Source organism: Phacochoerus africanus, chromosome 2 (assembly GCF_016906955.1).
Source record: "Phacochoerus africanus isolate WHEZ1 chromosome 2, ROS_Pafr_v1, whole genome shotgun sequence".
Lineage (NCBI taxonomy): Eukaryota > Metazoa > Chordata > Mammalia > Artiodactyla > Suidae > Phacochoerus > Phacochoerus africanus.
In genome coordinates this window covers 180,953,613-181,025,701 of record NC_062545.1, presented here as the reverse complement: position 1 = coordinate 181,025,701, position 72,089 = coordinate 180,953,613, and positions in this window count along the sequence as shown.

Here is a 72,089-nt window from a genome sequence, read left to right as displayed (position 1 = left end):
AAGGGTCAGAAATAGACCCATTCTCTTTTTTGTGTGTGTGTGTGGGGGGGCCTAGTCAATATTTGCATTTATTTGTTTCAATTACTTGAATTTTATTACGTTTATAGTTGTACAGCGATGATCACAACCCAATTTTATAACATTTTCATCCCAAACCCCCAGTTTATCCCTTATCCCCCAGCCTGTCTCATCTGGAAACCATAAGTCTTTCACTGTGAGTCAGTATCTGCTCTACAAAAAAGTTCATTGTGTCCTTTCTTTAGATTCCACATGTAAGTGATAGCATTTGATGTTGGTGTCTTACTGTCTGACTGACTTCACTTAGCATGATAATTTCTAGGTCTATCCATGTTGCTGCAAGTGCTGTTATTTCTTTCCTTTTAGTGGCTGAGTAATATTCTATTGTGTATATGTACCACTTCCTCTTTATCCACTCCTCTGTTGATGGACATTTAGATTGTTTCCATATCTTGGCTATTGTGTATAGTATGGCAATGAACATTAGAGTACATGTATCTTTTCAAGTCATGGTTTTCTCTGGACAAATTTGGTTTAAATTTAATTATAAATGAGGCTTCATGGAAGTTAAATTTCCTAGGACTATAGTAAATATAGGCTGGAAAAGGAAACTTTGGAACTCAATTGATATGGAGGATAAGGCTGTGTATAACAGACAGATAAATCTCAGAGTGGAATAAACTTTCTAACAATATTAATAGATAACATTAGGGTGTGCCAGGCAGTGCTCTAAGTGCTTGATATATTTTAACTCATTTGATCTTTCACAGCCCTGTGAATTAGGCACGTTATTTCCACTTTTTAGATGAAGAAACCAAGTCCTAGAGAAGTTCTAGAACTTGTTTAAGGTTATATAAATGGTGGAGTTGGGATTTGAACCCACTTATGCAATCTGGCTCCAAAACTTGGTCTCTTGTCACTTAGTTCTTTTGCCTTCACAAGAGTGTAGGAGTAATGGTCTGGAAGAGACAGTGGGAGACTCTGCCATCAGCTTTCCCTGATATGTCTAAAGCTTTCCCTGGAGAGTTAAGCACAGCAGTGGAGACTCATCCTTGTAAAGGCTGAATTCATAAAGGGGACTTATTTATAAAAGAAAAGGGATTCTGGAAAGACAAGGGAAAAGGCATAGACTTTCAACAGTGTTATGATCTAAATGTCTTCCAGCAAGGTGTTGGTTATATGAACCATAGTAACATTGCATGATAGAAAATGATGCAGTCATGAAAATATAGGAATACTTAATGACACGGAAATGCTGAGGATGTATTCAGTGGAAAATGTGGTCAAAACAAAATAATATGGCACCATTTTATAAAAGGAAATGTATGTATTGGGAGTTCCCATTGTGGCCCAGCAGAAAAATACCTGACTAGTATCTGTGAGAACGGGGGTTTGATCTCTGGCGTTGTTCAATGGATCAGGGATTAAGTGTTGCCGCGAGCTGACATGTAGATCACAGACAGAGCTTGGATTCCAAGTTTCTGTGGCTGTGGTGTAGGCTGGCAGCTGTAGCTCTGATTAGCCTGGGAACTTTCATATGCTAAGAGTGCAGCAAAAAAAAATATGTATTGTGCATATATATATATATATATATATATAAAACTCTACATATAACAGATATAACAGTAACAAGGACAGAGAATAGTGGCGACTGGCAATTATTGTAAAGATATAACCACGTTCTACAAATGCAAGACTGAATTATGTCATACTTTCTGGGATCCAGCACAAAGGAGCCACTAGACCTTGATGTACCAATGTTTCTGCCTCTCAAGGACTGTCTGATCTCTTTTATTTCAGGTTTGTTTCTTTCCTTTTTTTCCCTTCCTTTCTATCTTTATTTCTTTTCTTTTTCTTTTTAGGGCCACACCTGAGACATACGGAGGTTCCCGGGGTCAAAGCAGAGCTGCAGCTGATGGCCTACGCTACAGCCCAAACAACCTACAAGCTCTGACCTACACCACAGCTTGCAGCAATGCCATATTATTAACCTACCAAGTGAGGCCAGGGATCGAACCACATTCTCATGGACACTATTTCAGGTTCTTAACCCGTTGAGTGATAAAGGGACCTCCTTATTTCTGGTTTCTGGCTTCTGTGCTTTTTTTTATGTCTCCTCCACTCCTTTAAATCTGCTTATACAATGCATAAATATCAGTGGTAACTACCATTATCATTATCAGTCTCTCTGCATCTTAACTCATATTATTATTTTCTTTTTTTAGGGCCGCAGCTGTGGCATATGCAGCTTCCCAGGCTGGGGTTGAATCAGAGCTACAGCTGCCACAGCAACTTGGGATCCAAGCCAAGACTGCAACCTATACCATACCTCATGGCAACACCAGACCCTTAACCTACTGAGCGAGGCCAGGCACCAAACCCACATCCTCATGGACACTAGTCAGATTTGTTTCCACTCTGCCACAATGGGAACTCCTTAACTCAAATTTGTGAGACAAAGTGTGAAGAGAATGAAATTGACTTTTGGGTAGTCAGAAATTGGATTTCTAGTCTAATCTGCTGTGAGTAAGGGCATGGGGCCATGGGGTAAAGCAAAGCTTCTGATTCTTCCCCATTACCTGGGGTTGTGGGCAGGGGAAGTCTCTAGAGGATGTGATTCCAAATGAAGCAGCGAATGAATATCCCATATACTCAGTCTATGGATAGTGGTATTGGGAATGAAAAATATTGCCTGCCTAATCAGTAAACAAAGGATGATGTAGCCCTCCTTATGGTACAGCCTGAGAAAACTCAGGATGAAAAAACACAGTATACTGGTCCCAGATGGTGATATGCATATCAAAGAAATGATTTCAGTTAACCCCCACTCTCACATCTTCTCATACATAGAAAGGCACTAAATTCCTTACGATATCTGTTTTTCTTTCACTAAAAGTAATGTTTTATTGTTGCAAAAACTCCTGTATAACCTGGCATCCCCCTCCCCTGACTCTTTGGAGCATTTTCTCAGAATTATCTGAGATGCCATGTCTTGGGCTTAAGTCCTCAGCTTTGCCCACCAATTAAAACCTAACTCTCAACTTTTAGGTTGTTCTTTTTTAAATTTTTTTATTTTCAGTTGACAGTTTTCTCATGAATGACTTTTACTCTTTTTGCTTTTATTTTTTTGGTGTGTGTGTCTCTTATTACTCAATGAATTTATTACATTTATAGTTGTACAATGATCATCACAATCCAATTTTATAGGATTTCCATCCCCCACCCCTAGCGCATCCCCAACCCCCAAAACTGTCTCATTTGGAGATCATAAGTTTTTCAAAGTCTGTGAGTCAGTATCTGTTCTACAAAGAAGTTCACTGTGTCTTTTCTTCAGACTCCAGATGTCAGTGATAGCATTTGATGTTGGTGTCTCATTGTATGGCTGACTTCACTTAGCATGATAATTTCTAGGTCCATCCATGTTGCTAAAAATGCTGGTATTTCATTCCTTTTAATGGCTAAGTAATATTCTATTGTGTATATGTACCACATCTTCTTGATCCACTCCTCTGTCAATGGACATTTAGGTTGTTTCCATGTCTTGGCTATTGAAATATTGCTGCAATGAGCATCAGAGTACATGTGTCTTTGCGAGTCATGGTTTTCTCTGGATAGATGCCCAGGAGTGGGATTGCTAGATCAAATGGTAGTTCTATTTGTAGTTTTCTGAGGAATCCACAGTGGTTTTCTGAGTTTTCCACAGTGGTTGCACCAAATTACATTTCCACCAACAGTGTAATAAGTTTCCTTTTTCTCCACACACTCTCCAGTACTTATTGTTTGTAGACTTTTTGATGATGGCCATTTTGGCTGGTGTAAGGTGGTACCTCATAGTGATTTTGATTTGCATTTCTCTAATAATGAGTGATGTTGAACATCTTTTCATGTGTTTTTTATCCACCTGTATGTCTTCATTGGAGAATTGTCTGTTTAGATCATCTTCCCATTTTTTGATGGTTTTTTTTTGTTTTTTGTTTTTTGGTTTTTTTTTAGTATTGAGCAGTAGGAGGTGCTTATAAAATTTGGAGATTAATCCCTTGTCATTCAATTCATTTGTAAAGATTTTATCCCATTTTGTAGGTTGTATTTTTGTTTTGTTCAGGGTTTTCTTTGCTGTGCAGAAACTTTTAATTGAGTCCCATTTGTTTATTTTTGTTTTTACTGTTACTCTAGGAGGTGGATCTGAGAAGATGTTGCTGTCGTTTATGTTGGAGAGTGTTTGACCTATGTTTTCCTCTAAGAGTTTTATAGTGTCTGGTCTTATATCTAGGTGTTTAACACCTATCCTTATGAAACTATTCCAAAAAATACGAGGAAGGGACACTCCCAAACTAATTCTATGAGGCCACAATCATCCAGATACCAAAACCAGACAAAGATACCACAAAAAAAAGAAAACTACAGGCCAATTTCACTGATGAACATAGATGCAAAAATCCTCAACAAAATACTAGCTAACTGCATCCAATAATACATTAAAAGGATTGTACATCATGATCAAGTGGGATTTATCCCCGGGATGCAAGTGTCCTTCAATATCTGCAAATCAATCAATGTGATACACCACATTAACAAACTGAAGAATAAAAACCATATGATCCTCTCAGTATATGCAGGAAAAAAAAAACCTTTGACAAAATCCAACACCCATTTCTGATAAAAACCCTTCAGAAAGTGGGCATAGAGGGAACCTACTTCAACATTGTAAAGGCCATGTATGACAAACCCACAGCGAACATCATTCTCAATTGTAAAAAGTTGAAAGAATTCCCCCTGAGATCAGGAACAAGACAAGGATGTCCGTTCTCACCACTACTATTCAACATAGATTTGGTAGTTCTAGCCAAGGCAATCAGAGAAGTAAAAGAAATAAAAGGAATCCAAATTGGAAAGGGGGAAGTAAAACTGTCGCTATTTGCAGATGACATGATGCTATACCTAGAGAACCCTAAAGACTCTACCAGAAAACTGTTAGAGCTCATCCAGGAATTTGGCAAAGTCGCAGGATACAAAATTAATACAAAGAAATTGATGGCATTTCTATATACTAACAATGAAAGATCAGAAAGAGAAATTAGGGAAGCAATCCCATTTACCATTGCATCCAAAATAATAAAATACCTAGGAGTAAACCTACCTAAGGAGACAAAAGACCTGTGCTCTGAAAACTATAAGACACTGATGAAAGAAATCAAAGATGATACAAATAGATAGAAAGACATACTATGCTCTTGGATTGGAAGAGTCAATATTATCAAAATGACTATACCACTCAAGGCAACCTGTAGATTCAATGCAATCCCTATCAAATTACCAAGGACATTTTTCACAGAACTCAAACAAAATATTTTGATATTTGTTTGAAAGCACCAAAGACCCAGAATAGCCAAAGACATCCTGAAAAAGAAAAATGGATCTGGAAGAATTAGGCTCCCTGACTTCAGACTATATTATAAAGCCACAGTCATCAAAACCATATGGTACTTGCACAAAGACAGAAATATAGATTGGTGGAACAGGATAGAAAGCCCAGAATGAAACCCACACATCTACAGCCAACTAATCTATGACAAAGGAGGTAAGAATATAAAATGGAGAAAAGAGCCTGTTCAATAAATGGTGCTGGGAAAACTGGACAGGCACATGGAAAAGAATGAAATGAGAACACTCCCTAACACCATTAATCCATAATCAACATGGATTAAAGACCTAGATATAAGACCAGATACTATTCTTTTTGCTTTTAAAATCTTTTCTAATTATATGAAATAAGTACATATATATAGTAATGAAATTTTATCAAATGGATGATAGTAGGACAATATAGGAGAAAGTGCAAAGCAGTAAGGAAAGGTTGAAGTAAAAATGGATTAGAAATAGTTGGCTTCAAGTATGTTTGATAAGATTTGTTTATGAATAACAGACTGAGGGTTGCAGTTTACATCTGACTGCATCTTGGGGCTATCAGAGCTCTCCTGAGACTTTTAAAATGTGATTAGAGATCTCCTTAGGGTGAAGACTTGTAGGGTTTGGAGGAGGCCCCTCTCCTTACATTTCAGCTAAGAGGGATTATTTGTCTCATGAAGACTGTTAAGTTCCTGAAACAAATAACATAATCTTGCCCATGTATATATATTCTCATATTCTTATTTTAAAGCATTTTATATCATTCTAAATCACATATTATAAAAATCAAATATTTAGTTCTATAAAATAAGAAAATATACCTAAATTATGAGCATTTTTCATGAAGATCCCTAATGATGCACATTTGGGGTCATGGATGTTTTCTTTTTTTTTTTTAAATGATTTTTATTTTTTCCATTATTGCCATTTACAGTGTTGGATGTTTTGAGTTACATCTTTGGTTCATTTGTGTCTGCTGTGATGACTACACAGAATTAGCTATGCTGCTCCTGTGTGGGAAACATCATGCAGATGTAGAACATTTGTAGGAGGAAAAAATGGGAATTATTTTAATCAGCTGAGCAGATTAATTGCAGAATCATACTTTAGTGAGAATTTGAGAAGGAGTGCTACCATTGTGACTGGAAAAGAGAGGATTTTGTAACTGTAACATATTGTTTAACATGTTATTTAACATGTTGCAAAGCATTTTAAAACCAGGATTGAAACTTTTTGCATTTATCTTTTATCTTTGTACATGCCATTTAAAGAAAGAATGCAAGGTTATTTTTTCATCTCAAAGAATAAATACGCAGATCAAATGCATTGATCAAATGCACAGATCAAATATATATATTTGAAAGTTCCAGTCCAGGGATCAAATACCAGCTGCAGCTACAACCTCTGCCAGAGCTTTGGCAGGGCTGAGTCCTTACCCAGTGTATCACAGTGGGGACTCCTATGTACTATTTTTGGGTAGGCAATGTGGATCATCTGTATATCCCTTTCCTTTGGGATAAATACTCATATAGAGTTCCTATGCAACGTAATTTTATAGATTGACCTGGGTGATCAAATCTGTATCTGGTTTTAATACCATTTTTTGGAGCATTTAATTTTTCCACTGAAGTCTCATAATCCTCTGCTTCAATATTAATTCACCACCGTGAGACATATTAGACACCTTTTAAGTATGTGGCTTGCGCTTGGTACTCAGGATACAAAGATGCATCTTTGACTTTTTGGACATATGAACCTAGCAGGGGAAATAAATATTAGGATACCCACAATCCTATGTGAAATTGCTAAGTGGAGAAACATTCCAAGTGCTCAGGGAGCACAGAGAAGGGAGCAACTGATTAATCTCAGGAAAGTAAAGGGACTGTGAGAGTCTTCTCTCTTGGCTCTTAAGTAAGGTAATTGCATTTCATGATTTTCCCATTTTTAATTTGTTTATGCTTGCTGTGCTAGGGTTAATTATTCATAGCTCCCTCTTTCACAATCAAAAGTATGCTGAGGAGTTCCCATTGTGGCGCTGTGGAAACAAATCCGACTAGGAACCATGAGGTTGCAGGTTTGATCCCTGGCCTTGTTCAGTGGGTTGAGGATCTGGCTTTGCCTTGAGCTGTGGTGTAGGCCAGCAGCTCTAGCTCCAATTGGACCCCTAGCCTAGGAACCTATATATGCTGTGGGTGTGGCCCTAAAAAGACAAAAGACAAAAAAAAAGTATCCTGATAGGGAGTTCCCTTTGTGGTACAGTGGAAACAAATATGACCCATAGCTGTGAGGATGCAGGTTCAATCCCTGGTCCTGCTCAGTGTGTTAAGGACCTGGGGTAGCTGTGAGCTGTGGTGTAGGTTGTAGATGTGGTCAGATCCCACGTTGCTGTGGCATAGGTTGGCATCTGTAGCTCCAATTTGACCCCTAGCCTGGGAACTTCCATATGCTGTAACTGCTGCCCTAAAAAACAAACAAACAAAAAAAGTTTTCCAATATGCTCAGCATTCTCACTAGGTCACCCTAGTCTTAAAGGATATAACTAAAAATTGTACCATCCAGGTGACCTAACCCCATGTATACCTGAGTAAGCAGTCTGACTCGTTTCCTACAGGTTTGGGGAATCCTGGGTTTCAGCAGGAAACGATGTTTTAGAAAGAAGGCTCACAAAGCAGTGTGGAAAATGGACTAGAGGAGAATGCTTGAAAAAGTAGCTTAGGTGGTTATTGCAGTTGCTCCTGTCAGCAAAGGAGATACTGAATTCAGCAATGATCCTGAGGATAGAAAGGAGGAAATCAGAAAATAACAAACTTGAGAAAAACACTCCTTAATTTGTTATTGGGTTGCATTAATCTGTGTAGTTTATGGTGGTTTAGAATGAATACTTCTGCTTTTCTAAGTTACAGTTAATATCATATACAACCATCACTTTTGAATTCCTGCGGTTATTTGAGACAGTTGTTGGAATAGCTGATAGGGAACTTTACAGCTTTGCTTTGTGGAAGACCAAATTCCACTCAATTAAAAAAAATATATATGCTTTGTGATTTTCCTCTCTCAAGAGAAACCAGTAGATTATTAAGAAATGACTGGAACTAATTTAAATATATTTAATTTATACTTTAAAATTTAAAGATTTATCAGCTTATTCATTTTCCTTCCCACACTCTTGTATGTAAATGTCTCACCATTTACCACACTTGATAGTCTCCATTGGCAGTGAGTAGGCAGCTGTTTAACACATTTATGGGAGTCATAAATCCAGCTGTTTTCATTTTCTATTACCTAAGTTCCTATAGTAACCAGTGACATTCAGTTCTGACTTAATGTTTCACACTGCACTAAAACTGCTTTTGCTTTTACTCAGATGAGTTTCAATTGCTTAATATACTCTAATTTCCTACCTTTCACATCTTTTCATTCCATATCCATCCTGTTGCAATCCATCCCCCCAAGTTTCTTACCTTGAAAATGCAGCAATCAGTTTTTCTCCAAGTAATCACCTTATTCAGATAGTGTTGAAATGCAGCAAGCAGATGAGTACATGTTAGGGACTTGAGATTCCAGTGGGTTAACCAGAAGAAATTCTCCTAACAGGAGTGATAACTTAGGGTTTAACATATCTTTTTAACTTGAATCAGAGAAAATTTAATTGAGCTCTGTTGTGAGTTGGGTGATCATATTTCCTATTTGAAAAAGTTACTTATTTTGGAATATGATTTGAACTTCCTTGGGCATTATCTCTAACTGGTTCATAAAAATAGTGTAATAGTGTTTCCATTTGCAGAATTTAATTATCAAGAATTCAGTATAACAGTTACATAGTTCCAGTCATCTCTTAATAATCTATACAAACATATTCAGGTCTTTTCACTGTTACCAATTTCTTAAAAGAATTTTCAGCCTACCCTTTCTAACCTCATTTTGTGAAGGTGATAGTCAATGAAATGACAATCTTTTTCTCTTAATCTAGTGAAATAGGGTGAGTCAGACAGGCAGGGTTTGAATGTGGACCTGTGTGAACTGAGAGAATGACAACCTTATTGTACTCTAAAGCAAATAAAATTGTAGCTCACAAGGCCCAAGGTGACCTGGCTTTGCGAGTTTTTCACACCTTATCTGATGGCACTCCCCAACCCCCAGGACTCCTTGCTTACTCCGTGCCCCTTGGTGAAGCCTCCTGACAATTTCTTGAACATGCCAAGTTCATTCTGCAGAGTTTGCTTTTTTTCTTTTTCTTTTCTTTTCTTTTCTTTTATTTTCCAACTGTATAGCAAGGGGATCAAGTTATCCTTACATGTGTACATTTTTTTCCCCACCCTTTGTTCTGTTGCACTATGAGTATCTAGACATAGTTCTCAATGCTACTCAGCAGGATCTCCTTGTAAATCTATTCTAAATTGTGTCTGATAAGCCCAAGCTCCTGATCCTTCCCCCTCCCTCCCTCTCCCATCAGGCAGCCACAAGTCTATTTTCCAAGTCCATGATTTTCTTTTCTGTGGAGATGTTCATTTATGCTGGATGATAGATTTCAGTTATAAGTGATATCATATGGTATTTGTCTTTGTCTTTCTGACTCATTTCACTCAGTGTGAGAGTCTCTAGTTCCATCCATGTTGCTGCAAATGGCATTATGTCATTCTTTTTTATGGCTGAGTAGTATTCCATTGTGTATATAGACCACTTCCGAATCCAATCATCTATCGATGGACATTTGAGTTGTTTCCATGTCCTGGCTATTGTGAATAGTGCTGCAATGAACATGCGGGTGCACGTGTCTCTTTTAAGTAGAGTTTTGTCCGGATAGATGCCCAAGAGTGGGATTGCGGGGTCATAGGGAAGTTCTATGTATAGATTTCTAAGGTATCTCCAAACTGTTCTCCATAGTGGCTGTACCAGTTTACATTCCCACCAACAGTGCAGGAGGGTTCCCTTTTCTCCACACCCCCTTAGCATTTGTTATTTGTGGACTTATGAATGATGGCCATTCTGACTGGTGTGAGGTGGTATCCCATGGTAGTTTTGATTTGCATTTCTCTAATAATCAGGGATGTTGAGCATTTTTTCATGTGTTTGTTGGCCATCTGTATATCTTCTTTGGAGAACAGTCTATTCAGGTCTTTTGCCCATTTTTCCATTGATTGATTGGCTTTTTTTCTGTTGGGTTGTATAAGTTGCTTGCATATTCTAGCCCTTGTCGGTTGCATCATTTGAAACTATTTTCTCCCATTCTGAAAGTTGTCTTTTTGTTTTCTTTTGGGTTTCCTTTGCTGTGCAAAAGCTTTTCAGTTTTGATGAGGTCCCATGGGTTTATTTTTGCTCTAATTTCTATTGCTTTGGGAGGCTGACCTGAGAAAATATTCATGATGTTGATGTCAGAGAGTGTTTTGCCTATGTTTTCTTCTAGGAGTTTGATGGTGTCCTGTCGTTTATTTAAGACTTTCAGCCATTTTGAGTTTATTTGTGTGCATGGTATGAGGGTGTGTTCTAGTCTCATTGCTTTGCATGCAGCTGTCCAGGTTTCCCTGCAATACTTGCTGAAAAGACTTTCTCCTTCACATTTTATGTTCTTGCATCCTTTGTCAAAGATTAATTGACCATAGGAGTCAGGGTTTATTTCCAGGTTCTCTATTCTGTTCCATTGGTCTGTCTGTCTGTTTTGGTACCAATACCACACTGTCTTGATGACTGTGGCTTTGTAATATTGCTTGAAGTCTGGGAGAGTGATGCCTCCTGCTTGGTTTTTGTTGCATAGGATTGCTTTGGCGATTCTGGGTCTTTTGTGGTTTCATCTAAATGTTTGGATTGTTTGTTCTAGTTCTGTGAAAAATGTCCTGGGTAATTTGATAGGGATTGCATTGACTCTGTAGGTTGCTTTGGGTAGTATGGCCGTTTTTACAATATTGATTTTTCCAATCCATGAACATGGAATATCTTTTCATTTCTTTACATCTTTAATTTCTTTGATTAAAGTTTTATAGTTCTCGGCATATAAGTCCTTTACCTCCTTGGTCAGGTGTATTCCAAGGTGTTTAATTTTTTGGTGTGCAATTTTGTGAGAAGGCTTTCAGTTTTTCCACAGTGAGTATTATATTTGCTGTGGGTTTATTATAAATGGCTTTGATCATGTTCAGGAATGTTCCCTCTATACTCACTTTGGCAAGGGTCTTGATCATAAATGGATGTTGGACTTTGTCAAATGCTTTTTCTGTGTCTATTGAGATGATCATATGATTTTTGACTTTTCTTTTGTTAATGTGGTGTATGATGTTGATTGATTTGCATATGTTGAACCATCCTTGTGAAGCTGGAATGAACCCTACCTGGGCATGGTATATGATTTTTTTGATATGTTGTTGGATTCGGTTGGCTAAGATTTTTTTGAGAATTTTTGCATCTATATTCATCAATGATATTGGCCGATAGTTTTCTTTTTTGGTGGTATCTTTGGTTTTGGAATGAGGGTGATGGTGGCATCGTAGAATGTCTTTGGGAGTATTGCTTCTCCTTCAACCTTTTGAAAAAGTTTAAGGAGCATGGGCACCAGTTCCTATTTATATATTTGATAGAATTCACCTGTGAAGCCATCTGGTCCTGGACTTTTATTTGTAGGGAGTGTTTTTATGACATCTTCAATTTCATTTCTAGTGGTCAGTCTGTTCAGTTGGTCTGTTTCTTCTTGATGCAGTTTTGGCAGGCTGTAAGATTCTAGAAAATTGTCCATTTCTTCCAGATCATCAGATTTGTTGGCATATAGTTTTTCATAGTATTCTCTTATGGTATTTTGTATTTCTGCTGTATCCGTTGTAATTTCTCCTTTTTCATTTATAATTTTGTTTATTTGAGTTCTTTCTCTCCTCTTCTTAGTGAGTCTAGCCAGGGGTTTGTCAATTTTGTTTACCGTTTCAAAGAACCAGCTCTTAGTTTTATTAATTCTCTCTATTGTTTTTTGAATCTCTATTTTATTGATTTCCTCTTTGATCCTTATAATTTCCTCCCTTCTGCTGATTTTAGGTCTTTTTTGTTCTTCTTTTTCTAATTTGTTTAGGTGGAGTGTTAAGTTGTCAATTTGGGATCTTTCTTCTCTTTTGAGAAAAGCCTGTATCACTATAAATTTTCCTCTGAGCACTGCTTTTGCAGCTTCCCATAGATTTTGAGAGGTTGTGCCTTCATTATCATTTGTCTCAAGGTATTTTTAAATTTCCTTCTTGATTTCCTCATTGACCCATTGGTTTTTTAGTAGCATGTTGTTTAGTCTCCATGGAGTAGGTTTTTTCTCATTTCTTTTCCCATGGTTGATTTCTAATTTCATGGCATTGTGGTCAGAGAAGATACTTGAGATACTTTCTATGCTCCTAAATTTGTTGAGGTTAGCTTTGTGTCCCAATATTTGATCAATTCTTGAGAATGGTCCATGTGCACTTGAGAAGAATGTGTATTCTGCTTTTTTTGGATGTAGTGTCCTGAAGATATCAATGAAGTCTAACTTTTGTATTGTTTCCTTTAGGATCTCTGTTGCTTTATTGGTTTTCTGTCTAGAGAATCTGTCCATTGGTGTTAGTGGGGTGTTAACAGTCTCCTACTATGATTGTATTCCCATCAATTTCTCCCTTTATGTCTGTTAATATTTGTTGTATGTATCTGGGTGCTCCTGTATTTGGGGCATATATGTTGTCAATAGTAACATCCTCTCCTTGGATGGATCCCTTAATCATTAAGTAGTGTCCTTCTTTGTCTGTCTTTATGTCTTTTGTTTTAAAGTCTATTTTGTCTGATATGAGTGTTGCGACTCCTGCTTTCCTGTCATGTCTATTAGCATGAAATGTTTTTCCCCACCCTTTCACTTTCAGTCTATATGTATCCTTTGTCCTAAGGTGAGTTTCTTATAGGCAGCATATTGAAGGTTTTTGCCTTTTTATCCACTCAGCCACTCTGTGTCTTTTGATTGGGGCATTCAGTCCATTGACATTTAAGGTGATAATTGATAGATGATTATTTATTGCCATTTGAACCTCGTGTTCCAGTTGATTCTATGGTTTTCCATTCTTCCTTTCTTTTGTTTTTTGGTTGGATGATCTCCAGTTATTATCCACTTGAGCGTTTTGTTGTTTTTTTTTTTCATTTTATGAGAATGCAATGTTTGGTTTTGGCTTGTGGTTGCCTTGTTTTTTAAGTATGCTAATCCCTTCCTATAATTGTGTGTTTTAGCCTAATGGTCCTGTAGGTTCAAACACTTCATTACTATATTAAAATTAAGAAGAGAAACAAACAAACAAACAAAAAGGGTCTATTTATTTCCTAACATCCCTTGCCCACATTTTATGATTTTGATGACTCTTAATTTTTTTTCCTTTTTAATGTTGTTTTGTTTGAAGCATGTTCATGATTAAATCTGTATGCTGGCTTATTTGAGTGACTGCTCTCTGATTTTGGTTTCCTCAGTCCTAGTTCTTCCACTTCTTTTATTTTTTTTCCTTTTTCCTGCCTTTCTTTCCTTCCTTTCTTTTTGGTTTAGAGAAGCCCTTTCAGTATTACTTTTAGCATGGGTTTTGTATTGCTGTATTCTTTTAGCTTTTGTTTGTTGGAAAAAATTTTTATTTCTCCTATTGTAAATGATATTCTTGCTGGATAGAGTATTCTAGGTTGCATATTTTTTCCTTTTAACACTTTAAATATCTCTTACCATTCCCTCCTGGCCTGAAGTGTTTCTGTAGAGAAATCAGCTGATAACCTTTTGGGAGTTCCCTTGTAAGTAACATTCTGCTTTTCTCTTGCTGCCTTTAGGATCGTCTCTTTATCATTAACTTTTGCCATTTTTATTAATGTGTCTTGGTGTGGGTCTATTTGGGTTGAACTTGTTTGGAGCCCTCTGTTATTCCTGTATCTTGAACTCAGTATCCTTTAGATTTGGGAAGTTTCCAGCGATAATTTCTTCAAATATATTTTCCATCCCCTTATCTTTTTCTACTCCTTCTGGAATTCCTATTATGTGTAGATTGGCCCGCTTTATATTATCCCATAGGTCTCTTATATTGCTTTCCTGTTTTTTGATTTGGTTTTCTGTCTGCTGACCTGATTGGGTGATTTCCATTATTCTATCTTCCACATCACTGATTCATTCTTCTGCATTATCCATTCTGGTTTTTACTGCCCTTAGTTCAGTTTGTATCTCTGCAATTGAATGTTCTAGTTTTTCTTGGCTCCTCCTTATATTTTCTAGTTCCTTTCTGAGGGTGTCTGCATTACTGTTCATATCTTCTCTTAATTCCTTCAGTATTTTCACTATTTCTCTTTTGAACTCCAGGTCTGTCAGACTGTAGAGATCTGTTTCATTGTTGGCTGTTTTAGGTGAGTTCTCCTGTTGGTTTGACTGGGGGTGGATTCTCACCTTCTTCATCTTGCTTGTTGTTTTCTTTCTCCTGAGGGAGTTGTACTCTCTGTGGCTGGGCAGTGTTTGCCTTGTCACTGCCATGGTATGTTTCCTGAGGGCTGGTGTTGTTGGTCAGTCTTTTTTTGAGGCAGTGTGTTTATGGGGCTGGCAGGGTCACTTTGAAGCAAAGGAGGACTTCCTGAGAGCATACAGGACTGGGAGGTCCACACCACAATGGGAGCAGATTTCACTTGGTCGTGCAGAGCTTGCTCTGGTGTTTTTGGTCTGTAAGGCTCTTGCAGGTGGCTGGCGGCACTGGGCAGCTGTTCCGCAGGAGTGCAGCACCACCCAAGGGCTGGAGAAGCTATCTGGGTCACTGAGAATCCAAAAGGCTCTTCCCCAGAGCAGCCCAACTCAGAAGGACTGTCTGAGAATGTAGGCAGATCTTTTCACAGTCTGGCCAAGCTTGTTGTAGCTTTTCCGGGCTGCGTGGGCTCCTGCAGGGAGCTGGCGGTCCTGTGCAGCTGTTCCACAGGAGTGCGGCGCCCCCTGAGGGCTGGAGTGACTAGCTGGGCTGCTGCAAACCCAAGAGGCTCTTCCCCAGTGCAGCTCTACTGGGAAGGACTTTTGTGAGAATTAGGAAAATCTTTTCACGGCCCAGCCAAGATTGTCCTAGCTTTTCTGGGCTGCAGGCATTTTCCTGGGTGCTGGCAGTGTTTGGTGCTGCTCCGTGGTGGTGTAGCCCCTCCAAAGGGCAAGCAGGCCAGGGCAGGGACAGCCCCTATGGTGATAGGCTTCTGGCAATTGTTGAGGCCAGCCCTCTTGGATGGCAGGCAGCCCCAGGTCTGGCGTGTGCCTAAGGGGTGGTGGGGGGGAGGAGGGGGGATGCACTGGGAAGCACAGCTTTCCAACAGCTAGCAGGTGCATGGGGGGTATTCTACGGGGACCCACCCCTTCTTCTCCCCCCTCCCCAACACTGGCACAAACCTGGCTCTTCTCCCAGGTTCCCTCTGATGTGGTTTTCCACTTCCCCACCCTTAGTGTATTACTCCCTCCCCCTGCAACGCTCTGTTTTCTAGTCTCCCAGGTTGTCTCTGCCCAGTCAAACTTGACAGACTGGTTTCTAGACCTCCCAAGCAGTCTCCGCTCCACCCCGCCCACCCAGCCCTTTCCCAGGGAATAACCTCCAGAGCCAAGGTCTCGCTGCCCAGCCCCCACCCAGGCATCTCAATTTTTGGTGACTGTGCTTGTAGTTCAGATGATCCATTCGGTTCTTGCTCTACTTTTCAGAACTCTGACTTACTGCTACACTCTTCTCTGCATCTGGAGATTCCTCTGGTTCGGTTGATCTTTCCCTCGAGTAGGTGACTTTGCAGGGTGTGGGATCCCTTTATCCTCTGCAGTTCCCTTTCAGGAGTGCCTGTTCAGCTCAGATTCACCTTCTCTCACTCTCCTCTTTTCTCTTGTTTTACCTAGTAATGTCACGAACTTCTTGCCCTTACTGGAGTTTAGGTTCTTCTGACAGCGATTGGTTGCTGTTCTGTGCAAGTCGTTTATCCTATAGATGTGTTTTTTGTTGTTGTTGTGTTTGTGGGAGAGGGCGAGCATGTCCCCCTACTCTTCTGCCATCTTGTCTCTCCAGAGTTTGCTTTTGACCCTCCCTCTGTCCCAAACCCTCCTTTCCTGGTTCTGCAAGCTGGGCTTTTTCTGGTCACTCATATCTGATCTCAAATATTTCCTCATAAGACAGATATTTTCTAAAATAGACCACCCCACCTCTTCCACACCTTCCTCCAGCCCTTTTGATTAATATAAGTCTACTTTTTTTCTTTATAACACTCATTACTAAGCAAAATTTTCTCATTTATTTTCTGCCTCCTCCCACAAAATTTGGTGAAAGGTGGGACTTTGACTACTTTCTTTCCAGTTGTATCTCCAGTGCTAAAACAATGCCTGAGAAATTGTAGGGGCTCATTGAATATTTATTGAATAAATGAAGGAATGTATGCATGCATGAATTAATGAATACTTTTTTTTACAGGGATGTTATAAGTGAAACACTTGACTCAGGGTACATGCTTAAATGATAGCAGTCATTCTTATGAAGTATACAAGTATTATTTGCTCTTCAAACTTGTCAAGTGTTTATTTCAGTACAGAAATTTAGTTATTTAGAAATAAATGATCTTTATAAATAAACCCTCCACACATTAGCTTTCTTGGAATACGCCATCTGTTTCATTTTGGGATCCTGACTGATATATCTCCTTTGTTCATCAAACAAAGGATTGCTTACTGTTTTTAATATTAACATTTTTTTCTGGTGTAACTTTTTGGGCACCATTATTTCCACATCCAAGTAGGAATAACTACTCTTTCTTTTGTTGTTTTCTTATTCCTTCATATAGATATGTGTGTGTGTGCATAAAATCTCCATTCACAACACTTCAACTTGGTGCTAAAAATATCAGTAATTTTTATTGGACCATGTCCTTGAGGAGAGGGCTTATGCCTTATTTGTCTTGGTATCTGGAATGTCAAGTACAGTGCTGACCTCTTAGTGTCCCCTTATTCATTAATTGTTGAATGGATGACTATGAAAAGTATCAAGTACCAAATTCATTCCAGGAGTTTGTATTACCACGATTGCCAAGAACTCAAATACAAGCTCACAATGATGATATTAGGGATTTTGTATATTTAGCCTTATTCTGAGAAGGTGATAATTGACAGGACTCAATGCTACAGTCCAGCTAAGGAGTACCAAGGAAGGAGCTCTGGTTATGTGGTTCCAAACTGTGGGATTGATATTTGGGAGGCACTTAACAGCAAGTAGTTTAAGTCAATAACAATATTAGCGATTTCCATTCCTAAGAAATTTCAATAAATTATTACATACAGTTTCAAAAAATAGTGAACAAAACTAACTTATGATTAACAAAGTTTTATAGTGATGTATTGATTTTTCTGGATCAGTGTTAGGTTCCAGTGGTTTTCAGAAGGTATAAGCTTTGTCCTCTTCCTAAAATAGGTTCCTACTTTTTTTTCTTTCATAATTAAAACAAAGAGTAAATGACCATTATGGACTATGTTTTATAAAGGTAGTCTATTAAGGGCCATTACAAATTATGCTCCAGTTTTATATTAAGTACCATTAGATATTTTAGGCAGAATTATATCTTTGAGCAAGCCAGTAACAATTTAAATATACTCTAGATATGTAATTAATAACTTAATGGCCCTAACAGTATTAGCAGGAATATGTATTGTTCTTTATTGTTTTCGTAATCTCATTAAGAGAGTAAATTAAAATTCACCTGCATGGCAGAAAAGCATGAAGAAAGTAATCACATTACCTGCTTAAATGTCTCTTCAGACAAACTTACATAACATATAATTCAAGTAACCCCACTTAGTCATACCATGTCTTCAGTGAAAGCTTCAAACCTTCCATGCCTTCGTTTGTACAATTATTCTTTCTTTAGGGACTGAAGATCACAGCAAATTCTGGTAAATAAGCATATGATGATTTTCTCAGTTACTTGGTGAAGATTGTAGAGTCAAGATTTTGAAGAACTCAGATTGTCAGATTGTGTCTTTGAGATGTCAAATGCTAATATATGAGAGTAATGCTGGCCCTACACATAGGAAATTAGGAAGTCACTAAAGGAAAAAATAAAAGTCTGTCTGCCAACATCTATCTTCCCCATTAATCTAAGCTGATGTCTAAGATTTCTCATCAATATCACTTATTTTGAATTAAAATAGCCTCTCCCAATAGACTCTGTTTCAATGATGATGAAATCCTATTAATCCACAAGTATGAATGAACCTGTAATCACAGATTAGTTTAAACCTGGGAGTGGTGCCTGATAGAATTTCATCCTTGGTTCTTCCCTCTTTCCCCTCCAAATCTCATGCTTGAGTATTTTTTTTTCACTTCCACAAAAATATTATTATTTTCCAAGGATGTCTTGCAGATCCCCTACATCAGGAGTGACCTCTGGTATCTGCAAAAATGCAAACCTGGGGCACTTGCCAGGCCTACTATATTAGAGACACCTAGGGCAATATTGTGAAATATGCACTGAAATATTCTTAACTTTCCCAGTAATCACTGACCTATTTGTTTATGGCTCTTCATCCATATCTTAGAGCCCTTCCTCTTAAAAAAAATAAGGCATAATTCACATACTATAAAGTTAACCATTTTAAAGAGTGTACAATTCAGTGTCTTTTAATATATTGACAAAGTTGTATGATCACTGCCATTATCTGGAAGAGATTTGAGGCAAGTGCCATGGAGAATTCAGTTCTGTGGGAGAATCAACAAGAGATGAATTAAAGGGATTGGACATATTGCTAAGTGTTATAGATGCTCACATTAGCTCTGTATGGTTTCATTACTTTCAATAATAACACTCAAGGTCTCTCTGCAGAAATAACGCATGGTGGGGCAGTGAGTAGGGTGAAGATAAGCATTGTTCCAAATATACAAAATGAGTCCTTACTCCATATAGCATCTATGTAGTGTATGTTTGTGGCGTTTATATAGCAAAGCATATTTTAAAAGAATGATTCATCCAAACCAGTACATCTAATGTCAGTCCCTGTGGCTCTCAGGCAAAAGGGCTGCTTTGAACACTTTGCTTCTTACAATCCTTGATACAAACTATGTAGAAGGCAGCTGTCTGCATTGTCAGAAGTGAAAATGGGCCTTATTAGACTTAAGTCTCAAGTGCCAACCACTTTTTCTGTTGAAAAAGTGTGTGTGTGTGTGTGTATTAGCTAACAGTCTCCTCACTAAATACAACTGAACATCTTTCATAAGAACTCTGAGAGCAAAATTATAATATTTTAAGTCACAAGCATTAACAATGAAATTCTTCCTTTTCACCCTCAGTGATACTAGTTTGTACTTTTCAGTAGAACTTGAAGGATATTATTTACATACATATTTCAAGAATTATTTGCTTCTTAGTATCCGTGACATTTCCATGAGTATTTTTTTTAGTTATCTCCTTTCATAGGATTTCTCTTTTTTTACAAGTTGAAACAACAAATGGTTGGGTCAGTTTAGTGGGAAAGTCATATAGTATCTCTTTAAGCCACAGCAAACTTAGTATTTTGAAAAATGCAATTGAAATTCTAACAGTTGCTTTTTAGGGCACAAAGTGAAGTAAAGATTTTGATATGGTCTGAATTAGATTAATTCATAAGTATATGACTTGTGTTTGATAAAAGTTGGAACTTAGGAGCACAGAATTTTGTACAATATAGTTTTAAACCAGTTAGATTTATCAAATCTCTATTTCATAATTGAAAACTACTCTCTGATAGTGTACAAAAGTGCTCATTATGAAAAACAATAAGGCTGATTTAGGAAATTCCAGATATTTAAGAAAATCTTCAATTACTTGACTAAAACTTTTTTTTAACCAAACTGATTTGGATATGGACAGAATTTGAATACCAAAACATCCCCTGGTGAATAATATATTTGCCCTTGATATCTTAAGGAAGCCTTGTAGAATTTTCCTCCCTCTTCACCTAGTATCTCATGTAAACATGTGACCAAGATTGAAAGTTCCAGGCCAAAGTAAAAATTCTTTTCTTTTCTACCCTCTCCAAAACTCAAAGTGTCTCAGGAGGGAGAATTTTAATGAAATTGCTTTCTCATCCTTAGCTATTGCATCTAGCCTGACACTGGAATACTTGTTATTGGCAAGTTGAAAAATTTTAAATCATGAAAGATTTACATGAATGATGCAGGGTTTGAAATGTTTTATGGCATGTTCATTCACACTAAATCAGCTTTTGCCTCTTTAGACTTTTCTTGCAAGACACTTATGCAAATCCAAAATGACAGGAATGGATTTAAAATGATTTTCAGCATCTGAAGATTAGCACAAAAACGGCAGACTCATAAAGTAAGGCGCTTTTTCTGAGGGTGAAAACTTGCAGTCATTGTAAGCTGAAGGTGACTGGAATGTGAATAGTAAATGATTAAAGCTATTAATTTCATCTTTGTAATTAAAGCAGCTCGAACCCTTACTCTCAGAATGTCTTCACATCTCCTCCACAGGCTTTGGGAAGTAACACCATCCTTGGTGCACAAACAGCTCTTCTTAGAGATTTGTCTTCTGTATTTTCCTTATTGTGTTGTGTTGAACTAAGCATACAAGAGTTTTACATATTATGCAAAATCTTCATGACAAAGGGTTGAATAGTGATTCGTTGAATTTGACAGTTCTCCACTGAAGTTGACTTCTCACTTGAAAGAGTAAAAAACGATTCTGCTATGGACTTTTAGGTCATTAAAGACTTATGTGATTAGTTGTGTATCAATCCATAGAATTTATTGCTCCCCCTTCCAACTTTTCAGACATTTGGGAAGTAACACCATTTTCTCATATTAGCTGCTTCTATCAACAGGCTCTGGGAATATGAGGAGTACAATTGCTGGTAATCAGTCATTCAATTATTTGTCTGGTGAAGAATATAAAAAAGTGGGTGAGCAACTCTAGTAAAACACTAAGGTGGTTGTATTTTCCAAAGATGACCACAACAATAACGTCATCCTACTTGCTCTTCCCCAATGTAAACTTGACCTCCACCATCAAGTGGTAGAATCTAGTTCTCCTCCTCGATTCTTGTCTAGCCGAAATGATACTCTTGTTTCCAATAAAATGAGACAGAAATAATGCTGCAGGGCTTCTGAGGCAAAGACAGAAGGAATGTGATAACTTTTGCTTTGGAGACTTGGGAGTCCTTGCTTTATGGTCCCTCCCTTTTAGAATGTTCCCCTTTTGAACTCAGTGCCTTTTGACTGGCTATGAGCCCTATGCCTTGTTGCACTTAGAAAATTCCAAGGAAGGCATTCCAAAGACCTCTCTTGTGCCTGGGGCTGGTTGGGACTGGGAGTACTACCTGGACTGAATCCTAGACTTTCAGGTCCCTTTCCCTTACGCTCCATGATATACATAGGGTTGACCAGCAAACCCCAGATTTGTGCCATGGACATCATTCAGGAGGTCTGTGGCTGGGCCATGATTCTCAGAGGCAGCTCAGTTGAATAATTCACTCCTGTGCTAGTTTTGTTTTTGGGGATAATGTGAGTTTAGGCTGTCAGAATAATGTTGGCAGCCTAACTTGGGGCAGCTCAGTCTCACATTGGATTTAAGACAGAGATGGGGCTCAGGGCTAGTGACTGTCCATCAAGGACTCCAAGGCTTGAGGTGACAGCCATGTTGTGATTGCAGTGCAGACTTCAGCCTACAGCTCTGTAAGCTGGAGTAGACGAGTGATGGACATTCCTTATAGTAACAGAATTGCTCTTTTTACTTTGCCTACTGAAATCACTAGAAAATTATGAGGGAGATGCACCCCTTATGTGTGTACACATGTGTACGTGTGTGCCACATGCACACATGGAAAGAGGAAAAACAATTGTCAGGTGATAAATCAATCAGAATTCTCTAAGAGGTTGAATATTGAGTAAAATATAATGAACTAGATGAGAGAGGTGGAATAAAAACGTATTAAGCTTAGAAAAATGTTAGCATTTATTATTTCATTGTCAAGAGATGCCAAGTTTTAGACTGTGGGCATAGACACAGATGGCTGAGGCAGAGGGAAGTAGAAGGCGTTGCAGTTTCCAAGGAGGTGGAGGGACTCATAGCAGTGGCTTCAAATGTAGGAAAGAACATTTGATATAGAAACCCAAATTAATTATACATGACTAGATATTTATGTATGTTCTAAAACCCAGATAAAGGACATTTCTTATATGTCAATCTTAAAACAAATTTAAGGGAAATGCAATTAATAACCACAGTCCTGTAATTGAGCAGGAAGCAAAAATCATTAAAAGGAATCTATTTGAAGATGAATAAATATAATTATGTCAGCTATTTTTAAATTTATGATTTAAATAATATTTCTGTATTTGGAAATAAAAATAATATTAGGAATGGCATTTTCCCCCCAAAGTGATTTTTACAGTTTGTACTCTGAAGATTCATATTTTTGCAACAGCAAATCTCCTTTCTGCTGACCTAGCTTCTGTCCTCAAGGCCAAGGTAACATTTTAATTCATAAATTAATCACTGTCTGTTTTTAGAAACTTTTGATAACTTAATACAGTGTTTTGAATAGGTTTAGGTCTGAATGTCCTCCCAATGTCCAATTCCTTATTTTTCTCTTGCATAATGGGGTGTTAACAAGACCTATATATGTTACATAATTGAGAAAAACAGCAGTAAAAATAACATAATTCGTTTCCTTCATCTGGGAAGTACTCATACAGATGTGCCTTATTCCACCTCCTGACCTGATGGCTGGTAATTATGTGACTAACAGCTGGAAGATGGGAATACTAAAAGGTGATCTCTATACATTAAAGAAATGATACATTGAAACCAATACCCATTTTGGTAGGGAAAATTCTGAGGTACAATAACAGCAAAGCAAAGACCACCTGAACCTAAGTACAGTTGGAAATTCTGAGGAATTACAATGAGATACACATTATAAATGAGCCAGCAACGGGAGGGACAGAGAACAGGATTAATTATGAAGAAGAATGATAAGACTTTAGCCTTACAAATGGACACATTCTTGCTGATTATTAAAACAGTCTGGATTTGATTTTTTCCCTTTAAATAGGATTAAGGAACTGGTGGGCTGGACAAAAGTTTAGAGAGAGAGGATTTATAAAGCTTCTGAAGAGGTTTGAATGCAGTGTGGTTAGGGTGACCATACATCCTTGTTGGCACTTGTTGTTCTTGCATAACTTTTGGTGACTGATCAGTTATATGGCCTCCCTATTTCCTAACACTTTTCCAGTGGATGAAGATGCTCAGCAGCTTTTCCCATTCTCCCCTGTATCTCCCCAGTATTTTAAAGTAAGGAAGCTGAGAAAGGGATAAAATGTCCTTTTGAAAGTGCTATATGGTAAGACTAGAGCTACAGAAAGAACAATTCATCGACATTCTTCACATTTACCCTTAAATAAAGTTCAAAATATATGATCTGGATTACAAAACCATCAGGAAGCTGCCCTGGCTTGTCTCCCCAAGCTAGTCTCTTTCTACTTGTTTTCTCAATCTTAATTCCCTAGTCATACTTGAAAAAACCATACTCTCTTGTCTCCAGACTTGGGCCTTCAAACATGTCTTGCTGGAATATTCTCTCATCCCACACCTCTCCTGCTGCCCCTTCCTTCCATTTATTGACTCTTAGTTGCCCTGGGAGCAGAAGTCAGCTTCTGGATTAATACCTGGGTTGGGTATTCTACCTTGGGTGCTTCCACAGCACTTGGTGCTCAGTGTGGTCATGGTGCTCAGCCCAGCACATTTTCTTTTTGTAAATTTTTTTTATTACTCAAATGAATTTATCACATCTGTAGTTGTACAATGATCATAACAATCCAACATTTTCATTCTCTTTTGACTTTACTGGAGGCCTCAGTAGACTGGACATTCCACAGGAGAAGCTTGTTGTGTACTGAGTGGGTAGCCCAGGGCTTAGTGTAAGACAAGCCCTAAATAAGTACATGCTTAATTTATTCGTTGAATTTGTTGAATTGGCCAGATCAGAACAAAAATAAATGAGCCATAATCTGAAATTCTGGGTTGTTCAATTATGGAAGCTTCTAGGATATGTCAAGTCTGTGTACTTTTAGTCTGAAGTTCAACAGCCCCTGACAATATCTTACTTGTCTTTAAACCTCTGGGAAAGAGCATACCATGTTCCCTTAGCAGTATGATTGCATTGTTTTATGAATACTTGATATTGAGGAATTTATAATAATTAACTTAAAAATAAAAGGCCTTAATGAGTTCCTCATAAGTTCCAGATACTTTTGTCCTCAAGTAATGCAAGTGTTTTTCAATACAGAAATACATTTGTAATTATTAGAAAAGGCCTACTCTTGTATGGAAAATGGGTGTCACCACCAAAGCATATATGTTGGCATATACACCCAACAGCTGACTTGCACTGGCATTGCTAAGTTTCTTCACATAAACATTTTTTTTTAAAGAATTGGATTTTAAAGTTTTTGTCTGAATTTCTTTGTAAAGCATATGTCAATTGTACTCTTAAAAACTGGGTTAATATTTTAGATCACTTTGATGGAGAGAATTAATTCAGGTATTTAGGATTGCTTCCATATGCTAAGAATATTTTCACTACAAATGTGTTCTTTAATGATAAATAATTGCAACTGTTATAAAATCTATTATGTCCTATGAGATGCTGTCTTAATGTGTTTCATGAATTAACTCATACAATTCTCACAGAAACCCATACTGTACTTATTTTACAAAGAAGGGAAATCTAGAGGGATTATACAATTTATATTTATAATAGGGTAACATAACTAGTAAGTAATAGAACTGGAGTTTGGGCCCAGGTAGACTGGCCTCAAAGTTTGAGCACTTAACCACTTTTATTTTAATGTTAAGAAATTAAATGTAAATATTTCTATTAATAGGCTGATGAGTACAAATTTTTCTTTGAATTGGAACAAATCATCTGAAGAGCACAGGTCAAATCACAGATGAACCTATGAAGCAAAACATGAAAAATGTTATATGAACACATTTAAGTGATTTAGGGTAATACCAAAGTTTTGCCTTGAGATAGGAAAATAGTATTGACAATATCATCAAGAAGGCTTCATAGGCCCCAAAAGGTGTGGAACAGTACTTACTAGAGTTAAGTACAGCTTCCGAGGTAAATCTTAGGCTAAGTTTTGAGAACCATGGAGACATTAATCTCAAACTTTCATTGTTGTTGTCACATTATATAAAGGGTTCTTAATTTTTGTGTGTGGGCATATGTCTCTTAGGCAGTTTACTGAAACTGATCTTAGATGTACAATCCTTAAAAAATTCAGAGCGGAAATGGGATATAGTATGGTGAGTGTTTTGAGTGGAATTATATTCTTTCAAAATTTGTATTCTGAAGCCCTAACTCCCAGGACCTCAGAATGTGACCTTATTTAGGAATAGGGTTGTTTTAGATGTAAGCAGAATTGACCCTTGAACAATGTGGGGGTTAGAGGCTCTGTCCCTCTGTACAGTAGAACATCTGCATGTGACTTATAGTTGGCCCTCTGTATCACGGTTCTTCTGTATCCCCAGCTCCCTCAGATTTATGTTTCCGCATCTGTGGATTCAGCCAATTGCGGATCATGCAGAACTGTTATTTACCACTGGGAAAAAAAAATCTGTGTATAAGTGAATCTGTGCTGTTCAAACCCATATTGTTCAAGGGTTAACTCCAGTTAAGGTGAAGTCATACTGAAGCAGAGTGGACCCCTACCCAACATTACTGGAGTCTGTATAATAAAGGACACACTTAGGGAGAATAGCATGTGAAGACTGAGTTATGCTGCCACAAATTAAAGACCTATCTTAGTTGGTCTGGAACAAATTCTTCCCTAGCACTTTCAGAGAGATTGCGGCTCTGCTGACACTTGATCTCAGACTTGTAGTTCTGAAAACAGTGAGACAATGAATTTTTCTCCTTTAAACTATTAAGTTTGTGGTACTTTGCTGTGGTAGCCTTAGCAAATTAATACAGTGGGGAAGAAAGATAATCTTTTCCAAAATTCTTGACTAGGCATCTAGATTATTACATGGAAGTAACAGATATATGAAGGTTTAGTGGACCAGAAATCATTGGATAACTTGGAAATAAATGAATGGTTAGGGAAATAATACTGAGTGTGGAAAATAGGCTTTTAGTATTAGAAAGACAGGGCCCCCCAATCCCATGCTGTTGTTTATTAGCTGTGTCAACTACAATATGCTAAACTTTCTGAGCCTTAGTGTTCTTCTCTGTTGAGTGGTAATGATAGTAAATGTCTACCCTATGTAGTTGAGGTGCAAAGAGATAATATCTGAAAACAAAACAGAGCAACGTAAAACAGTGTTATGTGCTCTGGAAGTACTCAATAAATGAAAACACTTGTTAGTTTATTTTTGTTATTATCATCCTTCAATTAGTAAGTCTATAATGGACTCCCCTACAGAAAGAGAACAAGACTGGTTTTAGTCTTCCTTTTCCCCACTGATATTAGATAAGAGAATCTTGCAACTTCTTTGCTTGATGGCTAGAAGAGAGTTATGGATGTATCATGATGAGCCTCACCAGGCAAGTTATTGGTCGATGGAATTTATAGCTTTGGAAGTAAGGTGATTTAACTTTTAAATAAATACATTAGTTTATCTACAATCCAGTGCAGCCCTGATTCATCCTAAAGGGCAAGTTCAGCATATCAAACATTTTCAGTCTCGGAAGGTCTACTCATAAAATATTTTTCTTGGTGTCCCAAGACATGTTACATTGCATATACAAACTAATACAGTGGGGCAACAGTTAACTAATGAGCATTATTATTTTTTATAATAAAGTTAAGTCTTTCTTATTTTAGAAATTTGGGAAATATAAAGAAGAAAACAAAATCACTATTCGCAATAGCCATAGATAAAAAAGCAAGCACTAAGTTCTTGATATATATCCATATATGTGTATGCATGTTATATATAAAATATACAACATATATCTATATAGGTATGTGTGAATAAAAACGAGTAAATAAATATGGCTAAGTCATACAAGATTATTTCTAATTAAAAAACTTATATTCTGAACATGAATATTATTTTTCAAGAATATGAGGCTTAATAATTTCAGTGTCCATTGATTTGTGTATTTCATAATTTAGTAAACAATCCCATATTTTATATACTTACATTGTCTTGAAAACATTAAAAAACTATTGGTGTGAACATTCTTCTTCTTCTTCTTTTTTTTTTTTGTCTTTTTAGGGCCATGCCATGGCACATGGAGGGTCCCAAGCTAGGGGTCCAATCGGAGCTGTAGCTGCCAGCCTATGCCACAGCCACAGCAACTTGAGACCCGAGCTATGTCTGCAACCTACACCACAGCTCACGGCAACATCAGATCCCTAACCCACTGAGCAAGGCCAGGGATCAAACCCAAGTCCTCATGGATATCAGTCGGGTTCGTTAACCACTGAACCACGAAGGGAACTCCGTGTGAATATTCTTAAACAGAATTATTTGTAAATATCTCTAAGTAATTCCTTAGAGTAAATTCCTGGAAGTCTGAGTTGTTATTAATGACCCCATGAACCTTAGTTTCAGGTGACTGATAACCCCAAAAAATTAAGAATTCTGGGGTGCATTTTCAGATAGAGTCTATTTTGACTAAGTTCAGTGAAAAAAAAGTAATTAAATAGCCAATAGATTTCCTATGTCATATTTATGACATACAAAAACCAAACACCAGGCTTCGTATTTTAGTGTTCCATAGACAAGGCCTTTGGTTGCCTGGGCCCCAAGCTAGCCAGAAAACACCATTGTCTCATCATTGTCATCATCATTATTATAATAGCTAACATTTGTGAAATGCTGTAATGGATGCTTTTTGTATTATTTTAATCCTTTCTGTAGCACTATGTAGAAGGCATTACCATGTCCATTTTGGTTAGGAAAAAAACAGCCTAGGAAAAATTAAGTTTCCAACTCCCACCATAAGTGGCAGAACAAGTTGAAAGTCAAGCCCATAGCTGTCTGACTTCAGAGCATGGGCTCTTATACATTATGCCCTAAGACCTCTCCAAACACTCAGAGAGTTCCAGGATTCTCAAACTGATTCATAGTGGATTCACTATAATTTCTCTTAATTAGGCACTTCTTACACCTCCCTTCATTGTTCATCCTACTTCAAAGTTGTGTTTCTACCTTGGGGATGGTGCTGGCTTCCTGTTAAATACTTGAGCCCCATGGCATGTTTCCAGACATGGAAAAGTTTATCTATCCAAGAAAGTTAGACTGTGCAAACCTTGTCTGTGCCCCATTCTCCTGAGGCTTCCTGGCAAAGACACTGTGATCTGTATCCTTTCCTGTAACCTTAGTGTTAATACAGAAATTATATAGTTAACATTTTTTAAAAAACATCATTGATGTTGCCTGGGTAGAGAATATAGGATTTTATTTTTGATTTAGCATGGGGAGCAAATGCAGCTGTGAAAAGTCTTATAAACTTGATATCTGACCTCCTTATTCTCAGAGAGCAATGTCAAAAGAAAATATTCAAATTATCATATGTGTTGCATATAAATAATCCCTTTACATTTACATAAAGGCAGAGAAAAGAAAAAACATACATTTGAAGAAAAGAACATGATATCTTGAATGTTTAGAAAATGTCATGAGAGATGTGAATATTTCTAAATAATTCTAAAACCACAAAGGAAGTTGTCCAATTTAATAAAAAAAATCAACTAGAGAGTTTGTATAACCAATCTCCCTTTCAAGTAATTATTTCTGCATTGTTAGATTTATCTAAATTCAGTTATTGAAAAATATATTTTACACTTGACTTGAAAAATGGTCAGGAAGAAATAGAGTGCAAAAGTTTGCCATAGCCTTTAACATATTAGACCCTGCCCCTATCTCTAAAGCTTATTTCTTGTCAATTCATTAAGCCTGCTTTTCTACATTTATTAAGATTTAATATTTAAATTTTAAGGTGTATTTCAAGGGGTTGTTTTTATCTTTATCTCAAGAAAATGAAAATAAATGGATTTTTCAAAGCTCCCATTGATGTATTTATCATAATATAAAGGGAATGGGGAGGGACAGACAGACACACAAACAGGGTGAGAAAGAGACAATAAATTACTTTGATCTTTTCTTTTTGGATCCAATTTGTGAGAATGTTTGAAACATTTGGCTTGGCTAAACTTTGGTTGTTTCCCAAATGCCTAATCAATAAAATTCAAATCTGCCTGAGGTTTTTGTGTTGTGGGATGGAGGGATAATATTTTGGCTTTGCTAAATCTAAGGTTCTGCATAACTAACATTGGGTTTAGATGTTCAATATGGTGTTTGGTGCTGGAGAGAGGTTAAGAAGAGAAGAAAGATCACCTATTATAATGCCTGACATCAAAGTTGCCACCTGGAAATTCTTTCTTTTTCACATTTAAGTAGTAAGAGAACAGAGGGAAGGTTCTAGAAAAGCTTGCAATTACCTAGGCTAAAGAGAAAAATGGAAACTGACCAAAGAAATGAAATCTATTTTCTCTTGTTTCTTTTCATCTCACCACCCAACTATCAAGAAATTACAGCAGAAAGGACTGATATCTGACATGCATTGTTTAAATAATGGATTTACTGTTTTTTTTTTTTTTGTCTTTTTGCCATTTCTTGGGCCACTCCCGCAGCATATAGGGGTTCCCAGGCTAGGGGTCGAATCAGAGCTGTAGCCGCTGGCCTATGCCAGAGCCACAGCAATGCGGGATCTGAGCCGCGTCTGCAGCCTACACCACAGCTCACGGCAATGCTGGATCCTTAACCCACTGAGCAAGGGCAGGGATTGAACTTGCAACCTCACGGCTCCTAGTCTGATTCGTTAACCACTGCACCATGACGGGAACTCCTGGATTTACTGTTAACATATAAATGCATCTCATGCTCTGCAAACATTGTATATGATAATTCACATTTTAATAAATTATTTTATTCTTACATATTTATTAGGATTCTTATGACTCTAGGCTCAAGATAGTACTGGGTGGTCATTCTCCAAGGGTGTGTCACATTTCTAAACATTTTGTAAGGCACTAATGGATCTTTATTTTTGTTTATTTATTTTCATTTCCCCAATAAAATGGATCTTTAGATTTTCTTTCAAGGCTGTCTGAATAGTGATTGGCCTTGAAAAACAGAGATAACCTCCCTCCAGAGGAAGTGGTTAGGTATTCCTGCTGCACACTCTAAAAGATCAGGAACTCTAAAAATTCAGGGTGTCTCTCTTGTAATGCAACTTGCTGTATGTGGGCATTCATCTGAGTTCAACCATATCGCCTCCTTTGGACTTGGGGTAAAGTGGATCTGCTGCAAATGCTTATGGTCAAGCTATTTTCTGTCCCATGGAGAATAGTAGTCTGTTGTTTCTGACCCTGGAGTCTGGTGCATTCTGCCCACATCCATGAAAAAACTGGTAGGATGACTTGTTCGTTAGTGAGTATGGTGAACTCAGAACCTTCACAGTTATTAGAGATGAATTTTTAAATAAATACCTACTGAGTTACTGAAAGGTTTTCCTAGTAAATTAAAAATAGACATGGATTTATATAAAATTGAATTATACTTTAAAAATATATATATACTGGATAAAGCAAGGTGTATCTGTAAAGATTGGATTCTGAATTGCCTCAAAGGCATCCAAATAGGGGGAGAAGATGTAAAAGTCACTGTATGCAGATGACATGATGCTATATATAGAAAACCCTAAGGACTCAACCCCAAAACTACTTGAACTGATCAACAAATTCAGCAAGTTAACAGGATGTAAGATTAACAATCAGAAATCAGTTGCATTTCTGTATACTAACAATGAAATATTAGAAAAGGAATACAAAAATACAATACTTTTTAAAATTGCACCCCAAAAATCAAATAACTGGGAATACACCTGATAACAGAGGTAAAAGACTTATATGCTGAGAACTATAAAAAATTAATCAAAGAAATTAAAGAAGAGGTAAAGAAATTGAAAGATATTCCATGCTCCTGGATTGGAAAAATTAATATTGTAAAAATGGCCATATTACCCAAAGCAATCTACAGATTCAATGCAATCCCTATCAAATTACCCATAGAATTTTTCACAGAACTAGAGCAAACAGTTGACAACTTAACCCAACAACTAAATGAATTATAAAAAGCAGAACAAGAAAAAGCTAAAGTCAGCAGAAGGAAGTCATAAAGATCAAAGAGGAAATCAATAAGATAGAAATTAAAAATAAATTGAAGAAATCAGTAAAACCAAGAGCTGGTTCTTTGAAAGGGTAAACAAAATTGACAAACCTCTGGCTAAACTCACCAAGGAGAGGAGAGAAAAAACCCAAATAAATAAAATTAGAAATGAAAAAGGAGAAGTCATTAAGAATACTACAGAAATACAAAAAACCATGAGAGAATACTATGAACAATTGTTTGCAAAAAAATTTAACAACCTGGAAGAAATGGACAACTTTCTAGAGACTTACAGCCTATGTTTTGCCTGTTCTCTTCCAGGATTTTGATGGTGTCTTGTCTTATATTTAAGTCTTTAAGCCATTTTGAGTTTATTTTCATGCATGGTGTGATGGTGTATTCTAGTTTCATTGATTTGCAAGCAGCTGTCCAGGTTTCCCAGCAATACTTGCTGAAAAGACTGTCTTTTCCCCATTTTATGTTCTTGACTACTTTGTCAAAGTTTAATTGACCATAGGTGTCTGGGTTTATTTCTGGGTTCTCTATTCTGTTCCATTGGTATATATGTCTGTTTTGGTACCAGTACCACAATGTCTTGATGACTATGGCTTTGTAATATTGCTTGAAGTCTGGGAGAGTGATGCCTCCTGCTTGGTTTTTGTTGCATAGGATTGCTTTGGCGATTCTGGGTCTTTTGTGGTTCCATCTAAATTTTTGGATTGTTTGTTCTAGTTCTGTGAAAAATGTCCTGGGTAATTTGATAGGGATTGCATTGACTCTGTAGGTTGCTTTGGGTAGTATGGCCATTTTTACAATATTAATTTTTCCAACCCAGGAGCATGGAATATCTTTCCATTTCTTCACATCTTCTTTAATTTCCTTGATTAATGTTTTATAGTTCTCGGCATATAGGTTCTTTGCCATTATGGAAAACAGTATGGAGGTACCTTAGAAATCTATTAGAAGTACCACATGATCCAGCAATCCCACTCTTGGGCATATATCCAGACAAAATTTTCCTCAAAAAAGACACTTGCACCCGTATGTTCATTGCAGCTTTATTCACAATACAAGCCAAGACATGGAAACAACCCCAATGTCCATCGACAGATGATTGGATTAGGAAAATGTGGTGTATATATACAATGAAATACTACTCAGCCATAAAAAATAATGAAATAATGCCATTTGCAGTAACATGGATGGAACTAGTGACTCTCATACTGAGTGAAGTAAATCAGAAAGAGAAAGAAAATACTGTATGATATCACTGATATCTGGAATCTAACATAGGACATAAATGAATCTTCCACAGAAAAGAAAATCACAGACTTGGAGAATAGACTTGTGGTTGTGTGGGGGGAGGGGGAGGGAGTGGGATGGATTGGGAGCTTGGGGTCAATGGATGCAAACTATTGCTTTTGGAATGGATTAACATTGAGATCCTGCTGTGTATCACTGAGAACTATGTCTAGATACTTACAACAGAGCATGACAATGGGAGAAAAAAGTATGTATACATGTATGTGTAACTGGTTCGCCATGCTGTACAGTGGAGAAAATAAATTGTGTTGGGGAAATAACAATAAAAAATTAAGAAGAGACATCAGAGGAGTTAACCAAAATTTGGTTAAGGGAGAATGTTTGTCAGAATTTAAATGTTGTGTGCAGAGAATTTTTGTTATTTGTGAGGATGGGAGGCAGGCATAGGGCTGCGGGCCCTGTATGTCTCCCTTAGGAGAAAATGTATTTGTGTTATTTAATTTTCCCTTGTGATGTAGGGTTTCTTCCAATTTTACAGAGAGTAAATGTTCATTACAATTGCAGCTCAAATGACACTTCAACTATGAAATGTTTCTAGATCTACAAAGTCAGAAATCTTCATTGCTTCTAGGAATACCTGTAGCCCTCTATCTGCTTCTGAATCTCCAGTTCAGGGACTCATAACCTATTGCTGTGTACCATATCTTGCAGAATGTAACTTCTAATTTGTATTATGTAAAACTTTATCATTCTCTCAAGACTCAAAATTCACTGGAGATTTAGTCATTTTCTGACTCATATTTGTAATTCCAGCAACAGCTGGCAACAGTTTATACAGTTTACTCCTTCTTGTCTCTCTCTCCATATATGTGTGTGTATACACATATACACACATAAATACATATGTATATACACATATATACACAATATATATGCATATATGCATATAAATATATATGTACATATATACAAAGCGTATATTTATATATATGCATAACATACACTCTGTATGTACATATATATGCATACAGCTGTTTACATGTTAGCTTTTCAGACTTTAAGATCATATAGGCTATAATATTTCAATGCACTATATATGGGAAAACTAGGGTGATGATAGGGCTATTGAAATAATCATGTTTAATGTACCACTTGGCAAGAAACTCATAAGAGATTAAAAATTCTAAAGGGCATTATTTAAAGTATAATATTTGCTTTTTGAATTAGCAGATAATGGGTGAACTATCATTTTTGTTTCCAAAGCAGCTGGATGCAGTCTTGTGTGAATTAATCACAAAGGAAATTTAATTTCAGTTTTTACTATTTTAACTTTGATTATAATGTAGGTTTGTTTTTCCTGAATTGCAATCTGTCAGGATAGATTTCTATGTACCTCCAAGACAGGGGCCATCACCATACCTCACACGCCATAACTCATGATGCACATCAAGTCATTTACCAATAAGTGCTGGATCAATAAAAATGAAAGTCTTAGTTTTTTTATAAATTGTGATAATAAAATATGATAAAATAAAATTAAAAAATGATAATTTTATCTGTTTATAAAATACCTAATTCATTGTACAAAATTTTGTGTAAAGATATGTCTATATTATTTATACACACAAAGACATTTAAGACATTGAAATATTAATACAACCACTTTTAACATGGTAATACACCTATTCTTTTGTTTTCATACAAATTTCCAAATTTTCATTAAAACATATATTTATTAAAATAAAATCATTATGTAAGCTGTTTTTAATACAGTTTACATTCAATTAGTGGTATGTTCAAAATAGTTTCCTGTAACATTAAATATTTATTAGCTTATCAGCTGCATGATATTCCACTTTATGGCTATAGCATAATTTCTTTGATTATTTTGAAAATTTAATCTATTTCTAATCTATTTGTCATTGAAAATACTGTTTTGAAGAATAAAATTGTCAAAATTTGTGTATATCCATTGTCACTTCCTTAGATATGACACTGGAAATGAAATTCTCTATCAAATATATGCATAAATTAGGTTCCAGAAAAATGATACTGATTCAAACTACTACTACAGCAGTAATATATTCTTATGATTGATAAGTTTAAAATTTTTGAATATATATGTAAGACAAGGATGAAAAAACAGCATGCTATCAAACTATGATATTAATATCATACTACTCCTTGTCCAACCTTACGACACATGTATATTCAACCATCTTATTTTGTACATGAATAGTAGACTACCCATTTACTTTCTTCTTAAATAAGATTTATGGATCTAACTTACCAAATACTTTTTAAAATATCAATACATTTAGGTTATTAGATCTGGTTTAAAATAACTTTATGGGAATTATATTCCTTTATTTTGATGTGAATTCTTATTCTGAGTATTTACTTTGATTAGACATCAATAATTGTTATTTGCATATGAGTTTGTATTAAAAGTAGGTGTGTAAAATACTGTCTTGTAAATTTTAGATTAGATTTTATTTTCAGAAGTAACATTAAAACAAAATCTCTCCAGTATAAAACATTTCAAAGACTCAGCTGGTTATCCAAATAGGTTAAAAGAAAAACACAAATAGGTTAAAAGTGAAAGGATGTATCAAACAATGTTAGTAAATAAAACAGGAAAGTAAACTATGTCTATATTTAAAATTTTAAACCTGTTAAATGAAAAGGCAAGTACATAAATTGAGCCTCATTTTATAAGAAAATGTGATTATATCTGTATAGGAAAGTCTCAAAGGAAGAACATTAAAATGTTAACATCCATCCAAAAAAAGAAAAATATATACTATATTGATATTAATCAAAAAGATGTATCTATATGGTTATCATAAAAGCTGTATTTCAGAGTTACGAGTATTACCAGAAATAAAGGAGACATTTCCATAATAACAAAGGAATCATTTACCCAAAAGCATATATAATCCTCAGTGATCATGAATCATGAATGTAATAAGAGTTTCAAGTAAGAGTTTCAGAGAAGCAAAAATTGATAAAAAATAAAAGATGAGATAGATCTTCAATTATGGCCTGGTATTTCAAAACACTTCAATAAGTGTTAGAACAATTAGAGAAATATCAGTAAGAATTTGGAATTAATTGAACAACACTTATAAACAAATTTGGCATTTTCAGAACACCTCCCCCTTACACTAGCAGAATACACATTCTTTTCCAAGTGATGTGAAACTTTACTAAATTTATATACAAAATACAAGTCAATAAATTTAAAAATATTCAAACCATACAAAGTATGTTCTTTGATTGTAATGAAATTAAATTATAAATCAGAGTTCCCATTGTGGCTCAGTGGTAATGAACCCGACTAGTACCTGTGAGGACATGGGTTTCATCCCTGGCCCTGGCCCTGCTCATCCCTGGAACTGCGATGCAGGTTGCAGACACAGCTTAGATCTAGCATTGCTGTGGCTGTGGTAGAGGCTGGCAGCTATAACTCCAAATTGACCACTTGCCTGGGAACTTCCATATGCCATGGCTGTAGCCCTAAAAAAAACCTATAAATCAATAATAGTCACCGGAAAATTCTCAACTGTTTGGAAACTATATAACATACTTCTAAAGAACCCATTAGCCAAATATAAATCAAAAGGTAAAGTATTTTGAGCTTTATAAAAACACAAATGTGTGAGTAAACAAGAATTAGGGAGAGATTTTTTTAAGTGATTTTTATTTTTTCCATTATTGTTGGTTTACACTGTTCTGTCAATTTCTAATGTACAGCAAAGTGACCCAGTCTCTCTCTCTCACACACACACACATACACACATTCTTTTTCTCACATTATCCTCCACTGGGGAGAAATTTATACTGCTAAATACACACACACACACACACACACACACACACACACACATACACTTGAATTGAAGCAAAGTCCTAATTCAGTGATCTCATTTAAGAAACTAGTGGAAGAAGAGCCAATGAAACCCAAGAAAGCAGAAGAAATGAAATAATAACTGAACAGCAATAAATAGAAAACAGGAGTTCCCGTCATGGCGCAGTGGTTAATGAATCCGACTAGGAATCATGAGGTTGCGGGTTCGGTCCCTGCCCTTGCTCAGTGGGTTAATGATCTGGCGTTGCCCTGAGCTGTGGTGTAGGTTGCAGACCCGGCTTGGATCCCGCGTTGCTGTGGCTCTGGCGTAGGCCGGTGGCTACAGCTCCGATTCAGCCCCTAGCCTGGGAACCTCCATATGCTGTGGGAGCGGCCCAAGAAATAGCAACAACAACAACAAAGACAAAATAAATAAATAAATAAATAGAAAACAGACACAATAAAGAAGAATCAATAAAATACTCCTTTTTTGAGAAGATCTATAAAATTGATAAATTTCTAGCCAGACTGATTGGAAAAAAGAGAAGACAAACATTACCAATAAAGGAATAATATCAATACATATTCTATAGATTGAAAAGAATAGTGAGAAAATATGATCAATTCTTTCCAAATAATTTGATAACTTACATGTTCACAAAAGTTGCAAACTATGAAAGCTCACTCAAAAAAAAAAAGAAAAAATAGAAAATCTAAATGGAAATAATCAAAGTTGTATTTAAAAAAAAGCTCACAAATAATTGATTTTTGACAAATAGGTGATGGTAATTTGGCAGATCTATGTTAGTATTTTCCACAAATGGTTCTGGGAAATTGTAAATCTGAATGCAAAAAAAAATCATAAAGTTAAATATAAGCCTAAAATTATGACTCTTCTAAAAGAAACCTTAAGAATAAACTTTTGTTACCTTGGACTAGGCAAACATTTCTTAAATATAATACCAAAATCATGAATCATAGAAGAACAAACTAGTATGTTGCACTTCATAAAAATTTAAAACTTTTGTTCTTTGAACTGTGTGAAAAAGCAAGCACAGACTGACAACAAATGTTTGCATATATTCATATATCTAATAAAGGATTTGTATGAAGAATGTATAAAGAATTCTCAAAACTGAGAAATAAACAAAAACTCAATAAAAATGGGCAAAGATTAAACAAGGTAAATGCAAACTAAACCAAAGAGAGATACCATTAAACACTTAGTAGAATGGCTGAAATTAAAAAGATTGATCCTACCAAGTGCTGGTAAATATGTAGAGGAACTGTCAAACATAGTTAGTAGTAATGTTAAATGGTATAATCAACTTGGGGAACAGTTTGACAATCTTAAAAGTTTAAAAATATAGTTGACCCTTGTCAACAAGTGTTTGAACTTCACAGGTCCACTTATATGCAGATTTTTTCAATAAATACATATTACAGTATTAAATGATCCACAGTTTGTTGAATCTGCAGTTGTGGAACTGAGGATACTGGAGGGTGACTGTAAAGTTATATGCAGATATTTTCACTTGCTCAGAGGATTAGCACCACTAACCCTCTGGTCAAGGGTTAACTGTATTCTACATCGAATTCAATTCAATTATTCTAGATTTTACGCAAAAGAATAGAAACCACTGTTTACAAATACTTGTACACAAATATTCACAGTAGCTTTATTTGTAATAGCCCAAACTGGAAAAAAAAATCAGATATCCATCAACAGTGGGAATGGATGAAGAAATTTTTGATATATCAATACCATTCAATACTACTCAGCTATAAAAATTAACTCTTCACCATGTACAAGTGAATACATGTATATGTTCATATGAACATTGCAAAAAATAGATAACCTTCAAAATAATTATACTGAAAGAAACCAAAATAAAAAAATACTGTGGTTCCATTTATATGAAATTCTAGAAAATGCAAACTAATCTGTTTTCCTGGGGAAGGGAGAAGGCAGAAATTGGGGAAGGGTAATGAAGGAGCACCAGAAAACTTTTGGAGGTGAAGGATATGTTCATTATATTGAATATGATGATGGTTTTACAGGTATATATCAAAAGTTTTCATGTAGTATATTTTATTTTTTTTTCTTTTTATGGCTGGACCTGCAGCATAAAGAAGTTCCTGGGATAATGAACAAATTCCAGGTCGAATAGGAACTGCAGCTGAGGCCTACGTGAAAGCCACAGCAACACCACATCCAAGCCATATCTGCAACCTACACTACAGCCTGTAGCAATACCACATCCTTAACCCAATGACTGAGACTGGGATTGAACCTGCATCTTCACCAACACTATGTTGGATTCTTAACTCACTGAACCACAAAGGGAACTAACTACCAGTTGGTACACTTTAAATACGTGTTAATTTTTGTCAGCATGTCAATTATACTTCAATACAACATGCTGAAAACAAATTATATTCCTTAATTTTTATTTGAGTATTTCCTCTGGGGAATTATTTTAATTACTGGTCAGTAATTGTCATTTGTATGTGATCTTGTGCTGCATCTAATTGTGTAGGGGATTATTTTTTATCCTTTTCACTTAAGTCATTTCCTAACAAGTAACACTAAGCCAAAATAACCAAAAGAAACAGTTTGTAGACTTAGTTTGAAATCTGATATAATGGATAAATTATGTGAGGACACATTTGTCTTTTAGGTGTGCTTAGAAGTCCATTGCTATTTGTACTTTAAGTAGAAATTTCCTTTTTTTAAATTTAAAAATATTTTAAATGGGAACATGTCCTAGACAAATTTTTGCAAGTCATTATGATTATATAGTATTGTTCATTTATTCCTGGAATACTCTTGTGTTTGGTGAATATATACCTTGTTGGGGGTGAGGGGGGGATATCTCAAGACTCCTGGTTGGGAAATACAAATAATATTTGTTGTTCACAGTATGCAGAGAAGAATAGAGTATTTCTCATAAGGGGTGATTTACCAGCTGACAAATCTAGGACACTGCCTTTGGTTCTGCACTTAACATAAGCAGGATGAGACACTGACTGGCCTGCTACTGTCTCTCATTTCTGACATACATATGAAGAGGATCAAAAGTCTCAGCCCTCTGTGCCAGGTCAGGCTACTGGGCTGTTATGATAAGCATCTCTTTACTCTTCTTGAGATGCTACCTTGGGTCCTTCTATTCCACTCCACCATGATAATTTTTTTCTCTTTCATACTAATTTTATTTGGATCAAATGCTGACATAAAACTTAAATGCAGCATGAATCTTAATTTGGGAAACTGGGCTATCAGCTTCTGCCGTGTTGAGTGAATGCCCAAGATTGGTTAAGGGTATGTGGAAATAAAAATCTTTTAAGATTAGCACATTGTAGAAATATCTGAGGAAATACTTTTCTGAGTGAATTTTTATTCTTTTCTAGACAACCAGCTAATGGTGACAATAGTATTTCTGTGTGTGAAAGAGGCTGAAAAGACAATATAGAACCACCTGTTACCTCCATGCTGTGTACACCTGGCATTTTTCATTTGCTACATTCTGGTAGCAGCAATTTGTAACCTTGTTACAGTTCATTCTGAGTTATTACTAAAGAATTTCTTTTATATTTATAGATGAATATCACCTGGATTTGTTTATCACCTTTTCCACAGTTGCTTGAAAATATTAATCAATGGCTCATAGATAGCCTTTCTTCAAACTTCCTTTTTTCTTTTTTGTGATGACCTCATGTTGGTTCACTTACACAGTAGCTGTTAGACTATCCTGCTGTGTCCTGCTGTAGTTTTTTATTTGAAATTCTTTCCTTTTTTTTCTTTTTTTTTTTTGCAGGGTTGCACCTGTGTCATATGGAAGTTCCTAGACTAGGGGTTGAATCAGAGCTGCAGCTGATGGCTTACACCACAGTCACAGAAATTCCAGATCTGAGCCATGTCTTTGACCTATACTGCAGCTCATGGCAATGCTGGATCTTTAACCCACTGAGCAGGGCCAGGGATCAAACCCATATCCTCATGGATAAAGTTGGGTTTGTTTCCATTGAGCCACAACCGGAACTCCTCTTTGAAATTCTTGACCATATCTTGGGGCAGCTGTATGGTATGATCTGAACTCTTTATTGCTGGAATGGGTTATTTTTGAGAAACTCATTACAACTCAACTTTCCATAGAAAGTGGTATCAAGAGAATGCTCAAGATCCTGTAAGTGCGTTAAACTTCAGCTCCCAATCCTACCCCAAATATGTTTTGAAGTCATAATCCCCAGTGCCTTAGAATGTGACCTTATTTGGAAATCGGATCATGGAGAAGGTAATTAGTTAAGATGAGATCATATTGGATTTGCATGGGCCTCCAATCCGGTATGACTACTGTTATTATAAAAAAGATCACATGAAGACACAGAGTTATGAGGAGAACACCTTGTGATGACACAAGTAGAGATTGGAATTATTCAGCTACCAGCCAAGGAATGCCAAAAACTTCCAGCAAACCACCAGAAGCTGGGAAGAGGCAAGGAAGAACTCCCTGTGGGTGTCAGAAGGGCCATGGCCCCACTGTCACCTTGATTTCAGACTTGGGGTTTTCAGAACTGTGAGATCATAAATTTCTATTCTTTAAGCCACTTGGTTTGTGGTGCTTTGTTATGGCATCCTCAGGAAACTGATGTAATAGGAATTTGTTATTTTTATTAGATGAAGTTACTTCCTTTTTGGAGAAATTTTTTCTCTATATCCTTTCATCATTTATTACTGTGAGAATGTGCTAAACAGTCCAGAAGAAATAGTAATTAAATCCTAAACTCTTATATTTGGAAATAATCTTTCATGGTCTCTGATTCAACCTTTTGCTTAATGCAGTGCTTCTCTCTCTAACATAGGCTATATCACATTCCCTACCAGAGTACTTACAAAAATGGGCAACCACTACCTTCTACCTTACAGGGTAGTACATTACATTTAAAATTATTTTTCTTTCTATTTTAAAATTTTGATTAATATATAAAATAATTTAATATGTTAACCATTGCACAGTTGAGTAGTGATAAGTGTGTTCACGTTATTGTAGAACCAGTTTCAAAAAAGTTTGCAAGAAGTATTTTTTCATCTTGCAAAATTGTAGTTCTATGCCTATTAAATTCCCAATTTTCTGTTTGAAAGCTTCTCTGACATTCTTTTTGCTAGTGGTTTCTAGAAGATACAATTGTCTTCTTGCTACTGACTAAGTAGATAATTCTGCCCTTTGGAGTTGATCCAATTGGCATAATGCTTTCTCTGCATGAAAACTCTATATATTATTGTTTTTGTTGTTGTTGTTACTATTTGCCTTCCTGGAATTCACAGTGAATAAAGTGTCCACATTTAACCAGACAGCAGAACCTTCTGATTTATGTCTAATGTTCTTTGGATTTTTTTAATCTCTTTTTTCGGTCCGTTTCCACTATGGTTACTCTAGTGTAATTCACTCAATTCTCTTCATGTCTTTTGATTTCCATAAATTTCTTTCAACCTTTCAGACTTAACCTTTAGCTTAATAGGGTTCCGGGAGGATATTTTAAACACATTTTTATATTATATTTCTTCTCTAGGACTTGTATGGTAGTCCTCCATTTCCTGTGTTAGTCAATCTGATTAACCAGAGAAATTCAAGGTCTTTTGTTAATATGTCATCCATACCTATCCAAATTATGCCCTGACTCTCTCGGTAGGATCCTCCTGCTGCCTTGCTTCAATCCACAAAGTCTTAGGTGGTATAGTGTTTTCCAGCACAATCTTTCAAAACAGAACTGTGATTGAATTTTGTCTCTTCCAGGGATGTGACCTTGGCCAATATATTTAGTTTCCTGAAACTTAGGTTTTTCTCATCTGTAAAGTGCAGAAAACAATAAAAGAATCTGCCTTACTATATTTTTATGAGAGTTAAATGAGAAAAGGCAAGAAAAACATGTTTCATGGCAAAAAAATTAAATCATTGTGATATTTTTATTCATGGGGTTATTTCTGTACATTTGACAATATGACCCTTTTATGTACATAAATCTGATTTCTCTAGTTAGAATTTAAGATTTTTAGAGGCAGGAATCAGTGTATTGAACTCTCCATTGCCACTGGTACAATGCTGTCCATGTAGCATTAAATTAAATCCTGTATTTAATAAATATGTGAAGACATTTTTCTTTTTAAAATTTTCTTGGAGTATAGTTTACTTATAAATTGTATTAGTTTCAGGTGTACAGCAAAGTGAATCTCATATATATATATCTGATTAAAAAATCCAAGGAACATTACACATAAATCAGAATATGTATATTATATATACACATTTTTTCTTGACACATGTTATTACAAACCATAGAGTAGATTTTTCTGTGCTATGCAATAGGTTCTTGTTTATTTTGTACAGTAGTGTGTGTATGTTATTCCCATCCTGAAGATAGTTTTTCTTAAAATAAGGAGAGTTGGACCAAGAGATTTAATAGAAGTCTTGCAGATGCTGTTTCAGATATAATTCTCTTGTATTAAGATGTATACAGATATGCATTATAAAGAGGAACATTTTACGCCTCATTTGGTCACTGTAGCAACACTGTAGCTATTTTAATAACTCTATTGTTGAGGTATCTGCAGTAGCTATAGGATGGCTAATGACGGACGTGTGTATTTGCCTAGCTGTGTGGTCCGTTGTGTAAATAACAGGAAACTTTTCAATAAATTATGGTTTTGAAAAGTTTCATTTTCTAGAATCATGGCAATATATGTTATAGAAAAAGGAATTAAACTCTTCCTTTGGAGCAAGAGTTTGGGATGTTCTCCAAAGTATGTATTCTGGAATGTGTTGATCATCACATCATTGTATTATCACAAATAGTTCTACATTAGCTGCAGTCAATACCATCATTTAATGTTTATTCAATATCATTTAAAATATCATTACAATGCCAAGCAAATTTTGCTTTGATACAGAAACCAAAGTAACATAAATATTCGCATAGGGAGTACAAAGTCGTTTTTACTGACTATAAATACTCCTTTTTGAATGTCCTTAATACTTAGCATCCTATATGTTTGTTCAGCTAGTATAGGGAAATCTGTTTTTGATTGCTAGATTCTGGTTTTTTTTCCTGCTGTACAGAGTCACTTTCATTGCTTATTATGTACTTTCTTATCATGATCCAACTTTTAAATGAATTAATTAATTTAGCAAATAATTACTAAATGCTGTCTACATGCCAGGCACTATGTGAGGGGTAGGGAAGATGCTGCTAAATAAAAGACACATAATTAGTACCCTAAAGAGATTCCGTAATTAATTATTTAATTTCAACTAAAAAATTTTTAGCAAAGAAATAACATTGGTGACTTGTAAGTGATGTAAAGAATGGTTAAATCTTGGAGTTTCTCTCGTGGCTTAATGGTTAGCGAATCCGACTAGGAACCATGAGGTTATGGAGATGGCCGTGAGCTGTGATGTGGGTTGCAGAAGCGGCTCGGATCCTGCGTTGCTGTGGCTCTGGTGTAGGCTCCGGTGGCTATAGCTCCGATTCGACCCCTAGCCTGGGAACCTCCATATGCCGCAGGAGTGGCCCAAGATCTAAAAATAATCTAATTGGCATCATGTAACGGGACTGACTTGATATACCTATTAGAGATTTTTTTTTTAATTTCTTTTTAGGGCTGCACCTGTGACATATGGAATTTGCCGCAGCCACAGCAATGCCAGATCCAAGCCGTGTCTGTGAGTTACATGCCAATTTGTGGCAATGCCAGATCCTTAACCCACTGAACCAGGCCAGGGATCGAATGGGCATCCTCAGGGATACTAGTCAGGTTCTTAACCTGCTGAGCCACAATAGGAATTCCAGAGATTTTAGTTCAAATCTATAAGACAAGTGAATTTGAATGCATTTTTGTGGCAGGGAAAAGTATAGTTGACCCTTTAACCACACTGGGGCCAGGGCTGTGGACTGCTAGCTCAGTTGAAAATCCCCATATAACTTTTGACTTCCCCCAAACTTAACTTGTAATAGCCTACTGTTGATACGAAGCCTTATGGATAACACAAACAATTAACACATATATTATATGCATTCTTGAATTACCGAAAATTTTCTTAATTTTTTTCCTTATTTCTAGCCTCCATGCTTCACTGAAATTTTTTTTCAAATTGTTGAAAAATTTCCAAACTTTTTAAAAGTATTTATTGAAAAAAATCTGCATATAAGTGGAACAGCTCAGTTAAAACCCACATAATATAATTATCACACGAATTAAGGTACATTACTTAAAAATACTTTTACATTTTCAGAATGTTTTTGTTTATTTTTATGGAATTATGAGTTATACTTCAGTGTCTAGGTTTTATGAATTAAGACAAATATGAGTTGCTAATTTAAAATGATTTTGTAGAAAAATAATGAAAACATTATATTTATTATTTCTTCAATGCCTCATTTTGCTTCTTTGAATTATTCTACTTCTCTTAGTGTTACGTTATAAAAGATGGATATGTGGCTATTAAAAGTTGTGTAGATGATAAGCACTTTTTTGGTAGTAAGTCACACTGTCAATATTCTCCCCATAAAATAAAAATGATAGCACATTATTCACAGAGCTAATTCAGTAGATTTTTATTAAATGTAAATTGACTACTAAATAGTCAAATCTCTCTCTCTCTCTCTCTCTCTCTCTTCTCTCTCTTTTTTTTGGGCCACAATCTATGGAAGTTGCAAAGCTAGAGGTTGAATTGAGCATATGGAAGTTCCCAAGCTAGGGGTTGAATTGAAGCTACTGCTGCCAGGATACTCCACAGCCACAGCAACAAGGAATCTGAGCTGCCTCTGTGACCTGTACCACAGTTCAAGGCAACACCAGATCTTTAACCCACTGAGGAAGGCCAGAGATTGAACTCACATCCTCATGGATCCTAGTTGGATTCATTAACCAATGAGCCATGAAGGGAACTCCTAAATTGTCAAATCTCTTAATGACTATGTAGGAATTAGTTTAGAAATGACCTATGTTCATTATTCTCTAATAGGTAAATAATGACTGAAATTTTCTACATTTTTTGATTTATTCAGCATTTTGAAAATAATTCTTTATCATATATCTAGTTGTCTAAACCCTAGTGTGGATAATTGTTGAGACTTGGCCTGCAGTGTACAAATATGTCCTTAAAATAAAAATAAAATGTAAATTGGAATTCCCTTTTGCATGTTGGAGTCTTCAGGTTTTAAATAGTGTTGTGTTATATTCAAGCAAAGGGATTTCTAGTGAATTTAGTGTATATTTAAGAATGAGAAATGTTATGAAATTTGGTCTGTGGCTTTTCTAATTCTGCTTATTCTGGGTTGTAGAATATCTGGTGATATTACTTAGAAACACAAAGTAGTGTTTATCGTGGTGTTGCAGAGAACTGTAAATAATTCTGGCTTTTTTTTTTTCCAATTTATTTTTTTGGAGGTTTTCGCCCTTCTCACTGCCCCTCCCCTAAGATCATATTCCCTCCCCACTCTAGATTGTAGATACTCTCAAAGTCTCCCTGGAGATGATTCCTTCCTATATTGTGGACGTAAATCATGTACAGTTCAGTTGAATACAACATAACAATATGAAATGTTATCCCAGTTTTTATTTTTTAGGAGGTTGATCAGAACATACTTTAGAAACAGATTTAGAATGTGATTTTTGAATCCTCATATTTTATCAAATGCTTTAAATGTGAGGTCTCCTTTCCAATCTTCCAGCATATTATACTATATTGTATAATATGAAATTCTTGGGTTAAGGATTATCTCAAATATAATTATAATTTTGTCCAGCAGATTAGGCTTTCTACCAATATTGTTTTCTTTCTTCCTAATAATAAGGTTTGTTGCTTCTTAATGTAGGGATTTTTTTTTATTGGGTAATATGCCCAGTAGATGGTCAGAAAGTTTATGTGCAAATATGAGATAATGTTGTTCTTGATGTAATATGTATTATACATCTGGCACCAGGGCATTGTTATGTGACAAAAGACATAAAGATTAAACTCCAGTATAAAATATTAATCAACCTACTGGGATATATAGGTTGTATTTTAGGCACTTGGTTTAAAAAGAAATATGTGATTAAATTCAAAAGGGTGACAATAAAAAATACTTTAATTCAGGCAAGACTTACAGGCCTTTGCTTCTGCTGTTTCTTCTTGACTGAGATATTCAGTTTGTGTTTCTGTGCATTTAAATTCTCATATTTTCTAAGGAATGAGACCCTATAAAAGTCTTTTCCTGCTCTTCCATCCCTCAATATACATCATGCAGGCTTTTGCTTATTATTGTTAAAAAATATTGCTGAAAGGAAATCTTGGGATAAGTCTGTCATATTATTTTTTCCCTCACTGCACTATCATAAAGCACCACAGATGGTTCTTTACTTGTTTTATATTAACTGTATACTTATCAATTATTTGGAGAAGTATAACAATTCTTTTCTCTTGACAATTTTGCCTTGAAAGCTTTTACAAATGCTCCTAATTTCTGAGATTGTTCTCATGAAGAATGCCTTTTTGAGTGGAGCAATTTATAGACAGAGTTATTTACTCTGTGTTCCCTGGATTGTTGAAGATGATGAAATTCATACCGGATGGTCAGTTATGTAATAGACCCACAGTCTCCTGTAAATTTTCTACTTTGGGATTGAAAAGGAGTGAACAATCACTGCTTATATCCTTAAGTCTTTGGAAGCTAAATTATACAGAATGTTCCTGTGCCATAAAGTCCTTTTAGCAAGAACCACAAACCTTTAAAAGAACTCCAAACTAAAATATTTAAAATGTTCTCAACCCAAAATGTTAAAGTGCATAAGATTAATTCTTAAGTAGTTACTGGTCTTGCTTTGAGGCAAAATGGGTATTGAATTTTAAGAAATAATGATCAGCAAGGAGTTCCAGTTGTGGCTCAGCGGAAACAAACCTGACTAGTCTCCATGAGGATGTGGATTTGATCCCTGGCCTTGCTCAGTGGGTTAAGGATCTGGCATTGCTGCAAGCTGTGGTATAGGTCCCAGACACAGGTCTGATCTGGTATGGCTGTGGTGTAGGTCAGTGGCAGCTGTAGCACCCACAATTCGACCCCTAGCCTGGAAGCTTCCATATGCCATGGGTGCAAACCTAAAAAGACCAGACAAACAAAAAGGAATGATCAGCAAAACACAAAAGTTGTAGTATATAGATAGAAAAAAAAAGTTTATCAGTCCTGCCCATTTTAGCTACTTGCGACACTGAGAAAGTCACTTATACTCTTTGAGAAACCTTCTCTCTTTGTATATTAGGAGGCTTAAACTAATAACCCCAAACATATCTTTCACTCTAGAATTATAAAATACCTGCATTCTTTTGAGTGGTATATATTTCTGTGAATAAAGTAGAAAGTAATGAAATGATTACATAGCTATTATTTATTTAGCATTACTAAGTGAAGACAATTAAATTAAGCCTCTGTTACGTCTTCAAATAGGGCTATTGATTCATAAATTCGTAATTTTCTCATGAAAATATTCAGCAAGGCATGAAGCACAATCTGCACAGGATAGAGAATGAGATTTATGTCTCTTCACTTAACTTTGTATGGATCTTAAAACTGTCACTTATGTAGAACTCACTAGGCCATGCCTTTGGAGGCCCGTACTCTTTTACACTGTACTGAACTTAGAGTCATAAGGACTCCAGTATTGATGTCCTCAACAGAATCATTTTTATTTCCCTCTGGCATCCCATCCTATTTTGTGCCCATCTTAGAGAATTTACTGCCTTTGCCCTCTGTCACGCATATATATATATTTTTGGTATGTGCCAAACAGCCTACTTCTTGGGGATGCAAACCGTGATAATAATTTCCACAGTTTTAAAAATTGACTTAGCATATAGTCATTTAGGAAATATTTGTTGAATTAAATTCATCTGCTTTTATCTGTATGCCCTCCTAAAGATTACCTAACAACTTTTGGACAAATATCAGGTCACCTGATCTGTGAGGGCACACCAGATTCAGAATGGATTTTCCACCAGAATATGTGGTCAGGCATGGGTGGCTGGGATCACTAGAATAGTCTAGATCTGCCCTCCATTCCAAGTTTGCAGTTGAGAGGTAACCATAGCCTGTGGTCTTGAGGCTTGCCAACACTAAGGGTTTTTTAAACTCTATTTTTTTTAATTAAAGTATAGTTGACTTGTTACATTAGTTTCAGATATGGAACATAGTGATTCAATATTTTGATAGATTATATACTCCATTTAACATTATTACAAAACAATGCCTCTATTTTGCTGGTCTGTACAATATATCCTTGTTGCTTATCTATTTTATGCATAGTAGATTGTATCTTTTAATCCCATATCCTTATATTGCCCCTCTATCCACTGGTAACCACTACCTTGCTCTCTATATCTATGAGTCTGTTTCTGTTTTCTTATATATATTCATTTTTTTAGATTATGCAAACAGGGGATAACATATAGTATTTGACTTTGTCTTATTTCACTAAGCATAATGCCTTCTAAGTCCATCCCCTACAACAGTATTACTCAGCCATTAAAAAAACAATGATATTGGTCTTATGCTCATTTTTAATTTATTTTTATTTTAATATTTTGCCTGCGCCTGTGGCATGCCTAAGTTCCCAGGCCAGGGATCGAACCTGAATCACAGCTGCAACTCGAGCTGCTGCAGTAACAATGCTAGATCCTTAACCCACTGCACCACAAGGGAACTCTGTGCCTATTTTTTTAGATGGATTATTATTTTTTTTAATATTGAGCTGTATGAGCTGTCTATATATTTAAAATATACATCTTTTCCTCTTATCATTTGAAAATATTTTCTCTCATTCAGTAGTTTGTTTTTACATTTTTTAAATTATGTCCTTTGCTGTGCAAAAACATTTAAGTTTAATTAGGACCTATTTGTTTAATTTTGCTTTTGTTTCTTTTGCCTTAGGAGACAGCTTCAAAAATATTGCAATAGTTTATGTCAAAGAGTATTCTATGTTCTCTTCTAGGAATTTCATGGTTTCAGGAATTAAATTTACGTCTTTAATTCATTTTTCATTGTTATATGTGGTGTGAGGAAATGTTCTCATTTCATTGTTTTACATGTGGCTATCTGGTTTTACCAGCATGGCTTATTGAAGAGACTGTGTTTTCTCCATTGTTTATTCCTGTCTCTTTTGTTATAGATTAATTGACTATAGGGTTTATGGGTTTATTTCTCAGCTCTCTATTCTGTTTCATTGAACTATGTGTCAGTTTTTGTGCTAGTACCATTCTGTTTTGATTATTAAGGATCTGTAGGATGGTTCAAAGTCAGGGAGTATGATACTTCTAGCTTTGTTCTTTTTTTTTTTTTTTTTTTTTTTTAGGATTACTTTGGCAGTTTGGGATCTTTTGTGGTTCCATGTAAATTTTAGGATTGGTTGTTCCAGTTCTGTGAAAAATGTCATGGGTATTTTGATAGGGATTGCATTAAATCTGTAGATAGATTTGGGTAGTATAGATATTTTAACAGTATTCTTATAATCCAAGGGCATGGATATCTTTCTATTTCTTTGTATCATCTTCCTTTGTCACACTTTTATAGTTTTCAGAATATGGGTCTTTTACTTCCTTAGTTGTTTACTTCTAGGTATTTTCTTTTTGATGTGATTAAAATGGGATTATTTTCTTTCTTTCTGATAGTTTATTATTAGTGTGTAGAAAAGCAACAGATTTATGCATATCGATCTTGTATCCTGAAACTTTGCTGAAATCATTTATTTTTTCTAATAGATTTTTGGTAGAAATGTTACAGTTTTCTATATATTTAGGATGATGTCGTGCAAATAGTGACAGCTTTGCTTCTTCCTTCTCAATATAGATGTGTTTTATTTCCTGTCTGATTACTATGGTTAGGACGTGCAATACAATGTTAAATAAAAATGATGAGAGTGGGCATCTTTTTCTTATTCCTGATTTTAGGGGATAAGATTCCAGATAGAAGATCATATAACTTTTATCCTTCATTTTGTTAATGTGGTGTATCACTTTGACTGATGTATGGATATTGAACCATTCTTACATCACTGGAATAAACTTCACTTGATCATGGTATATGATCTGTTTTATATATTGCTGAATTATGGTTTGCTAGTGTTCTGTTGAGGGTTTTGGCATATATATTTAGCAGATATGGCCTGTAATTTGGTATCAGGGTAATGCTGGACTTATAGAATAAATCTGGGAATTTTCTTTCAATTTTTTTTTGGAATAGTTTTAGAAGAACAGGGATTAACTCTTCTTTTTTTTCATTTATTTCTTTATTTTTCTGCTGTACAGCATGGGGGCCAAGTTACACTTACATGTATACATTTTTTTCCCACCCTTTGTTCTGTTATAATATAAGTATCTAGACATAGTTCTCAATGCTACTCAGCAGGATCTCATTGTAAATCCATTCCAAGTTGTGTCCAGTAACCCCAAGCTCCCGATCCCTCCCACTCCCTCCCTCCCCCCAGGCAGCCACAAGTCTATTCTCCAGGTCCATGATTTTCTTTTCTGTGGAAATGTTCATTTGTGTTGTATATTGTGTTTGGTGGAATTCCCCTCTGAAGCCATCTGGTCCTGAACTTTTGTCTGGTGGAAAAAAATTACAAATTACTATTATTTTTTTAATAGTAATGATTAGTTTCTTTAGACTATTTCTTCCTGATTAAGTTTTGGAAGGTCGAATATTTCTAGGAATTTTTCCATATCTTCTATGTTGTCCAATTTGTTAGCATGGGGCAAAATGTGCTGTCATGTGTATTTGGTGTGGATCAGGGTGCAGCTGTGACAATCCCAGCACCAATCAGAGTTCTATACAGCTTCTGAGGTATTTGCTTTTGGTATTTGTTTGTCTTTTTGTACCTCTGTTAAATCAGTTGTTATTTTTCCTTTTTTATTTCTTATTCTGTTTATTTGGTTACTCTCTCTTTTCTTATTGATGAGCCTGACTGTTTATCAATTTAATATACCTTTAAAAAATGTAGCTCTTGGTTTCATTGATCTTTTATATATTTTTTAATCACTATGTAATTTATTTCTTCTTGGGTGCTTATTATTTCCTTCCTTCTGTTGACTTTGGGCTTTGTTGTTCTTCTTTTTCTAATTCCTTCAGGTGATAGGTTATGTTGTTTATTTGATACTTTCCTGTTTCTTGAGGAAGGCTTTTATTGCTGTAAACTTCCCTCTTAGAACTGCTTTTGCTGCATCCCATAGGTTGTGGAAAGTTGGGTTTTCATTTTTATTTGTCTCAAGAATATTTTCTAATTTCATCTTTGGTTTCTTCATTGGTCTTTTGAATTTTTAGTAGTGTTGTTTAGTTTCCATGTGTTTGTATTTTTCCCATTTTTCTTCCTATATTTGATTATTAATTTCATGCCACTATGCTCAAAAAAGTTTGATTTAATTTTTGTCCTAGGAAATTTGTTCAGAGTTGATCTCTGGCCCAGCATGTTTTCTATCCTGGGTGAATGTTCCATATGTACTTGAAAAGAAAGTGTATTCTGCTATTTTTGGATGGAGTGTCTTATAGCTAGCTATTAATTTCAACTAGTCTAATGTTTCCTTTAAGACCACTCTTTTCTTATTGGTTATTTTGTCTGGATGATTTGTCCATTGATGTAAGTGGGGTGTTAAAGTCCCCTACTATTATATTTTTGTCAATTTCTACCTTTACGTCTTTTAATATCTGCTTTATATATTTAGGTGCTCCTATATTTGGTATGTATATCGTAGTGAGTGTTACATCTTCTTCTTGTATTGATCCCTTTATTGTGATATAATGCCCTTTGTCTTTTGTTATAGACTTTGTTTTACGGTCTATTTTGTCTTATATGCATATAGCTACCCCAGCTTTCTTGTCATTTATATTTGCATGAAGTATCTTTTTTCCATCTCTTCACTTTCAGTGTCTGTCTTTAACTACGAAGTAAGTTTCTTATAAGCATTATATATAATGGGTTTTATTTTTTATCCAATCAGACACCTTGTATCTTTTGATTAGAGCATTTTGTCCATTGACATTTATAGTGATTATTGCTAGATGTCTACTTACCACCATTTGTTTTATGATTATTTTCATAGTTCTATGTTATTTTAGTTTCTTTCCTTGTGGTATGGTGATTTTTTTTTTTAGTGATAATTTTGTACTCCTTTGTCTCTAGCTTTTGCTTAATGGTTATACATTCTTCTGTATCACCTAGTCTGTTGTTCATTACTTCTAGTATTTTTCATTTTAGTTACTGTATTCCTCAGTTCTCAGTCGTCCCTTTTTGTATTTTCTTTTAAAAAAAAAATTCTCACTGCATTAGTCTATTCTTTCCCCTAATTAAGTTAACATTCTTATAATTAATGCTTTGAATTATTTTTCTGATAAATCATCTTTCTATTTCATTAGGTTTTTTTCTTTTTTCCTTTTTCCTCCTTTTTTCCTTTTTTCATTCATTCCTCTCCTTTTCTTCCTTCCTCCTTCTTTTCTTCTTTCTTTTCTTCTTTCTTTCTTCTGTCTTTCTGTCTTTCTGTCTGTCTGTCTTTCTTCCTTTCTTTCTTTCTCTTTCTCTCTCTCTCTTTCTCTCTTTCCCTCCCTCTCTCTCTCTCCTCTCTCTCTCTCTCTCTCCCTCTCTCTCTCTCTCTCTCTCTCTCTTTCTTCTGCTACACCTGTAGCATGTGGAAGTACCCAGGCTACAGATAGGAACCTTCACCTCAGCAGCAACATGAGCCACAGCAATGACAATGTCATATCCTTAACCCACTGAGCCAACAGGGAACTCCTCGTTTGTTGTTTGTTTGTTTGTTTTTTGCAGGGGTTTTCTCTTGTTCTTTCAGTTGAAACAGATTCCTCTGTTTTCTCATTTGGCTTAACTTTATTTGTCTCTATGTAATTTGGTAAAACAGTTAGCTCTTATGGTCATGAAGTAGTGTCTTTCTGTGGAACATTCTATACAGTCTGTGTGTGCCCAGTGGCTTTGGTCGGAGAGCTGGATCTGATGTGAGCATGAGTTCATCAGAACCAAGGGTGTTCTGGCAGCTTTTACCTTGGTAGGAGGTGGTGCTGGATATGGGGGGTTAGAAGCAGAGCCAGATGTGAGCCATTGCTTCTCTTATGCTCAAGGTCTAACACTACCTTTTAGGGGGCAAAATAAGGTCCTAAGTTGCTGGATCAAAAGCCCTGAGAAGGTCTGAGCTGGTTCTGTTCCCTCTAATTGTGTGTTAACTCTCTGCTCTGCCTACCACCATGGCCTAGAGAGGAGTAGTGCTGGGGCAAGAGGTGCTGTCATGGGCATTAAGTGTGGATCAGGGTGCAACTGTGGTATTCCCAGCACCAGTCAGAGTTCTGTACAGCTTTTGAGGTGCTGCCCCTGTAAGCATGAGTAAAGGCTGATCCCAACATTTCAGATGGTATTCTGGGCCTGTGCTAACTCTGTCCCTCATAACTGAGCACTCCTTTTGGCTGCTGCAGCTCTTGCCCTATTGTGGGGCTGTGTTGCAAAGCGAGTGGGACTTGAGCAGGTACTTGGCTTTGACTGGGGTGCATATCAGGGCGGTTGAGGGAAACCAGGCAAAGTCCTGTGCCATTTCAATCTGCTTTCTCTGCCTTGTTTCAGGAGTAATCAAGTGTGTGCATGCTCTTCATAAGCAAAGTCTGGGTTTCTTGCAGCCTTCCTCTTAGTCTTACTAATTTTCTATCCAGCTAAGGCACTTGTCTTCCCAAGTGTTCTACCCTAGGGCTGAGCACCCACCCTCAGGCTCAAACTGCCCACTCCCCCAGTAGGATCTCTGCCCATGTCATCTCCTTCCTCTTCTGTGTCCCCTCCCAGGGGCACAGGTCCTGGCCTGATCACTTTTATTCCCTACCTCCCCTATTAAATGTGGGATTTTCTTACAGCCTTGATTGTACAAGAGTCTTTCTGCCAACACCCAGTTAATTTTCAGTGAAAATTGTCCCACATGTAGTTGTATTTTTGATGTGTTCATTGGGAGAGGTGAGCTCTGTATACTCCTACTCTACCATATCTATCTGACTCACCACCATCAAACATTTTCAATTCTCATCTTATCCGCAGTATTCTCTTTACTATAAGCTACTATCCACAACTTTTCTATGGTCTTTTACTCTAAAATATTATCCCCAAATTTTAATATTCTTTTACTAGGTCATCACATTTTGGTATCTTAGTTGTCAAATGATTTTAATTTAAGAAATTAAGCATCTCAGTAAGGAGGTAGAGGAGGGTGCAAAAGAAATGTTATTCAATAGTTCATGTCAGAAAATTTCATGAAAATGAAATATATCACTGAAACTATAGGCCAATCCAGGGAATCACTTTAATAGATATCTGGCCCACGTCCTGAGTAAAACTGTGATTAACAGATTTATTGGTTCTTGATTTTTATGGTTTGGCTATAGAATAAGGTTATAATTCATATGTGTTATTAAACTGAAAGCATGGTTACACAATTAGAATGAATAATTAGAAAGTTTGAACAGCTGCTACTACTTCTTAGAATGCCCTTCTTCTGAGTACCAAGCCAAGTGTCTGCAAATTACTTTGACCACAGTTGTAAGCACAATTAATTTGTCTTTGAGTACTAAGAAGACTTTGAACTACTCTGTGTTCTCCAGATCACTTAATGGCAGATAACTTCATGATTATTTTGTCTGTTTAAAAAACAGGAATAAATCAGAGCTATGATTATTACGATAAAAGGTAACTCAACTGCTGAACTGGGTTAAAGGAAAGCACAAAGAAATCAAAGGTGCAAATTAATTTTTCATGATGATTAAAATTTTCATGATATCAAACAGTGAAATACCATATTAGCTGATAAATTATCTCAGTGCTGTGTACCTTAGTGTATCTTTCTCACATTTTATGATAATTATTTCTTGTCTGGGGACATTTGTTAAGAAAAACATTCAACACTCACTAATAGAATTGTCAGAAGATATACTTTTCTAATTAAATTTTGGAGTGAATCAAACACATTCTTTGATTTGTGCTGTGTCTAAAGAATTTGGCTTATATGATCATAGCTAATTTGTGGCAATCATGAGAATGTTAAAATAAGTCAAATAAATAGAAAAAGATAATAGTATAATTAGTACATATAATTAGTATATTTTGATGCAGCTTTTAAGGGCATGTGTTATTAATGAGATCATCCATAAGTAGTCCTTTGTGGAAACTTTGATATATGTGAATGATTAAATATTAATAGTCGTTGGACCAGATGATCAGGGGGTTCATTAAGCAAACTTTCTTATCCCTATTTTCTGTGTCTCTGTTCTGTTTCACTTGATATCCATCCTGTTTATTCCTTAGAAAGGACAAATGCTCAGTACTGAGGATGTTTTTTCAAAGCAAAGATGAAAATTTGATATCTATTCCTCAATCTGTTAATCAAAGGTTTTAAACAAAGGTCAATTTTATGTTTTGTGTAAGATGGCTAACAGGGAGTTCTTGCTTAACAGAAGAAGGAGATACATTACAATATTATAACCTATACTATGTTATAGTTTGAAAAATTATAACCATAATACAAATTTTTTCTAATAATAATTATATTGTTAAAACATAGTTAATTTTTACTGAGTACATATGTGTCAGACACTATGATCAGATTGAAATATTTATTGATCCTTTTAACAGCTCTGTGAAGTTCCTTTTATTACTATTTTGCAAATCATCAGATCAGTATAGCGTATGTGTGTATTTAGGAATATATGAATTTAGGCATATATGTATATGCATACTTACAGTGGAATAAGTAAACTTAGATATTGTAAAATTTATTCACTTAGCAGTATGTTAGACAAATCTTTCCAAACCAGTAGAGATAAATCATTACCCTTTCAGTTGCTGAACATTCTAGTTTTAGTGGCAGATATTCAGATTTGCTAATTTTTTTCTGTCATTAACAATGCTCAAATAAAAATGCTTAAACACATTTATACTTATTCAGTTGTTTTATGTTATTTGAAGTGAGACTGCTAGATCAGAGAGTTTTATTCATTTAAATGTTGTGATACTGCTGTGATACTGTGACACTGTTGTGCAGAGAGATTTTACGAATGAACATTCAAATCGATACTATATATGAGTCCTCATTTCCTCCACTCTCTTATTAGCACTTAGTATTACCAGTATCACTAAGTAAATTTTTTTTTGTCTTTTCTGGGGCTGCACCTGTGGCATATGGAGGTTCCTGGGGTAGGGGTCTAATCAGAGCTGTAGCCTCCGGCCTACACCACAGCCACAGCAATGCCAGATCTGAGCCACATCTGTGACCTACACCACAGATCATGGAAACACTGGATCATTAACCCACTGAGCAAGGCCAGGGATCAAACCTGCAACTTCACATGGTTCCTAGTTGGATTTGTTTCCGTTGCGCTATGACAAGAATTCCAGCTAAATAAAAATATTTATGAAAATCCCATTGTGCCACAACAGGAACTCCGAGTCAAGATTTTTAATATTCATTTTTGTCTGGAAATGTTCATTGCCTTCTACTTTAAGGAAGTTTTTTTCCTTTCATTTCTCTATTCAGCTATCTATTATCTTCCTATCTATATCATCTGGACTCATAGATTCTTTTTCCAGTGGGCTCTAATCACTGACTATTGTTAAATTATCCCACATTGACCAGTGAGGGCTATTGTATGCTGGCTTTTGTGTTATACTGATATTTGGCCCTGTTTCTTTAACCACAGTTTTACTCTTTCACACAGCAAAAGATAGAGGAATGAAGGAATAAGAAAAATCACCATTTGGCAATTGCCAGTAATGACTGTTTTAGTAAAAATCATTAATGGGTGCTAAAACTAGTAGGTGAAAGTGTGATGGGACACAGATGCTTACATAGACTCATAATATCTCCCACAAAATACTTTAATTAAAAAGGGAAAATGAAAAATTTTAAAGTGGAGGAAACTGATAACTATTTTAACCATTAATATTTGAAGTGAACATCACCAGTAAGTAATAAGACAAATATATTCCTGTATCTCTTGATATAATGCACTGAAAAGCATACATACACACTTGATTATCCTTCTCCAAAGACATAGATTACATAAGTCAAAAGGAAATATCACACAAATCCAAACAAAGATATATTATACATAAGAGCTCTTGAAAAATGTCAAGGTCTTGAAAGACATAAAGAAACCTAGAAACCATCTAGATTTCACCTAAAGAAACAAGAAACTCAATGTAACATTTGATCCTAAATTAGACCCTGGACCAGAAAAAAATTAACTCTGTTTCATTTTCTATAAAGGACCCAGGTAGTATATTGGCAAAATTTGAATACAGTCTCTAGATTAGATTGTAGTTCATTTTCTCATTGATAATTGTAACTGTGATTATGTAAGAAAATGTCCTTATTTTTTGGAAATACACACTGCATCCTTTAAGTGTGAGGCACATTGGGTCAACTTGGTCTCTAATGGTTTAGAAAAAACATAAATAGTATGTGTGTGTATATATATATATAAACATACGTATATAAACATATATGTATAAGAGAGAGATAGGCAGAGTTGGTAGGAAAACATAGAAGGAATATTCAGTGCTCAAAGGCTCAAATATTAACATCTGGGGACTCTGGCATGTGTGTGAGAATTCTTTGCTCTATGTTTACAACTTTTCCATTTCTCAAATTATTTCAACAACAGAAGTGGTGTTAACTTTTCTGTAAGTCTTAAATTATTTCAACACAAAAAATTTAAAAAGTTGATTTCCTTTAACTTTATTCTAGTATGAGTCCTTTCTGTAATGGCATATATGTTCTGCTTTGTAAAGAATGTCATGATGTTCTTTAAAGGAATGAAAACTTTTTCATTTATCCTTTATGCTGAAATTTCTAATATGGGCTGCATTTTCCTTAAAGGCCAGGATATGCAAAAGAGATCAAACTGGCATTTTAACCCCCTGCTGACTATTGATGATAAATATAAGGCTGAGAGGTCTATGGCCTAATTTAGAGTTAATTCTCATATTGGGAAGTAAATGCATTTTACTTGTGTGTTTTCATTTCTTCATGTGGGTTGGGTTATATTATCCCAATCTCATTCAGGTTATTAAAAAATCTTAAAATATTCTTATGATATTACTTATTTAATACCAGATACTAATTTTTACTTGCATGATATTCAGCTAAAATTTAACTTCTGGTTCTAGAAGTGACATTGCAGCTTTAATTCATGCCATGAAACACTTAAGATTAAGCTGCTATCATGAGTTTTTTCCAGCACTTTTAATACTTAACTTTATAGATGGTGTTCAGGATAAATGTGGCTTATACTCTTTTTCACACAAAAGGGAGCTATACTGAATGAAGTGAGACCAAGAGTATTTTAAACTAGAGTAATAGCAGGTTTTCAAAGATCAGGACTTATTTGAGAAGTTTATGAGTGTCTTTTTATGGGACACCACAAAAGCAGTGCTCAGAGGGAAGTTCATAGCAATACAGGCCTTCCTCAAAAAAGAAGAAAAATCTCAAATCGACAACTTAACGCACCTCCAAAATGAATTAAAAGAAGAACAGGGAGTTCCCGTCATGGCTCAGTGGTTAACAAATCTGACTAGGGACCATGGGGTTGCAGGTTCGATCCCTGGCCTTGCTCAGTGGATTAAGGATCCAGCATTGCTGTGAGCTGTGGTGTGGGTCATGGTCATGGCTTGGATCCTGTGTTTCTGTGGCTGTGGTGTAGGCCAGCAGCTGTAGCTCCGATTAGACCCCTGCCTGGGAACATCCATATGCTGTGGGAGCAGCCCTAGAAAAGGCAAAAAGACAAAAAAAAAGGAAAAGAAAAAGAACAACAAGAAAAACCTAAAGTCAGCAGAAAGAAGGTAATCATAAAGATCAAAGAGGAAATCAATAAAATAGAGATTCAAAAAACAATAGACAAAATCAATCAAACCAAGAGCTGGTTCTTTGAAAAGGTAAACAAAATTGACAAACCACTGGCTGGACTCACCAAGAAGAGGAGAGGAAAAACACAAATAAAATAAGAAATGAAAAAGGAGAAATCACAGCAGATATTACAGAAATACAAAAAACTATACGAGAATACAATAAACAATTATATGCCAACGAATTTGACAACCTAGAAGAAATGGCCAACTTTCTAGAGAATTACAGCCTGCCAAAACTGAATCAAGAAGAAATAGATCAACTGAACAGACTGATCACTAGAAATGAAACTGAATGTCATAAAAACACTCCCTACTAATAAAAGTCCCGTACCAGATAGTTTTGCAGGTGGATTCCACCAAACATTCAAAGAGGAACTTAGACCCATCCTCCTTAAACTTTTCCAAAATGTTGAAGAAGAAGGAACACTCACAAAGACATCCTATGATGCCACCATCACCCTAATTGCAAAACCAAAGACACCACCAAAAATGAAAACTATTGGCCAATATTTTTGATGAATAAAGATACAAAAATTCTCAACAAAATTTTAGCTAACCAGATCCAACAACAAAAAGATCATACACCATGACCAGGTGGGATTCATCCCAGGTGCACAAGGATGGTTCAACATATGCAAATCAATCAACGTCATACACCACATTAACAAAAGAAAAGTCAAAAACCACATGATCATCTCAATAGATGCATAAAAAGCATTTGACAAAGCCCAACATCCTTTCATGATAAAATCTTACCAAAGTGGGTATAGAGGGAACATACCTTAACATAATTAAATCCATTTATGACACATCCACAGCAAATGTAATGCTCAATGGAGAAAAGCTGAAAGCCTTCCCACTAAAATATGGAGCAAGACAAGGATGCCCATCTCACCACTGCTATTCAACACAGTACTGGAATTCCTAGCCACAGCAATCAGACAAAAGAAGTAAAAGGCATCCAAATAGGAAAAGCAGAGGGAAAACTGTCACCGTATGTAGATGACATGATACTGTGCATAGAAAACTCTAAGGAGTCAACCCCAAAACTACTTGAACTGATCAACAAGTGCAGAAAAGTAGCAGGATATAACATTAACATTCAGAAATCAGTTGCATTTCTGTATAGTAATAATGAAATATTAGAAAAGGAATACAAAAATACAATACCTTTTAAAATTGCACACCAAAAAATCAAATACCTGGTAATACACCTGACCAAAGAGGTAAAGGATTAATATGCCAAGAACTATAAAAATTTAATCAAGGAAATTAAAGAAGATGTAAAGAAATGGAAAGATATTCCATGTTCCTGGGTTGGAAAAATTAATATTGTAAAAATGGCCATACTACCCAAAGCAACCTACAGAGTCAATGCAATCCCTATCAAATTACCCAGGACATTTTTCACAGAACTAGAACAAACAATCCAAAAATTTAGATGGAACCACAAAAGACCCAGAATTGCCAAAGCAATCCTATGCAACAAAAACCAAGCAGGAGGCATCACTCTCCCAGACTTCAAGCAATATTACAAAGCCACAGTCATCAAGACATTGTGGTACTGGTACCAAAACAGACATATAGACCAACGGAACAGAATGGAGAATGCAGAAATAAACCCAGACACCTAAGGTCAATTAATCTTTTTTTTTCTTTTCCATTTTTTTATTACTCAGATGAATTTATCACATCTGTAGTTGTATAATGATCATAACAATCTGATTTCACAGGATTTCCATCCCACAGCCCAAGCACATCCCCCCACCCCCCAAACTGTCTCCTCCGGAGACTATAAAAGTTTTTCAATGTCTGTGAGTCAGCATCTGTTCTGCAGAGAAGTTCAGTCTGTCCTTTTTTTCAGATTCCACATGTCAGTGAAAGCATTTGATGTTGGTGTCTCATTGTATGGCTGACTTCACTTAGCATGATAGTTTCTAGGTCAACATCCCTGATTATTATAGAAATGCAAATCAAAACTACCACGAGATACCACCTCACACCAGTCAGAATGGCCATCATTAATAAGTCTACAAATAACAAATGCTGGAGGGGGTGTGGAGAAAGGGGAACCCTCCTGCACTCTTGGTGGGAATGTAAGCTGGTACAGTCATTGTGGAGCACAGTATGGAGTTACCTTAGAAATCTATACATAGAACTACCTTATGACCCAGCAATTCCCCTCGGTCATATATCCTGAGAAAACTTGCCTTGAAAAAGACACATGCACCCTCATGTCCATTGCAGCACTATTCACAATAGCCAAGAGCTGGAAACAACCCAAATGTCCATCAACAGATGATTGGTTTAGGAAGATGTAGTATATAGACACAATGGAATACTACTCAGCCATAAAAAAGAATGAAATAATGCCATTTGCAGCAACATGGATGGAACTAGAGACTCTCATACTGAGTGAAGTAAGTCAGAAAGAGAAAGACAAATAACAGATATCACTGATATCTGGAATCTAATATAGGGCACAAATGAACCTTTCCACAGAAAAGAAAATCATGGACTTGGAAAACAGACTTGTGGTTGCCAAGGGGGAGGGGTGAGAGAGGGGTGGATTTGGAGCTTGGGGTTAATGGATGAAAACCATTGCCTTTGAAATGGATTAGCAATGAGATTCTACTGTATAGCACTGGGAACTATGTCTAGTCACTTATGATGGAGCTTGATAATGTGACAAAATAGAATGTGTACATGTATGTGTTACTTGGTCACTATACTGTACAGTAGAAAAAAGATTGTATTGGGGAAATAATTAAAAAAATAAAATAATAAAGAAATAAAAATGGAAAAAATGATTACTAGGTTTTCCATTATAGTTGGTTTACATTGTTCTGTCAATTTCTACTGTACAGCAAAGTAACCCAGTCACACCATACATATATATATGTGTGTTTTCTCACATTATCCTCCATCATGTTCCATCCTAAGTGACTAGATACAGTTCCCTGTGCTATACAGCAGGCTCTCATTGCTTATCCACTCCAAATCCAATAATTTGCATCTATTAACCCCAGACTCCCAGTCCATTCCATCCCCTATCCCCCACCGTGGCAACCACAAGTCTGTTCTCCAAGTCCATGAGTTTCTCCTTAATGCAAGATATTTGCACTGTCCCACAAACAAACCTAGGTTTAGAAGTGAGACAGATGCAAGTTGAAGTTGACTTAGTGAGGACCCCTGGAACTCTGGACATCAAAATGAATTTCCCCTATGTAGAACAAATGGGACTACACAGGGCAAAAGAATGGGCATTCACAGCTATTGAAAGTATGTTCTCAAAAGCAGGGCTAAATTAGAAATGTTAAGAAGACAAGGATGCAGTAAATTATACAGCAAAAACTGCAATTAAATAGAATCTAGAGTGACATAAAAATAGCTCCTTTAGCAAAGATCAGGCAGTAAAAAATATTTCATAAAACCCAAGGTACTGCTGATGCTTTGTGGTGCATTCTAATTGTCTTCTGAATCCTTCTTTGGGTGCTTTAATTGAACTTTGTAACCTAGTGCTCAGCATAATCCTCACCCATAGCTGAGCTGCTACAGAATTATGATCCTCTTCAGCACTGGGTCACTGAATTGAATGATAGAAGTTGCTAATTTCAGGTTTTTTTTTTTCATTCTGGGACAATGGAATGAAATGAATCATTAAGAAATTTGTTGATCTTGGAATGTTCATTTCAAATTTTACTTCTTTCCTGAATAAGTTCCCTTTCCCCAGGTAAAATAGTGCACTTTTTTTTTAAGTGAATATCTTCTAGAAAATTCAGTTTTAGTAAATTTATCATTATTTTGATGTAGAAGTTTGTTTGCTTGTATATTTATTTCAGCCACACCTTGGGCATATAGAACTGCTGAATTGGGGGTTGAATTACGTTACAGTTATGGCAACGTCAGATCTGAGCCATATCTGTTACCCACACTGCTGCTTCTAACAACATCACATCTTTAACCCACCGGGTGAGGTGAGGCATCAAAGCTACATCCTCAGGTACACTATGTTGAGTTCCTAACCCTCTAAGCGACAATGGGATCTCCTGATGAGAAACCTTTTATTTTTTATTTAATTTTTTAAATTCAATCTTATTGGAGTATAGTAGACTTACAGTGTTGTATTAGTTTCAGGTAAACAACAAAGTGAGTCATTTATACATATAAATATATCCATTCTTCTTTCCTATATTGGTTATTATAAACTACTGAGTACATTTTCCTGTTATGCAGTAGGTTTTTGTTAACCTTCTATTTTATGCAGTCATGTATATATGTTTGTCCCAACATCCAATTCTTCCCTCCCCCTAACAGTTTCACCTATGGTAACAATCATATTGGTTTTGAAATCTGTGAGTTTCTTTCAGTTTCATAAATAAGTTCTTTTGTATCCTTTTTTATTATATTCTGCATATAAGATATATAATATTTGTCTTTTACTTCATTCAGTATAACAGTTTTTAGGTCCAACCATGTTGCTGCAAATGGAATTATTTAATTCATTTTTACGGTTTAATAATATTCTATTGTATATATGTACCACTTTATCCATTCCTGTGTCAATGCACATTTAGAATGCTTCCATGTCTTGGCTATTGTAAATAGTGCTATAATGAACATTGGGGTGCATATATATTTTCTAAATATGGATTTCTCTGTATGGATATCTAGGAGTGGGATTGTTGAATCATATGGTAGTTCTTTTTTTATTTTTTAAGAAACCTCCATACTGTCTTTCATATTGGTTGTATCAACTTACATTCCCACCAGCAGTTTAGGAGGGTTACCTTTTCTCTACACCTTCTCCAGCATTTATTGTTTGTACACTTTTAGATGATGGCCATTCTGACTTTTGTGAGGTGATTCTTCATTTTTTTGACTTGCATTTCTCTATTAATTAGCAGCATCAAGCATCTTTTCATGTGCTTTTTGGTCATCTTTCTAACTTACCGGAGTAACATCTATTTAGATCTTCTGCCCATTTTTTGATTTTTTTTTGTTAGTTTGAAATGAAGCTCCATGCAATGTTTGTATACTTCAGGGATTAATCCCCTGCTTCATTTGCAAAGATTTTCTACCATTCCGTGGGTTGTCTGTTCATTTTTTTTTAATGGTTTCCTTTGCTGTGCAAATGTTTTTAAGTTTAATTTCATCTCATTGGTTTATTTTTGTTTTTATTTTCATTATTCTAGGAGGTGGATCAAACAAGATGTTGATGCAATATATGTCAAAGAGCACTATGTATTTAGTACATTTTGAGTTTATTTTTGTGAGTCCAAAAAGTTATTGCTGCAGTTTATGTCAGAGTGTTCTGCCTATATTTTCCTTTAAGAGATTTATAGTATCTGATATTCCATTTTTAGATCTTTAACCTAGAGTTTATTTTTGTGCATTGTATAAAAGAATGTTCTAATTTTATTTTTTATTTTATTTATTTATTTATTTTTGTCTTTTCGCCATTTCTTGGGCCACTCCCACAGCATATGGAGGTTCCCAGGTTAGGGGTCTAATCAGAGCTGTAGCTGCCAGCCTACACCAGAGCCACAGCAACGTGGGATCCGAGCCGCGTCTGCAACCTACAGCACGGCTTATGGCAGTGCCGGAACGTTAACCCACTGAGCAAGGCCAGGGATCGAACCCGCAACCTCATGGTTCCTAGTTGGATTTGTTAACCACTGCGCCACAATGGGAACTCCCCTAATTTTATTTTTTTACACATAGCTGTCCAGTTTTCCCAGCACCACTTTTTGAAGAGGCTGCCTTTTCACCATTGTATATTCTTGCCTCCTTTGTCATAGATTAGTTGACTGTAAATGTGTGACTATATTTCTGAACTTTCTATCCTGTTTCACAGATCTATGTTTCTGTTTTTGTGCCATTACTATACTGTTTTGATGATTGTATCTTTGTAGAATGTTTGAAGTCAGGAAGCCTGATCCCTCCAGCTCTGACTTTCTTTTTCAGTATTCTTTGGCTGTTTGGCATCTTTTTTTGTTTCCATACAAATTTTAAAATATTTTCTTCTTGTTTTGTTAGGAATGTCATTGGTAACTTTATTTATTTATTGTTGTTACTTTTTTTTTTTTTTAGGGCCATATCTATGGCATATGGAGGTTCCCAGGCTAGGGGTTGAATCAAAGCTATAGCTGCTGGCCTACACCACAGCCATAGCAATGCAGGAACTGAGCCATGTCTGCAACCTACACCACAGCTGACAGCAACACCAGATCTTTAACCCACTGAATGAGGCCAGGGACCGAACTCGCATTCTCATGGCTCTTAGTTGGATTCATTTCTGCTGTGCCACAATGGAAACCCCTATTTATTTATTTATTTATTTACTCATTTATTTATGTCTTTTTAGAGCTGCACCCACAGCATATGGAAGTTCCCAGGCTAGGAGTTGAATTGGAGCTGGAGCTGCTGGCCCACAGTGCAGCTGTAGCAACATAGGATCTGAGCTGTGTCTGCGATGTACACCACAGCTCTGAGCAACACTGGATCCTTAACCCACTGAGCCAGGCCAGGTATCAAACTCATGTCCTCATGGATACTAGTCAGGGTCATCACCACTGAGCCACAACAGGAACTCCCTCATTGGTAACTTTATAAGGATTGCACGGAATCTATAGATTGCCTTGGGTAGTATAGTCATTTTGACAGCAGTGATCTTCTAATCTAAGAACATGGTATATCTTTCCATCTGTTTGTGTCATATTTGATTTCTTTCAGCAGGGTCTTACAGTTTTCAGAGTAAAAGTCTTTTGTGTCTTTAGGTAGGTTTATTCTTAGTATTTTATTTTTTTTTGATGCCATGGTAAGTGGGATGGTTTCTCTAATTTCTCTTTCTGATATTTCATTGTTAGTACGTAGAATTACAATAGATTTCTGTGTATTAATTTTGTAACTCTCCCACATTCACTGATGAGCTCTAACAGTTTTCTTGTAGCATCTGTAGAATTTTCTATTTATAATATCATATAATCTATTAACAGTGATAGTTTTACTTCTTATTTTCCAATTCAGATTTCTTTTTTCTTTCTTTTACGATTGAAAAGAAAATAGCTAGGACTATTAGCTAGGATTTTCCAACACTATGTTGGATTAACAGCCATGAGAATGGACATCCTGGTCTTGCTGTTGATCTTAGCTGAAATTCTTTCAACTTTTCACTGTTGAGAATGACAGCATGAGTTTGTCATGTATGTTTTATTATATTGTGGTAAATTTTGTTATGACTACTTTATGGAGAGTTTTTATCAGAAATGGGTGTTGAGTTTTGTCAAAAGCATATTTCTGCATCTATTGAGGTGTTCATAGGGTTTTTATTTCTTCAGTTTGTTCATGTGGTATATCATATTGATTGATTTGCAGAAATTGAATAATCCTTGCATTCTTGAGACAAATCCTGCTTGATCATGTTTTATGATCTTTTTATATTTTTGAACTTGGTTTGCTAAAATTTTGTTGAGGATTTTTGCTTCTTTGTTCAATAGGTATAATTTTCTTTTTTTGTGGTATCTTTGTCTGGTTTTGTATCAAGGTGATGGTAGCTTCAGGGAATGAGCTTGGGAGTGTTCCTTCCTCTGCAATTTTTTGGAAGAGTTTCAGAAGAATAGCTGTTAATTCTTCTCTGAATGTTTCATAGAACTCAGCTGTGAGGCCATCTCTCCTGGACCTTTGTTTTTTGGAAGACTTAAGTCAAAGTTTCAATTTCAGTACTTGTGATTGGTTTGTTCATCTCTTCTATTTCTTTGTATTTCAGTCTTGGAAGGTTGTATCTTTCTAAGAATTGGCATGTAGTTGCTTGTAGAAATCTCTGAAGATTCTTTGTATTTCTGTGGTATCAAATGTTAACTTCTTTTTCATTTCTAATTTTATTGTTTTGAGCCCTCTCCTTTTTTTTTTCTTGATGAGTCTGGCTAAAAGTTTATCAATTTTTTTGATCCTTTTGAAGAGTCAAATTTTAGTTTCCTTGATCTTCTCTATTGTTTTCTTTGTCCTATTTCATTTATTTATGCTCTGATGTTTATAATTTACTTCCTTCTACTAACCTTGGACTTTGTTCTTCCTTCTCTAGATGTTTCAGGCATAAGGTTAGGTTGTTTATTTGAGTTTTTTTCTTATTCCCTGAGATAAGATTGTATTGCTCTAAACTTCCCTCTCAGAACTGCCTTTGCTCTGTTGCATAGGTTTTGGATCATATCTTTGTTGTCATTTGTCTGTAAGTATTTTTTTATTTCCTCTTTGATTTCTTCAGTGATCCATTGGTTGTTTAGTGGCATATTGTTTAGCTTCCTGGAGTTTTTGTGTTTTTTACCATTTTTTTTCCTGGTTGTTCCTTACTAGTCTTACAGTGTTGTCGTTGGAAAAGATGCTTCCTTGATATAATTTCAATTTTTAAAAATTTAGCAAGGCTTTTTCTGTGGCCCAAGATGTGATCTATTCTGGAGAATGTTCCAAGTACACTTGAGAGGAATATATTTTCTGCTGCTTTGAGAAGGAAAAGTTTATTTGGTCTAAGGTATCATTTGAGGCCTGTATTTCCTTGTTGGTTTTCTGTCTGTATGATCTGTCCATTGATGTAAGTGGGTTGTTAAAATCTCCAACTATTGTTATGTTATTGTCTATTTCTCCTTTTATTGCTTTTAGCAGTTACCTTATATATCGAGGTGCTCCTATATTGGGTGTATATATATTTACAATTATTATATCTTCTTGGGTTGGTCCTTTAATTATTATAGTGTCCTTATTTTTTGCTTGCAAACTTCTTTATTTTAAAGTTTATTTTGTCTGGTATGAGTATCACTACTCCAAATTTCTTTTAATTTCCATTTTCATGTAACGCCTTCTTCCATTTCCTCACCTTCAGTCTGTGTGTCCCTAGGACTGAAGTGAGTCTCTTGTAAACAAGACCAACAGTATGGGTCCTGCTTTCATATCTATTCAGCCAGTCTATGTCTTTTAGTGAAGACATAATCCAATACATAGACTTAGTCCATTTCCATTCAATATAATTATGGATATGTATGTACATATTGGCATTTTTGTAATTGTTTTGAATTCATTATTTTTGGTCTTTTTTCATCCCTTCCTCTTCTGTTCTCTTTTCTTGTGATTTGCTGCCTATCATTTGTGTTGTATTTGGTTTATTTTTTCTTTTTTATTTCTGTGTCTATTGTTTTTTGGTTTGCTCTTTCCATTAGACTTTGATATAGCAATCTCTATATATTTAGAATTGTTTTTCATTGCTTGTATCTTAATTTCAGATGCATTCTCAGTGTTCTGCATTTGTCTTCCCCTCTTCTCATACTTGATAATTCTGATATCATATTCATAAATAGGTGATTTTCTACCTTTATTTTATGTTTGCTTTTACCAGTGAGCTTTTCCATTTGCAATTTTCTTATTTCTAGTTGTGTTCTTTCCCACCTTCAGTACTTGTTGTAAATCTAGTCTTGTGGTGCTCTTAGCTCTTGCTTGTCTGAAAAGCTTTTGATCTCTCCATCAAATATGAATGAGATTCTTGCTGGGTAGAGTATTCTTGGTTCTAGATTCCTCCCCTTCATCACCTTAAATATATTTTGCCACTCCCATCTGGCTTGCAGATTTTCTGCTGAAAAATCAGCAGAGATACTTACAGGGGTTCCCTTGAATGTTATTTATTGCTTATTCCTTGTTGCTTCTAATATTTTTCTTTGTATTTAATTTTTGTCTGCTCAATCAGTATGTGTCTTGGCATGTTCTCCCTTGGATTTATCCTAAGTGGTATTCTCTGCTTCTTTACCTTGAGTGAGTGCTTCCTTTCCCACACCAGGGAAGGTTTTTTGGCTATAATCGCTTCAGTTATTTCCTGTGGCTCTTTCTCTCTTTCTCTTCTCCTTCTGGGACCAAAATGATGTAAATTTTGTTGTGTTTAATGTTTTTGCAGAGGGCTCTTAGGCTTCACAAAATTCTTTTAATTATTATTTTTTTGTTCTTTTCTGTGGCAGCAGTCTCCACCACTCTGCATTCCATCTCACTTATTAATTCTTCTGCCTCAGATATCCTTCTGTTAATTCCTTCTAGTATATTTTTCATTTCAGGTATTGTGTTATTCATCTTTATTTTCTTGTTCTTTAAATCTTCTAGGTCTTTGTTAAACATTTCTTGTAGCTTCTTAATCTGTTTCTCAGTTCTATTTCTGGGATCTTGTATCATCCTTACTGTCATTACTTTGAATTCTTTTCCAGGTAGATTGCCTATCTTCTCTTCCTTTAGTTTTTGTTTTTGTTTTTTGTTTTTTGTTTTTTTTGGATGAAAAACCTTTAGAATTGATTAAATGGAGTATCAGGAAGGCATATTAAGATCACATAAATCAATGAAAAATGGATAACTGTTCAACATTATTGTAGGGATGAGTTAAGACTTGTTATCCTGTTCATATTTCATGGAGTGAATAGTGCAATGAGGAGGCATTCACAACTAATCAGAGGAAGTGAATAGTATCTAAGTGACATGGCATTTCTTATTATACACTATAATATATATATAAAAAATACTACATGTATGCATATGTGTGTGTGTGTATTCTTTTCCTTTTTTTTTTTTTGGTCTTTTTGTCTTTTTAGGGCCTCACCTGCATCATATGGAGGTTCCCAGGCTAGGGGTCCAATTGGAGCTGTAGCTGTTGGCCAATGCCACAGCAACATGGGATCTGAGCTGCGTCTGTGACCTACACCACAGCTCATGGCAATGCTGGATCCTTAACCCACTGAGAGAGGCCAGGGATTGAACCCACATCCTCATGGATGCTAGCTGGGTTTATTAACCTCTGAGCCATGACAGAAACTCCATTCTTTTCCATTATGGTTTATCTTAGGACATTGAATATAGTTCTCTATTTTATATAGTAAGACCTCGTTGTTTATCTCCTCCAATAACTTATGTCTGCTAACCCCAAACTCCTGCTCCATCCCTCAGCTAATCCTCTTTCTCAATAACCACAAGTCTGTTCTCTGTGAGTCTATTTCTATTTCATAGATAGATTCACTTGTGTCATGTTTTAAATTTCACATGTAAATGATATCATATGATATTTGTTTTTCTCTTTCTGACTTACATCACTTAGCATGATAATCTCTATCACGTTGCATCCACGTTGCTGTGAATGGTGTTCTTTCTTTCTTTTTTATGGCTGAATATTATTTCATTGTATGTATGTGCCATATCTTCTTTATCCATTTCTCTGTTGATGGATATTTAGTTTGCTGACATGGCCATTTTGGAGAGCCAATTGGCAAACGTTTGTAATTACACTTTGGATTGCTTTTGGAGAATAAAATTATATGTTATAAAAACAGTTAAGATAACTAGCATATTTAAGACTTCTGTTTTATTTTTCTTCTGTATGTGTTTTTGAATATTAGGTAGTAATGTAAGTATGGCTGATGAGTGGATTTATGATAGAAACATGGGGAACCTGGTGTCATATATAATTGATATCTTAAGTGAGAAGAGAGGCCTGTGTGTCTGTTGATGGCTAGTACATGACTAGAGTGCAAATTCCAGCTTCCCCTGCATGGGACTAGACTGAGCAGAAATGGGTCCTACTCTCAGGTATGATTCTCCATATTTTCCCCATTTTATCCTATGCAGACATCTAGTTGAAGGTATACAGTTAGATGCAGAGCTTCTGTCATCATTAGTTTCAGTATGATTGAGTAGAGCAGAACCTCACTACCTGGAACTACCTTTGGAATGTAAGTGTAAGTTAGGAATAAGTTCTTGTATATTAAGCTACTAAAATGCTGGGGTTTATTTATTATGGCAGCTAGGATTACCCTAATAAACATAGAAGGTGATAATTAGCAGCATGAAAAAGTACAGCTAAATTTAAAAGTGAATATTGGAAGGCTGTGGGATCAAGATGGCAGAGGAGTAAGATGTGGCACTCACCTTCTCCCACAAACACATAAAAAAAAATCTACATGTAGAGCAGTTTGCACAGAACATCTACAGAGCACTGGCAGAAGACCTTAAAAATAAAGAAAGGAAAAAAGAAAGAGAAGAAAAGAAAATTTACTTGTGATGAGAACTCTTAGGATTTATGGTCCTAACTCACCTATATATCATACAGCAGTGCAACTATAGCCATCATGCTGTACATTACATCTCTAGTACTATTTAATCTTATAACCAGAAGCTAGTAACTTTGGACCACCTTCCTCCAATTCTCCCTCCCCATGGCCCCCACTCTTCTATCTCTGGTAACCACAAATCTGATATCTTTTTCCATGAATTTTATTTTTTGTGTTAGTTTTAAGTTTCCATGTATAAGTAAGACCATACAGTATTGTCTTTCTCTCTAACTTATTTCACCTAGCATAATGCCGTCAGGGTCCATCCATGTTGTCATACATTATACGATTTCCTCATTTT